At 46.1% G+C, this 72,089-nt stretch overlaps 1 long non-coding RNA gene across 1 annotated transcript; it reads right to left on the bottom strand.

The window, feature by feature from the left end:
• Positions 1-36,286: 36,286 nt before the first annotated feature.
• Positions 36,287-60,345, bottom strand: LOC116976969. Its single transcript, XR_004413091.1, has 3 exons — positions 60,296-60,345; positions 47,658-47,662; positions 36,287-36,298 (listed from the first exon to the last, which is right to left on the bottom strand). It is a non-coding gene; the product is annotated as an uncharacterized LOC116976969 (long non-coding RNA).
• Positions 60,346-72,089: the final 11,744 nt, after the last annotated feature.

Raw genomic sequence — 72,089 nt, 5'->3', positions numbered from 1 at the left:
AGCAGAAAGACTGACTTCGTCTGAAGAAGGGTCTCGACCCAAAACGCCACCCGTTTTGAGAAGACCATGTGAGTGTATACTCTATACTGCACTCACTACTTTGCAAAGCCGATTAGCGAAGAACGTTGCCATTTTCTGCATCTAATTTATTCAATCGTCATTGACCACATGCACGTACAAACTAGAGAATTCAATTTGCAACACAAATCATACATCACAGTGCCTACCGACTCTCTCAAGAGGGCACTGACTCAAGTCATTGTTTAATCCTTTTGGCTTCAATCCGGCGAGATACACTTCACTCCACAAACTCACAATCATGTTTACATCAGCTTTGTGCTTAATACCTTCCTGATGAAGGAACTACAAGTGGAGAGCTCTGTAAAATAGACCTCTGGGAGAAATTAAGAAGATTTAAAATGAAGTTCAATTACACAGAATTTTATACAGAGTTGGAACAAGTCACTTGAGGCTGTAACTCTGTTAACATTGTGGTTTGTTTACTAAACTGGAATACAGATACCTGAACAAGTAATCCAGAAGCATAGAGCCATGGAGTCATACAGCAGGAAATAGGCCTTGTGGCCCAATTTGACCATGGCAACCAAAATGCTCCTTCTATGCTAGTTCCATTTATAGTCATAGTCATACAGCACAGATACAGGCCCTTCAGCCCAACACCCACACCAGCCCACATGTCCCTTCTACACTAGTCCCTCCTGCCCCCATTTGGCCCATATTCCTCTAAACCTGGCCTATCCATGTACCTGTCTAAATGTTTCTTAAACCTTGCTATAGTACCTGCTTCAACTATAGTACCTCCTCCGGCAAATCGTTCCGTACTCCCACCACCATTTGTGTGAAAATTTGCCCACATTTGGCCTACATCCTTTAAGCCTGCTATGTCTGAAGAAGGGTCTTGACCCAAAACGTCACCCATTCCTTCTCTCCAGAAATGCTGCCTGTCCTGCTGAGTTACTCCAGCATTTTGTGTCAATCTTTTCTATCAACGTACCTGTTTGTGCCTTTTACATGCTGTTATAGTTCCTGCCTCAACGACCACATCTGGAAGCTCTTTCCATGTATGCACCATGAGATCAAACCCTACCAGATCTACTGGAAAATGTAGAATTAAGTATTTTTTTAACGTTAATATCGATATCGGTGGCCAGCAAACCATAAAGGATCATAGTAAAAACTCAGGAAAGAAGATCAACCAGTTTTGCCTGCTCTAGGGTAAAAGTGCCTTCAGGTGCACCCACTACTGCTTTTGTGACCTCCAAAATGCCTTGTCTAATCGATAACTAGAGGCCAGTCTTGGCAGAGATGTAATGTCTGAAGCAGCATCATTGACCACATGTAATAACTGTCTCGACGACCACTTGAACAGATATTGCGAGATTAGATGAAGCAAATTGAGCGAAGAAGACTCATGTAGACTCATAAATTGGCCCGATGACCCTTTTTTTAATCAGTGATTCGTGGGATTTTAGACGTTGGAGGTACAGCGCAGACACAATCCCTTTGGCCCACCGAGTCCTCACCGACTAGCATCATGCACGCTGGGAACAATTGTCAATTTTTACCAATGCCAATTAACCTACAAACCTGTACGTCTTTGGAGTGTGTGAGGAAACCGGAGCACCCGGTGAAAACCCACGCGATCACGGGGAGACCATACAAAATCTGTACAGACAGCACCCGTAGATAGGATCAAACCCGGGTATCTGGCGCTGTAAGGCAGCAACTCTACCGCTGCACCACTGTGCGGCCCCGATGGAGCCATACAGAATGATAACTGGCCATTTGGTGCATCATGTCACTACTGACCACCGAACATCAATCCATATTAATCCCACCTTCCAATACTTGGCCCATTTTCCAATAATTGCCTCAGCCTAGACTCTCCATGATAGAAAAATCAATCTTGGCATAGATAGGGTAGACACAGAACTTTTCTCCCAGGGTGCAGAAAATGTCAAAGTCTACAGGGCATAGCTTTAAGGTGAAAGCGGTAAAGTTAAAGGAGATGTGCGGAGCAAGTTATTTTGAAACAGAGAGCGGGAAGGCACTGCCTGGGTGCTGATGGAGGCATTCAAGGTATTTTAGATAGGAAAGTGGATGTGCAGGAAAGAGTGGGATATGGATCATGTGCAGGCAGATGAGATAGGTAAGGTACACAAAATTGCTGGGTACCTTCGATATTCCAGCATCTGCAGTTCCCTTTTGAACAACCAGATGAGATAGGTATCTTGGCAGGTAGTGTAGAGAAAGCAGAGAGTCTGCAGAAGGACTTGGACAGGTTGGGAGAGTGGGCAGAGAAGTGGCAGATGGAATACAGCGTAGCAAAGTGAATAGTCATGCATGTTAGTAGTAGGAATAAAGGCATAGACTATTTTCTAAATGGAGAGAGAATTCCAAATTTGGAGGTGCAAAAGGGCTTGGGAGCACTGGTGCAGGATTCCCAAAAAGTTAATTTGCAAGTCAAATCGGTAGTAAGGAAGGTGAATGCAATGCTGGCATTTATTTCAAGAGGACTAGAATACAAAAACAGATGTAATGCTGAGGCTCTATTAGACACTGGTCAAACCACATTTGGTATATTGTATGCGGTTTTGGACCGAATACTCAAGGAAGGATGTGCTGGCATTGGGGAGGGTCCAGAGGAGGTTTACAAGAATGACAGTGCCTTTGACAAGTATGCACCAAAGAGAAATCCCCACACATTAACACTATCCTGCACACACTAGGGACAATTTATAATTTTACCAAGCCAATTAACCTATAAATCTGTACGTCTTTGGAGTGTGGGTGGAAAACGGAGTGTTTGTAAATGATCCACTACAACATACATGGTGAAACATAAGTCTTTATTCCATTCAGAAATACAGAGCATTTAAACTGTACAGCCGTGCTCTCCTAACTCAGCATGGCTTCCGCCAGATGGCTGTCCTCGTTAGTGCAGTACCGTAATACCATGTAATGGGTGGCATGCATATATGTGTAGTGGAGATTATAAATGGCATGGATTAATAAGGGTTAATCTACATCCTTCCTCTTAAAGAAGCAAAGCGTATAAAGAGTGGTTAGTGGAGTATATATTGTAAAACACTAGTATAAGGTGTGTGCATTTCTTATTTTACTTATACATGCTTGTACATATATCACATAAAACAAAGCGGGTCATGCACAGTTCAAGTATATATGTATCACCATGTATGTTGTAATGGATCATTTACAAACATCGCAGTTTCCTATGAAGACATGGGTTCATATCCCACTTCTGACACCACGTTTGTAAATGATCCACTACAACATACATGGTGAAACATAAGTCTTTATTCCATTCAGAAATACAGAACATTTAAACTGTGCAGCCGTGCTCTCCTAACTCAGCATGGCTTCCGCCAGCTGGCTGTTCTCGTTAGTGTAGTACCGTAATACCATGTAATGGGTGGCATGCATATATGTGAAGTGGAGATTATAAATGGCATGGATTAATAAGGGTCAATCTATACGGAGCTCCCGGAAGAAAACCACACAGATCACGGAATGAGAATGGACAAACTCCAAACAGACAAGCAGCTGTAGTGAGGATTGAACCCGGCTCCATGGCGCTGTAAGGCAGCAACTGTACCACTGTGCCAGTAGGCCAGTCTGTCAAATCGATTTCTTGTATCCCTAACCTAAGATTGTGTCAGTAACTTTAGAAAAACATCTCAGTCAGTTATAAATGTAGACCTAACATTTACTAACAAAATAAGAGATTAGTTTCTTCCCACATTTCAAAGCCAATGAGACTAATGATATTTATTTCTAATTGTTGCAGTAACTTAAGATGAGTGCAGATGTGCAGGGGGCAACACAGTGGCACTGCAGTAGAGTTGCTGCCTTATAGCGCCAGAGGCTCAGTTTCAATTCTGAGTATGGGTGCTGTCTTTGTGGAGTTTAAACGTTCTCCCTGTGAACGCCTGGGTTTTCTCCGGGTGCTCCGGTTTCCTCCCACATTCCAAAGGCTTGCAGGTTTTCAGGTCAATTGGCTTCTGTAAATTGTCCCTAGTGTGTAGTCTAGAACTAGTGTACGGGTGATTGCTGGTCGGCGTGGACGATGTGGGCCAAAGGGCCTGTTTCCACGCTCTATTTATAAACTAAGCTGAACTAAACTAAAGTGCAATTATACAAATGTCTGATTTACATAATTCAACCATGAACTTCAGGAAAGTGGTATCTCATCGTCTCCCTTCACATTGAGAAGTATTGAATAGCAGGAAATTGCTGCTCTTGCATTGATGGATAAACTCATTACGCAGCTTGTTGAAGCAAATGGAAGGAACCATTTAAGCCATTTTAGAGCCATTTAAATTTCACATACATTTAATTAAGCTTAGATCCGCTATCCAAGATCCTTAAATGATGGGCTAATTGTTAGTTACTAGTAATTAGCTTCTCTGGAAATAAAAAAATAACTAGAAGTCTTAATCCTTCAAATTTATATCACTGTTTTAACAATATGAAGCAAAATGTAAAAGCAATTCATTTCCTTTCAATTTTCTCATTTATCTATTTCTTAATCAAATCATTCTTTCCTTTTCATTATTTTCCTTCCTATTCCTGATTTTAAAGCGGTTAGGCTTTTTTCAATTTACTGAGATTTTGGGTTCTATTTAATTAACAATTTGTTAAACATATACACAACTCAGTGCTTTCTCCTTTCGATCCTGGTTTCTGTGAGTTTATTTTTTATCATCAAATGTTTCTGGTAGTTTAGTTTAGAAATACAGAGTGAAACAGGGCCAGAGGGGAAACTCACAAGTTCACAAGTTATAGGTGTAGAATTAGGCCATTCGGCCCATCGAGTCTACTCCCCCATTCAATCATGACTGATCTCTGCTTCCTAATCCCATTAAATCCCAGTAAAACCAGTATGAAGAACAGTCCCGACATGAAACATTTTCTGTCAATTTCCCACCACAGGTTCAGCATGGTCTGCTGAGTTCCTCCAGCTGATGGTCAAGTAAATAGTTTATAAGTTGTTGCGATGAATTGAGTCCACATATTAGGTTTGCTTTTTCCCCTGATTAATTGACTTAAGGATTGTAATGCCATTCCAGATGCTCCTTCTCTATAGGGCCGAATGGCCTACTCCTGCACCTATTTTCTATGTTTCTATTCCTTTGAACTGATACATTTTCTTCAGATTTTATTTCTCTGCTAAACTACAAAATAGAGGACTTTTGGTCAAAAATTCATGAGGTTGGACCACTTGTAACAGAATTTTGCAAAATTGCTGTGCTGATTCTGCAAGAACTGCTTCACTGAAGCCTCTATTGCCTGAGCAGCCCAGATTCATCTGCCTTAAACCTCTGGGTGTTAAGACCTTTGAAAGCTCAATAAATAAACCCACTGCTGAGCTAAATCAGCATTTGCAGGTGTCACGTCAGATGTTATAGATTACACTAACTCGCACTGTTTACCCAGATTTAAATTTAGCTGGGCAATGTTCCATCATGTGCAAGAGCAATTAAAAGAGGATTTAAAATGCAGAATAATGCTTCCCTATCAAAATAATTCTCTCTCAACTTGACATAATTCTGCTTAAGCATGGGCTGTTGCACAATGTTCCAGACAAGCTTTCAGTGCAGATACTGAAAGGCACAACGAAAGGGATGATGATGACACTTTTTTGTCACTCGTGCCTAGCTAGGTGCAGTGAAATTATTTGTTTTTGCATGCAAAGTAAACAAAAGAGTTGCCACAAAGTGACATCAAGTACTCAACTCTTCTTCATTCCCCCTTTGTCCTCGGCAGCCCCCCCCTTTGTTCTCGGCAGCCCCCCCCCTTTGTTCTCGGCAGCCCCCCCCCTTTGTTCTCGGCAGCCCCCCACCCCCCCTTTGTTCTCGGCAGCCCCCCACCCCCCCTTTGTTCTCGGCAGCCCCCCCCCCCTTTGTTCTCGGCAGCCCCCCACCCCCCCTTTGTTCTCGGCAGCCCCCCCACCCCTTTGTTCTCGGCAGCCCCCCACCCCCCCTTTGTTCTCGGCAGCCCCCCACCCCCCCTTTGTTCTCGGCAGCCCCCCCCCCCCTTTGTTCTCGGCAGCCCCCCACCCCCCCTTTGTTCTCGGCAGCCCCACCCTTTGTTCTGGGCAGCCCACCCCCCCACTCCCCGTTGTCCTTGGTGCTTTCCCACGCCGGGTCCCCCTTTGTTCTTGGCGGCGCGGCCCGCCAACCTCGGCCCAAACCCCTTTCTCCGTCCGACTTCATCCTCGAGGCTCCGTCCTCGGCCCAACTCCGTTTGAGGCTCCGACCCGACCTCGAGGCTGAGGTGACTTCACCTCTCCTATGTGTAGGAAGGAATTGCAGATGCTGGTTTAAACCAACCAAACATAGACAGAAAATGCTGGAGTCAATCAACGGGACAGGCAGCATCTCTGGAGAGAAGGAATGAGTGACATTGCGGGTAGAAACCCTTCTTCAGACGTGACCCGAAACGTCACCTATTCCTTCTCTCCAGAGAAGCTGCCTGTCCCTCTGAGTTACTCCAGCATTTTGTGTCTAAGTTCACCTATCCCATATTAGGTATTAAAATGTTCATTTTCTTTGGCTGTTTGCTGAGGTTGACTGTCTATCACTTATCACTCGCTAGAATTTAGAAGATTGAGGGGGGATCTTATAGAAACTTACAAAATTCTTAAGAGGTTGGACAGGCTAGATGCAGGAAGATTGTTCCCGATGTTGGGGAAGTCCAGAACAAGGGGTCACAGTTTAAGGATAAGGGGGAAATCTTTTAGGACCGAGATGAGAAAAACATTTTTCACACAGAGAGTGGTGAATCTCTGGAATTCTCTGCCACAGAAGGTAGTTGAGGCCAGCTCATTGGCTATATTTAAGAGGGAGTTAGATGTGGCCCTTGTGGCTAAAGGGATCAGGGGGTATGGAGAGAAGGCAGGTACAGGATACTGAGTTGGATGATCAGCCATGATCATATTGAATGGCGGTGCAGGCTCGAAGGGCCGAATGGCCTACTCCTGCACCAATTTTCTATGTTTCTATGTTTCTATGTTTCTATTATGACCATGGCTGATCGTCCCCTATCAATAACCCGTGCCTGCCTTCTCCCCATATCCCTTGACTCCATTAGCCCCTAGAGCTCTATCTAACTATCTCTTAAATCCATCCAGTGACTTGGCCTCCACTGCCCTCTGTGGCAAGGAATTCCATAAATTCACAACTCTCTGGGTGAAAAAGCTTTTTATCACCTCAGTCTTAAATGGCCTCCTCTTTATTCTAAGACTGTGGCCCCTGGTTCTGTACTCGCCCAACATTGGGAACATTTTTCCTGCATCTAGCTTCTCCAGTCCTTTTATAATTTTATATGTTTCTATAAGATCCCTCCTCATCAATCTAAACTCCAGTGAATACAAGCCTAGTCTTTTCAATCTTTCCTCATATGTCAGTCCCGCCATCCCAGGGATCAATCTCGTGAACCTACGCTGCACTGCCTCAATCACAAGGACGTCCTTCCTCAAATTAGGAGACCAAAACTGTACACAACAGTGAATTACTGAAAAGATCCTCTCCACATCCACTCTATCAAGGCCTTTCATTGTTTGGTAAGTGTGGATCGGCTATTGAATGCTAGCCAATCATAGTGCTTGTTAGTGGTAGCCCTGCCTCATACATACTTTATAATATTAAGAATCCGCCTACGCAGGGCAGTAGATGTAGCAGCTCGGAGATGTAACGTACTGCAGGATCCTATGCTGTAAGTGTTTAATAAGGATGTGTTGTATCTTTACGTGCCTTTGAGTCTAGTAATTACATGGTGTCAGAAGTGTGACTTTGCTCAGTATCAATGCATGCCATGACCTAGGCCTGGTGTATTTTGGACATGCGGTCCACAAACTATGCCTCACGGATGATCCAGCTAAACAACTGCTCTCCCAGTACAAAGACCTAAATGACGGACTTGGCAAGTTGTCTGTAAAATATCGAATCACAGTTGACCCTACAGTCACACCTGTAGTCCGAGCCACACATCGCGTTCCACATGCCATGTGCGACAGAATACACAATGAACTCCGACGCATGGTCTCAATGGGAGTCATTGTCGAAGTTACCGACCCATCTGACTGGGTTTCCACCATGGTCGTTTCAACCAAGGAAAACAAAGAGGAGATACCTATCTGCATCAATCCCAGAGATCTGCATATTGCAATCAAGTGCCCCCACTATCCATTGAGAAGTGCAGAAGATGTCACTGCACAGATTGGAAATGCAGCAGTGTTCTCAGTCCTGGATGCCAAAAGCTCCTTTTGGCAGATCCCATTAGACACGGACTTATCAAACCTCACTATTTTTGGCACACCCTTCGGCTGTTTCAAATTTCTAAGGATGCCCTTCGTCATCAACTCCGTCAGCCAGCGAAGTTTTCCAGCGCACCATGGAACAACTATTTGAAGAGTACCCGTGCACTATCATTGTTGATGATATCCTCGGCTACGGTCGCGACCTGGCTGAACATGACGCTAATCTGAAGAGAGTGCTCGATCGCGCCGAAGCCATTAATCTCAAATTGAATCCTCTAAAGTGCAGGTTTCGAGTTCCCGAGGTCACCTACGTCAGACATGTTTTCACCAGCAGTGGCCTCAAGCCTGATCCACTGAAAACCAGTAGTCCTCGCTGGCCACCAACATCTTCGAATGGCATGGGAAACACTATCTAGTTCTTGTCGACTCTTACTCGGGATGGTTCGAACTAGACCTACTGCAAACCATTTCCTCCGAATCAGTAATCGAGAAGCTGCAACGGCACCTTTCCGTGCATGGCTCCCCTGCTCGTATTCAGACTGACAATGGCAGGCAATTCACCAGCCAAGCATTTAAGAACTTTGCTGAAAGCTGGGACTTCCAACACATTACCAGCAGCCCAGAGTTCCTGCTGGTAACACTCTTGACCCTTGACTCATCAACAGATTTTACTGATCCTCTTTTATTGAGGGCAGGTAATAAACAAAGTTATATTTCATAGAGAGCAAAGGACCTGTCACTGAACTCTACTGCATAAAGTCTTCTAGTCCAAACAGTTCCCATAACAATTTGTTTCCTCCAACTGAGCCAATGTTTAATCCAGGTATCAAGGGCTTTGCTTCTGACCACGGATGCTGTCTGTATGGAGTTGGTACGTTCTCGGTGTTACCTGCGTGGGGTTTCTCCGGGTGTTCCAGTTTTCTCCCACACTCCAAAGATATACAGGATTGGAGGTTAATTGGCTTCGGTAAAATTGTAAAATTGTCCCCAATGAGTGTAGAATTGTGTTAATGTGCGGTGATCACTGGTCGGCGCGGACTGAGTGGACTAAAGGGCCTGTTTCCACATTGTATTTCTAAGCTAAACTAAAAACTACACTTTCATGGATGTCATGGGCTTTATGCTCTTGAAACGGTGAGGAGAAAGCTGTGACCATATAAACAAAGGGATAAAGTAACAAGGCAATGGTTGTCCCTGATGGTCAGGGGGTGATAGACCTGTTGCTTAGGGAAATTGTTGTTACTGATTCAGGAGGGAGCCATGTAGAACTCTCCAACTGTTGCGGACATGTTTCTGTCGAAGATTCCCCCAGATATTACAAGTGCATCTTCTGTGTCGAAGACTTGTTGTGAACAATACTTCATGTGGCTAGAATCACCATGCAGAGTGTGGGGACCGCCGTAAGGGGGGGAAGGGGGGGAGAGCAAAGAAGGACCCGGCATGGGGGGTCCTCTGTGAGGGGAGGGGGGGAAGAACAAAGGAGGACCCGGCATGGTGGGACCTCCGCGATGGGTAGGCGATGAACAGAGGTGGACATGGAGCGAAGGGGAGGGGGGGAGAACAAAGGAGGATTTAGTTTAGTGTAGTTTAGAGATACAGCATGGAAACAGGCCCTTCGGTCCACCAGGTCCGCGCAGACCAGCGATCCCCGCACATTACCACTATCCTACACCCACGAGGGACAATTTTTACATTTACCAAGACAATTAACCTACAAACCTTTACATTTGTGGAGTGTGGGAGGAAACCGAAGATCTATCAGAAAACCCACGCAGGTCACGGGGAGGACGTACAAACACCGTAGAGACAGGGATCCGTAGTCGGGATCGAACCCGAGTCTCCGGCGCTGCAATCGCTGTAAGGCAGCAACTCTACCACTGTGAGCATCCTTTATGTGCCGACTATTGGCATACCTTGGTAATGCAAGCAATGAATTTCACCGTGACTTGTCACATGTGACAATGAAGTATTCATTCATTCACAACTGGAATCCAGTTGCATATCGCACTAGCGTTCTGCACTTGGAGCACGATTTCCACAGCTAGTGGCTGCAAATTAAATTTGCAAATTGTTATAAAGACTGTCGAACCATTCAGCCAGCAAATTCATGGGGAGAAAATAACAACCTCCAATCTTCCTAGCTGACAGATTTTACAAAAAGTGACTTGTCAAGGATATGTTGCTGCTATTAAGTATCAATTAACAGTAAGCTGACTGGATATGAAAACTGACCGATGTGGCATAACTAGTCAACATCACCTAAACAGCTGCACCGGCTTTCTGGTGAACTGGAAAAACTGGTTAATACGACATATATATATATTTATATTTCTTTATTTATATAGCACATTTTTAGTCAACTTGCATTGACCTCAAAGTGCTTCACATAATTACATTCACACACACAGGCAAAGGTGGGTGAAGTGTCTTGCCCAAGGACACAACGACAGTATTCACTCCAAGCGGGAATCGAACCAGCTACCTTCCGGTTGCCAGCCGAACACTTAGCCCATTGTGACATGTCTGAATAATGCCGTATAAACCTCCAATTAAAGTTTTTTTTAAACACAAACTGCTGGTGTAATTCAAAGGGACTAGGAGTGGAGGGCGTGAATAGACCATGTTTCGGGTAGGTACCCTTTTTCAGACCAATTGTAGTAGGGGGGGGGAAAGCTGAAAAGAGGTGGTGGTGGGCCATAGCTTTGTGAGTGATAGATGGGTAGACAAGGGTCAGTGATGAAAAGAGGACAAAAGGGTTGTGAGATAAAGAGGAAAGAGGAATCAAATGTGGAGTCATGGGAAGGGATAAGGTCAGAGGGGAGCAGGACGGGGGCAGAAAGGGGAAAGGGGGGGGGAGTACAGTGGGCAAAATGGATGTGCGTCTAGGTGGGCCATGGAGTCATCGAGTCAAGGAGACTTACAGACCCTTTGGCCCAACTTGCCCACACCACCCAACATGTCCCATCTACACCAGTGGTTAAACGTTGCGATAGTCCCAGCCTCAACTACCTCCTCCAACAGCTCGTTCCTTACATCCAGCACCCTTTGTGTGAAAAAGTTATCCCTCAGGTTCCTATTAAATCTTATCTCCCTCACCATAAACCTCTGTCCTCTGGATCTCGATTCCCCAAGAGACTCTGTGAGTCTTCCCCAAGAGACTCTGTGAGCCTAGCCAATCTATTCCTCATGATTTTGTACAGCTCTATAATATCATTCCTCATACTCCTGCGTTCCAAGGAATAGAGTCCTACCCTGCTATACCTCTCGCCATTTCTCAGGCCCTCGAGTCCTGGTAGCATCCTCGTAGAGGATAGAACTGGGTTGAGGGGATTGAATCATTAATTAAAACCGTAGACTCGAATGTTCATACCATTGGGTTGTAAGTTATCGAGGCAGGATATAAGGTACTGTTTCTCCCATTTTTATGTGGACTCACTCTGGCAATGAAGGAGGGCCAGGACAGAAAGGGAAGTGGAGTTAAAATTAGAATTTGTGGGTAGGGTGGAAGTTAATGGTGAAGGTGATGGAATCAATGAGTTGTGCAGAGATGCAGGAGGTAGCCCCAATACAGTGATCAATGAAGCGGAGAAAGAGTTGGGGAATAGGCCCAGTGTACATTTGGAACACGTACAGTTCAACATAAGCCACAAAAGGCAGGCATAGCTGGGGCCCAGCATGTATCCATGGCTACATCTTTAAGGACCTTTTAAGAGTCTTTAAGAGTCTACGACCAGAGCCTCAGAATAAAAGGACGTACTTATTTAAAGTAGATATGAAGGAATTTCTTTAGTCAGAGGGTAGGGAATCAGGAATTCATTGCCACAGACGGCTTCGGAGGCCGTCAACGTATATTTTTTAGGCGGAGATTGATATTGTCAATATTGTCTATTGATAGGTACTTGACTAGTACGGGTGTTCAGGGGTCATGGGGAGAAGGCAGGAGAATGAGGTTGAGAGGGAAAGATAGTTCAGCCATGATTGAATGGCGGAGTAGACGATGGGTTGAGTCGCCTAATTCTGCTCCTAGAACCTATGAAAACGAACTTGAAGAAAATGAGAGGAATCAAAGGAGTTGTTGAGGGCAAGGACAATTTCCATCGGTGAAGGTGACTGCTGGTAGAGGGGAACTAATTGGGACAATGAATGGTTCACACCCTTTAATTGATTACAATAATTTTCTGGCTGACTGCATAGTTAATTAACACAGTAAAAATTGTTAGCACAGCATGAATAGTTAACATTAACTGGTTCACACTAATTAATTAATTGACTGCATTATTAGCGAACGTATTATAACAGGTTCATAAGAGAAAGGGGGTTAATATTGGTTGTTTTTTTAAGTACTCAATCTGTTTATACTTAAAGCTAAGTTGAGGCTATGAAAAGTATTACATGAATTCATTTTGTTTTCAGGATGGAGTGAAATTTCTTGTTCACATGAAGCATGTTCACAATATTCATACAATCAGTTGTATTTCTATAGATAAAATGATGCCGTATGGATATCAATGCAATTATAGCTACATTTATCAACAATTTGTTTTCAATCAATATTCCTTCCTCTACTGTTTTGATTTTATGGCCAATCAACTTTTCGTTTAACAAAATCAATAATTAAAATATATAAAATCAACACCGGTTGAAAATTAAAATTCTAGTTTTTAACTTTTAAGAGGAGCCGTACACAATACCATCACAAAAAAACACTGCATTCAGTAATGATAAATACAGTAGAATAATGTTAAATACAGCAAAATTGTGAAGGATTGAAGTGCAATCTGAGTAGTGCTATTGGTATATATATAATATCCGTACAATGGAATAAGATAGAGTTAAGAGTATGTGGCAGCACCTCTGGGAAGGAGCTGTGAAAGAGGTGATTGATTCAGGAGTCTCATAGCAGTAGGGAAGAGGCTGTTCTTAATGTCCAAGCATTCAAGCTCCTGTATCTTCTGTCAGAAGATAAAGAGAGAGAGACAAAGGTATGGTCAGGGTAGGAGGTATATTTGATGATACTTCCAGTAAAACACTGTGAAGATGAACTGGATGGAAGGATGTAACAAGTAACAAGAATCTAATGGAGGGGCAGGTAAAGTAGAGAAAGCAGGGACCCTGCTGAAGGCATTGGACAGGTTGGGAAAGTTGGCAGAGATGTGGCAGATGGAATACAGCATAGCAAAATGTGGAGTCAAGCATTTTTGGTCACAGGAATAAAGGCATAAATGGGGAGAGAATTCAGAAATCAGAGGTGCAAATGATTTGGGAGTGCTGGTGCAGGATTCCCGAAACCTTGCAAGTCGAATCGGCAGAAAGGAAGGAAAATGCAATGCTAGCATTTATTTTGAGATGACTGGAATATAAAAACAGGAATGCAACGCTGAGGCTTTATAAGGCACCGGTCAGACCGCATTTGGAGTATTGTGAGCAGTTTAGGGCCCCACATTTGAGGAAGGATGTACTGGTATTGGAGAGGTTCCAGAGGAGGTTTGCGAGAATGATCCGATGAATGATTGGGTTTACATATGATGAGCGTTTGATGGCACTGGGCTTATACTTGCAGGATTTTAGATGGAAGAGAGGGAACTCATTGAAACTTACCGAATAATGAAAGGCCTGGATATAATAGAATGGATAGAATGGATGTAGAGAAGATGTTTCCACTAGTAGGAGTCCATACAGGGACAAACCTTTAGAAAGGAGATGAGGAGGAATTTCTGTAGTCAGGGTGTGGTGAATCAGTGGAATTCATTGCCACAGAAGGCCGTGGAGGCCAAGTCAATAGATATTTTTAAGGGAGAAATTGATAGATTCTTGATTAGTATGGGTGTTAGGGGTTATGGGGAGCGCAATAAAATGTGATTGAGAATGATAGATAAGCAATGGCTAATTGGCAGAGTAGACTTGATGGGCTAAACGGCTCTGCGCCTAGAAATTATGAACAATAAAATTGTGTTCCATCAAACTGCCTTCATTTTTGCCATCCATGCTCAAAGGATTATCTAATACGATTCCATTATACTCAAACTGTAAAGCAAATTCCATGAAAGTAATAACTGAACCTTGGGCTGGGGAAGAAGGTAATTCATGGAAAAGGTTAAATAAATCAACTTTTTTTTGGTTCTTGATAGTTCAGTGAAACAAAACTACTGAACTTTCACTGCAATGTTTGATTAAGACTATTAGCTCTTATGAAACTCACTGGTTTCTGGATTGCCCTGGGAATCAGCAGAAAATAACGATTCTCAGATGATAATGAACTGGGCAGTCACAGTGGCGCAGCGGTAGAGTTCTGCCTTACAGCGAATGCAGCGATGGAGACCCGGGTTCGAACCCAACTACGGGTGCTGTCTGTACGGAATTTGTACGTTCTCCCTGTGACCTGCGTGGGATTTCTCAGAGAACTTCGGTTTCCTCCCACACTCCAAAGACGTACAGGTTAATTGGTTTGGTAAATGTAAAAATTGTCCCTAGTGGGTGTAGGATAGTGTTAATGTGCGGGGATCGCTGGTTGGCGCGGACCCGGTGGGCCGAAGGGTCTATTTCCGTGCTGTACTAAACTAAACTAAACTAAACTAAACAGAAAATGCCAAAAATGCTCAGCAGTTCATGCAGCATCTGTGGAGAAAGAAATAGGCTTGGCATTTCTGGTCAAAGACCGTCCACCAGAAACCTTAGGAAGTGAAGTTTTACATTGTGGAGAAGAAGGATGGATGGAGGGAAATAAACGGTAAGGTGGAGGACAGATCAAAGTGAATGACAAAAACGATGCTGGTGCTGTCTGGAAGAGGATGGTGATGGCTTGTTAATGGCAGATTAGTTTAGAGTCATAGAGTCACCGAGTGATACTGTGTGGAAACAGGCCCTTCGGCACAACTTGCTTACACCGGCCAAGTTTTCGGATGACACAAAGCTGGGTGGCAGCGTGAACTGTGAAGAGGATGTTAGGAGGTTGCAGGGTGACCTGGACAGGTTGAGTGAGTGGGCAGATGCATGGCAGTTGCAGTATTATATAGATAAATGTGAGGTTATCCACTTTGGCGGCAAAAACAAGGAGGCAGATTATTATCTCAATGGGGTTAGGTTAGGTAAGGGGGAGGTACAGCGAGACTGGGTGTCCTTGTACACCAGTCACTGAAAGTTGGCTTACAGGTACAGCAGGCAGTGAGGAAAGATAATGGAATGTTGGCCTTCATAACAATAGGATTTCAGTATAGGTGTAAAGAGGTTCTTCTGCAGTTGTATAGGGCTCCATCTGACACCATAGAGATAACAATCTGCCTCCTTGTTCTTGCCGCCAAAGTGGATAACCTCACATTTACCTACATCTTACTGCATGTGCCATGCATCTGCCCACTCATTCAACCTGTCCAAGCCACCCTGCAACCTCCTAGCATCTTCTTCGCAGGTCACACTGCCACCCAGCTTTGTGTCATCTGCAAATTTGAACTGTGTTAGTTTGAATCCCATTATCTAAATCATTAATATATATTGTAAATAGTTGCGGCCCCAGCACCAAGCCTCGCGGCACTCCACTCGCCACTGCCTGCCAATTATGCAACATTAATGAACTACAATGGAATATTGATGTTAATAGCCTCACATTCTCAAGGTACTTGCGTGTCGTTGCTGAAATCCAATGTGTAAATCCAAAACTCAATGAGTATTTGTGCTAATGGTTTCCAAGTGGTGAATTTTAGGTATAAATGTTTACTACATTGCAACATCACCCTTTGAGCTACATTTACACAATCATGAAATAATCACCTCGACATTCTCAGAGAAAGGTAATGTAAACCACCTTGTAAACATACTGTAGAAAATGCACACACATCTGGAAGCTAGTACAAACTCCATACGCCCTAAAGGAATTAACATCCTATGAGGTGATATTTTTAAGTGCAATATCAGAAATGTAACAACCATTTTACAAGGTTTGAAAGCAAGAAAGTTAACCATTCTATCAGTTTCATGGGAGGTGATTGAAAGATGTATTTTAGTGGGGATACCAGAGAGAATTCCCCCATTCTACTTTGATTCAATCAATGGATGTTTTTCATCCTACAATTATGTAATATCTTAGCTAGTCGCACATCATAGAAAGTCCCTTTGGCCCAGTTTGCCCAACTGACCAACATGCTCTATCTACTCTAGTCCCACCTGCCTGCGCTTAGCCCATATCCCTCTAAACCTGTCCTATCCATGTACCTGCAAAAAATGTTTCATAAACATTGCATTAGTCCCAGCCTCAATTAGCTCCTCTGGCAGCTCATTCCATATACCCACCACCTTTTGTGTAAAAACGTTACCCCTCAGGTTCCTATTAAATCTTTCCCCTCTCACCTTAAACCTACAAGCCTGTATGTCTTTGGAGTGTGGGATGAAACCCGAACACCTTGCATCAGAACATTGGTGCAGAGGTAGAGTTGTTGCTTTACAGAGCTTGCAGTGCCGGAGACCCGGGTTCGATCCCAACTACGGATGCTGGCTGTACGAGTTTATACATTCTCCCCATGACCGTGTAGGTTTTCTCCAAGGTCTTCGGTTTCCTCCCACACTTCAAAGGCGTATAGGTTTGTAGGTTAATGGGCTTGGTATAAATGTAAATTATCCCTAGTGTGCGTAGGATAGTGTTAATGTGCGGGGCTCACTGGTTCGTGCAGACTCAGTGGGCCAAAGGGCCGGTTTCCATGCTGTATTTCTAAGCTAAAAACTAAACTAAGTGTAAATTGTCCCTAGTGCATGTAGGATAGTGTTAATGTGCGAGCATCACTGGTCGGTGCAGACTCAGTGGGCTGAAAAGCCTGTTAGATTTAGCTCTTAGGGCAATAGGAATCAAGGGATATGGGGACAAAGCAGGAACGGGGTACTGATTTTAGATGATCAGCCATGATCATATTGAATGGCGGTGCTGGCTCAAAGGGCTGAATGGCCTATTCCTGCACCTATTTTTTCTATGTTTCTATATTTCTATGTTTCCGTGCTGTATCTCTAAACTAAGCTAAACATTCATTGCCCTCCCTCACTTCCAAATATGCCATAATGTTGTCCCTCCGCAGCGAGACTAGACCTGTACAAAAAATATTTGAGTTACATTCTCAGGCAGTGTGTAACTTGACGTCTTTATTCTTGTACACAAATCCTTTAAGGTCAAAACCACAGATGCTGCATCACCCGCTGGGCCCCTCCAGCAGTTTGTGTTCAGCCCAAGGTCAATGTATTGTTTGCCTCCCCAACTGCTTGTTGTATTTGCATGGCAACTTTCAATGAAGCTCTTGAAACTCTCTTGGAAAAAAATACTCTGCCTTCATAAAAATGTTCAATGAAAAAAAAGCCCAAAAAAAGGCTTTGTATCCTCTGACGTTCTAACCACATAACCGTACATCAGGACTGAGGACAACACAGTGGTGCAGCTGATAAGAGTCTGAAGAAGGGCCACTGCACCCCCCCCCCCCCCCCCCCCACCACCGAAACATCCCCTATCCATGTTCTCCAGAGATGCTGCCTGGCCCGCTGAGTTACTCAAGCACTTTGTGTCTTTTTTTGTAAACCAGCTCCACTGCAAAATCTCCTCAAGGTATTCCTACTTTGAAGGAGTACAGTGAGACCATATCTCACTGTTCTCCCTCTGTGATTCCAGCTGCTTTATGATTATGTTCTGACCCGGACTTACTACCACAGCTATTTGTCTTTCCTCAACACTTGCCTGCGCCTATGCTAGAATTTTGTGCCTCATGGCTTCCTGCTCTGTTTCCAAGTCTTCCAGTCTGGGCCCAACTAGGTTTTCATGTATGGGAAGAAACTGCAGATGCTGGATTACACCAAAGATAAACACAAAGTGCTGGATTAATTTAGCGGGACAGGCAGCATCTCTGGAGAGAACCATGCTGTGATGCATCCCGATAAAATGCTTTCTATAGCATATCTGTGGAAGTTGGAAAGAGTTGTTGGGGACATGCTGATCTTCCTAAGCTTTCTCAGGAAGAAGAGGCGTTGATGTGCTTTCTTGGCTATTACTTCGATATGGCAGCACCAGGATTACATTTCTGGTGGCATTTACTCCTAGGAAAAGCTTTCAACCATCTCAATTCTGCACCATTAATTTATACTGGGATATGTGTACCACTTCGCTTCCTGAAGTAAACCACAATTTTCTTTGTCTTGCTGACACTGCGGGAAAGTTTGTGGTCTTGGCACCAGGTTACAAGGTTCCAGGACAGCACGAAATTACAAATAATTATGAACACAGCCCAGACCTTCATGCAAACCAACCTCCCTTGCATTGGCTACATCAACTTCATGCTGCCTCGGCAAGCCCACCAGCATAATCAAGGATGAGTCTCACCCTGGATCTCCCATCATGCAAGAGGTACAGAAGTATGAAAATGCAAACCTCAAGATTCAGGGACAGTTTCTTCTCAACTGTTATCAGGCAACTGAACCATCCTATCACCAACTAGAGAGTGGCCTTGACATACCATCTACCTCAAGATACAAGATACATTTATTTGTCACATGTACCAGTTGGCACAGTGAAATGTGTGGTCACCATACAGCGATACGAATAAAATAAAGAACACAACACATGATAGACTCCAACATAAAACATCCCCAAACAGCAGAATCAAAGTTTCCCACTGTGAAGGAAGGCACAAAAAGTTCAGTCATCTTCCTCAGATGTTCTTTGATGTTCACCCGTGGTTGGGGGCTCCCGAGCCCTCCTCAGTCGCCGCTAAGGGTGGCCTGATGTTCAGGCCCGCTCGTCGGGATGAAGGAAATCCGATGTCGGAACGGGAGAACAACCTCAGTGGCTTGGAGCTCCGAATAGGCCACTTCCTACCAGAGTCCGCAGCTCACGAAGTCCACAGGCCGCACCGGGCGGAGACCCACGCCGGCAGCATCCGGCAAAGGGATCCCAGGACTCTGCGGCGCCAAAGTCAGCGCCACCCATGCTGGAAACTTCACGAACCACAGCTCCGCGATGTTGGTCAGCACTGCCCGCGCTGGAAGCTCTAAGAACCACAGCTTCGCGATGTTGAAGCAGCAGGCTCAACACTCTGGAGCTTCAAACGGCAATCCAGGTAGGCATCGCCCGCTCCGCGATGGATCCAGCGCTGCACCGCCGCTGCTGAAACTCTGGTTGGTTCCCGGTCCCCGGCAGGAAAGGCCACGCTAATCCAGTTGGTAGGCCACGAGGAGGTGAGCGAGGACGCGACTTGGAGAATAGTCGCATCCTCGCCAGGAAGTGACTGGGAAATGGTTTCCCCCTTACCCTACGTCCCTCCCCCACACAGAAACCTCCAAAACAAACTCTTAAGACAGACTAAAATTTAAAAAGAAAGAAAAAACAGACAGTCTGTAGGCAGAGGCTGCCATCAATGCGGCGCTCCTAGTGGTTTATCAGATTATTATTAATCAGACATTCCTGGACTTTATCTTGCACTAAACGTTGCTCCCTGTATCCTGTACCTGTACACCATGGACGGCCTGATAGTAATCATGTATAGTCTTTCTGCTGACTGGATAGCACGCAACAAAAAACCTTTTCTTTGTAGCTAACCTGTGACAATAAACCAAACTAAACTAAACTAAACTGAACTGAACAAATTAAGTAAGATTAGATTAGATTAGATTAGATTCCTTTATTTGTCATTCAGACCTTTCGGTCGGAACGAAATGTCGTTGCCTGCAGTGATACATATAATAATAAATAACAAACACAATAAACACAAATTAACATCCACCACAGTGAGTTCACCAGGCACCTCCTCACTGTGATGGAGGCAAAAGTCTTAAGGTTACTGTCTCTTCCCTCCTTATTCTCCCTCTGCGCTGAGGCGATATGTTGTTACCCCACCGGGCGATGGTAATTCAGTCCCGCGGCACAACCGAGCTCCGCGAACGGGCCGGTTCAAGCTCCGCGGCCCGGGTTGGTCGAAGCTGCCGAAGATGCTGCCCTCCAGTCCAGCGGACGCAGCTGTTGCCGCGGGAGCTCCATAAAAACAGGCCACCAGCCTGTGACCTGCGAGCTCCCGACGATGTCATCCACTGGCCCGCGGCCGAACCCCGGATTCAGGTCGCGGCCGCCGGAACGCCGCCTCAGCCACCGGAACGCCGCCTCAGCCCCGAGTCGGGCCGCCGCCACCGGAGCATCGTCTCAGCCCCGAGTCGGGCCGCCACCACCGGAGCATCGTCTCAGCCCCGAGTCGGGCCGCCGCCACCAGAACGCCACCACAGCTCCGAATTCGGCCAGTCTCGCGTTTTTTATTTAACTAAAACAAGACCAAAAAAAAACAACAAAAAAGTAAAAACAGGCGGACTGCAGGCGAGCCGCAGCTGTTCAACAGCGCCGCCACTTCCGGAAGGAAGCTAAACCAAACTAAACTTGCAACAGTTCTTCTCCCATGCCCTGTGTTTTACACTCTCCGCCAGCACTGACCGACACCAACAGCCCCTCGCTCTGTCACTCAAGCAGCTCCGGGCCTCACTCACCCAGACCTGGAACAGACCTCATCTTCCTTTATTCTCCTCAGAATCCACTTGAGTGTGCACAAAGGTCCTGACCTGAGACGGCACTTATCCATGTTCCCCAGACATGCTGCCTGATCTGATGAGTCACTACAGCACTTTGTGCCTTCCTTAGCTCATAGAGCTGCTGCCTCACAGCACCAGAGACTTGGGTTCGACCCTGAACTCAGTTGCTGGCCGTGTGGAGTTTGCACGTTCTCGCTGCGACCATGTGGATTTCATCCTGGTGCTCCAGTTTCCTCACTCATCCCAAAGACGTGTGGATTTGGAGGTTAAAAAGCCTCTGGAAATTGCCCCTATGTGTGAGGAGTGGATGATAAGTGGACAACATAAAACTAGTGTTTGTGTTTAGATGATGAGTTTAGTTTATTGTCATGTGTAAAGTGGTACCATTAAATGCTTTGGTCGTGTGCTAACCATCCAGCAAAAAGACTATGCATGATGACAATCGAGCCATCCACAAAGTACAGATACATGAGAAAGGGAATAACGTGAAAACTCATAGTGCAAGATAAAGTCCAGTAAAGTCTACAATAATCCAAGGCTCTCTCCGGTGTGGACAGGTGATCGATGGTCAGTGTGGACTCGGTGGACCATAGGGCCTGTTTCCCTGCTGTATCTCTAAACTAAACACTAAGCACAACCTTAAAATTCTGAGAGTCCCACTGTTAATGACCTATAAAGCAAATACACAGGATTCATCCTCTTTTTTTACAGGAGGGCTAATGGTACAAAGGAATTTATATGCAGTTAGCTCACAGATTATCTGCCATGCCAGGGAATGGCATCAAAGGGCTGAAGTCTGTACCCAATCCTACATTTTGGAAATGCCAGGATCTCATTTTAAGGTTTAGTTTAATTTACTTTACATTATTTTACTTTAGTTTATTGTCACATGTGCCATGAAAAGCTATTCTTTCTTCCTAACAGTCAGCGGAAAGACAATACAAGATTACAATCGAGCCATCTACAGTGTACAGATACATGATACAATGAATAACATTGTTTATTCTGGCCAAATTGGAGAGGCCAGGACACTAAAATTGAGTAAAGGCTTCTGGGCTGCTTGGCCATTTGGAAAATGTAAACGTGCCCTCTGCAGAAATAGGACAAGCTGCAGAATTGTGCCAGTTTGTCTAGAGTCTAGATAAGAGTTGCAGGAAGAGAATGAAACATCTGCATATCCTGACAATTAGGTGCAAATTGCATGGAATGGATTGGATGAATGCAAACCAGACATACACATTGTATATAATGTTGCAAAGCTTTACTTTGCTAGATGTTGATTGGATTAAGTATTGAGCCTTGTCTGGTTTTCTTGAATATCAAACATAGAAACATAGAAAATAGGTGCAGGAGTAGGCCATTCGGCCCTTCGAGCCTGCACCACCATTCAATATGATCATGGCTGATCATCCAACTCAGTATCCTGTACCTGCCTTCTCTCCATACCCCCTGATCCCTTTAGCCACAAGGGCCACATCTAACTCCCTCTTAAATATAGCCAACGAACTGACCTCAACTACCTTCTGTGGCAGAGAATTCCAGAGATTCACCACTCTCTGTGTGAAAAATGTTTTCCTCATCTCGGTCCTAAATGATTTCCCCCTTATCCTTAAACTGTGACCCCTTGTTCTGGACTTCCCCAACATCGGAAAAATTGATCAGGCAGATACGAGGATTGAACCCACGGTGGGTAGGTATTGTAGTGGAAACTGTAATTGTGTTTTGTCAAAATAAAGTTTAGATGCTTGATTCAGTGATTTTTGACTGAAACTAGACTGGGGGGGAGTTTAGAACGAGCTATTTATAACATTTGGTGCATGATAAAGTCCAGTAAAGTCCATGAAAAGGAACCGCAGGTGCTTGTTTACACCAAAAATAGACACAATATGCTGAAGTAACTCATATGGACAGGCAGCATCTCTGGAAAGAAGGAGTGGGTGTGTTTTAGGTCGAGACCTTTCTTCTCATTAAACTGACACTCATAGATTCATAGACTGATTAAAGATATTCCAAGGATTTCCAATGAGGTAGACAGTAGTTCAGGACTGCTCTCTAGTTGTTGGTAGGATGGTTCAGTTGCCTGCTGATCCCAAACCAAGCTGTGATGCATCCTGATAAAACCCTTTCTACGGCGTATCTGTAGAAATTGGTGAGAGTTGTTGGAGACTTGCTGAACTTCCTAAGCCTTCTAAGGAAGTAGAAGAGTCAGTGCGCTTTCTTCGCCATTGCATCGATCAGCCCTCTCACATCGTAAAACACTCTCTACAGAATATAATTTGTTTGCATTTACTATGTAATTAAAACAGCTAGCAGGACATCACACAAATAGATGACACCTACTTGAGGAGTTGAACCATGCTTCTAGTGCAGGGTCTCTACTCAAAATGTTGGCTATTCCTCTGCCTCCACAGATGCTGCTTGACCCACCAAGTGCCTCCAGCAGCTTATTGTTTTGCTCCATTTTGCCATGAATTCCTATATAATAATTTAAACACCATTAAACATTAAACGTTAAACATTTAGGGCAGCACGGTGACACAGCAATGGGGTTGCGGGCTCACAGCACCAGATACCCGGGTTTTATCCTGTTTGTATGTGTTTGTATGTTCTCCCCGTGACCGCGTGGGTTTTCTCCAGGTGATCCAGCTTCCTCTCTAAAGACATACAGGTTTGTAGGTTAATTTGCTTTGGTAAAAAATGTAAATTGCAGGTAGTGTGTCGGGTATTGCTAGTGTATGGGATTGCTGGTCGCCGCTGACTTGGTGGGCCGAAGGGCCTGTTTCCGCTCGGTTTCTCTAAACTAAACAAAAAACTAAACTATTTTTCTTCGATCTGGCCAGAAAAGATCACAGTGGGAATAAAACAAAAGAGAAGAATGAAAATTAGTGTAAATGGGTGGTGGGCAAGGACTCTGTGGGCCAATGGACCTGTTTACATGATGTTTTACCCTCTCTATAGAAATACAGTGTGTATTTCTATATGGCTCTCACATGAAGTGAAGATAAAGGCAATGTTGTCACATATTCAACCAGCATGGATCATAAGGTCATAAGGTCGTAGGAGCAGAATTAGTTCCACTCTGCCATTCAATCATGGATGAATAAGTTGTCTCATAGAAACATAGAGACATAGAAAAAATGTGCGGGAGTAGGCCATTCGGCCCTTCGAGCCAGCACTGCCATTCATCCTGATCATCCAAAATCAGTACCCCATTCCTGCTTTTTCCCCATATCCCTCGATTCCTTTAGCCCTGAGCTAAACCTAACTATCCCTTCAAAACCCGAAACATCACCCATTCCTTCTCTCCAGAGGTGCTGCCTGACCCGCTGAGTTACTCCAGCATTTCGTGTCTATCTTCAGTTTAAACCAACATCTGCCGCTCCTTCCGACACATGGCTGATCTATCTTTCCCTCCTAACCCCATTCTCCTGCCTTCTTCCCGAAACCCCAGACACCCGTACTAATGAAGAATCTATCTATCTCTGCCTTAAACATATCCACTGACTTCAGGGATCGAGCATCTGCCCCCTGTCAACATGTTAATCTGAGAGCTTTTTGATCCTTTAACCTCTTATTCTCTGCGGGATTGAAAGCTGTCAGGGTAAAACATTCAGGTCAGGTCTCCGGACGGACAATAGAGCACACATACGGTCCTGAGAACAGAGGGAATTCATTTGGCTCCTCACCTCTATATCACTCTCTATTTGCGCAGCCTTCCACAATTCTTCATCTGAGTACAGCGAACAAAATCCATGCCTGCAAATGCTGAAAATGTTGATGGGCTCCCTGTGGTATTTTGAGGAGACAATTCTACAATCCCACAGCCGATTTTTAAAATGTGGAGAAATTACTAGTCAAACAGGCTGGCGTTAATTGAAGGTTCTGATTTTGATTCCTCTGGCAGTATAAATAGTGTGCCTGTGTTCACCCTATTGAATCCTTCAATCACTTCAGAAAAAAAAACAGGCTCGCAATGTTTTTCCTTATCATATTGAAGATAAAACATGGGAAAATACAATACAATACAATACAGCAACAGGCCCTTCGGCCCAAAATATCTGTGGTGAACATAATGCCAAGATGTAACTGATGTAATCTCCCTGCACATGATCCTTATTCCTCCATTCCCTGCATGTCGGGTGCCGACCCAAAAGCCTCTGAAATGACAATATAGTATTTGCCTCTACCACCATCCCTGGCAGCACATTCCAGGCGCCCAGCACTCTCTGTATAAAATACACCCACAACTCCTTTAAACTTTTCCCCTCTCACCTTAAGGCTACGCCCTCTAGGCCTTAACATTTCCACCCTGGAAAAGAGGTTCTGATTGTCTATCCTACCTATGCCTCTCATAATTTTAATATACGTTTAGTTTTTTTAGTTTAGTTTAGAGATACAGCACAGAAACAGGCTCTTTGGCCCACCGGGTCCATGCCGACCAGCGATCCCCCCACCCCCCCTCACATTCACGTTATCCCACACCCACCAGGGACAATTGTTACATTTACCAAGCCAATTAACCTACAAACATGTAGGTCTTTGGAGTGTGGGAGGAGACCGAAGATCCCGGAGAAAACCCATAGGGTTACGGGGAGATCGTACAAACTCCGTACAGACAGCACCCATAGTGGGGATCGAACCTGGGTCTCCGGCGCTGCATTCGCTGCAAGGGCAGCAACTTTATCGCTGCGCCACCGTGACCGTCTTTGATCGGCTCTCCCCTCAATCTCAGGAGTTCATAGAAACATAAAAACATAGAAATTAGGTGCAGGAGTAGGCCATTCGGCCCTTCGAGCCTGCACCACCATTCAATATGATCATGGCTGATCATCCAACTCAGTATCCCGTACCTGCCTTCTCTCCATACCCTCTGATCCCCTTAGCCACAAGGGCCACATCTAACTTAAATATAGCCAATGAACTGGCCTCGACTACCCTCTGTGGCAGGGAGTTCCAGAGATTCACCACTCTCTGTGTGAAAAAAGTTCTTCTCATCTCGGTTTTAAAGGATTTCCCCCTTATCCTTAAGCTGTGACCCCTTGTCCTGGATTTCCCCAACATCGGGAGCAATCTTCCTGCATCTAGCCTGTCCAACCCCTTAAGAATTTTGTAAGTTTCTATAAGATCCCCTCTCAATCTCCTAAATTCTAGAGAGTATAAACCAAGTCTATCCAGTCTTTCTTCATAAGACAGTCCTGACATCCCAGGAATCAGTCTGGTGAACCTCTGCACTCCCTCTATGGCAATAATGTCCTTCCTCAGATTTGGAGACCAAAACTGTACGCAATACTCCAGGTGTGGTCTCACCAAGACCCTGTACAACTGCAGTAGAACCTCCCTGCTCCTATACTCAAATCCTTTTGCTATGAAAGCTAACATACCATTCGCTTTCTTCACTGCCTGCTGCACCTGCATGCCTACTTTCAATGACTGGTGTACCATGACACCCAGGTCTCGCTGCATCTCCCCTTTTCCTAGTCGGCCACCATTTAGATAATAGTCTGCTTTCCTGTTTTTGCCACCAAAATGGATAACCTCACATTTATCCACATTATACTGCATCTGCCAAACATTTGCCCACTCACCCAGCCTATCCAAGTCACCTTGCAGTCTCCTAGCATCCTCCTCACAGCTAACACTGCCCCCCAGCTTAGTGTCATCCGCAAACTTGGAGATATTGCCTTCAATTCCCTCATCCAGATCATTAATATATATTGTAAATAGCATGAAAAGCAATCCAAGTTTGAGGAAATAAATCATCCTCAGACTGACACAGACTCGATGGGCTGAATGATTCACATCCACAGTGCACTGGTTCACTGATTCTGTGTTGAAATGTCTGAAAAATTGATAAGTTGCCTTACTGTTGTGCCTTCCTGGCTGTAGCTTCGATTAGATTGATCTACAACAGATTGTTGGTAATATCTATGCCAAGGAACTTAAAGCTATCCCTATTTCCACTTCAACACCGTTGATCCAATTGCGGCATGTATTCCACAACTCTTCCTGAAATTGATCCCGAGCTCCTTCTTCTTGTTGAAATTTGGGGCGACATGGTGGCACAGTGGTAGATTTGCTGTTTCTGCGCTGTATCTCTAAACAAAAAACTATACGTAACTAAATTGAGTGAGACATTGTTGTCCTGACCCCATGGTCGTAAGCTCTCTATCTTCTTGCTGTACTCCATCTCGTCGTTGTTCAATGATGGGGCTCATGTTGTCGGCTTCCCGCTGGTGAGCCCTGTCGAATGATCTCCGTCAGGCAAGCGAACAACAAACAGAGACTGCAGCACGAATAATGCAACTTCAGTCGCTGCAGCTTGGCGCCAACCCGGAGCATGTGCCCTTTGTAGGGCGGGCACCTACGGATGTCGAACCGGATGGCATCATTCTGCTGCAGACTTCCGCTGCCTCAAACGCAAGAAGAAGAAGTTGTTTGTGATCCGGCCCACCACAGTGGTTTCAAATCTGAATGGAGTTAGAAATGTATTTGGTGACACAGTAGTGAGTGTATAGAGTATAGTAGGGGAATGAGGAGGCATCCTTTTCTGGCATTGTGGAGGTTGTACTGTTATCACTCTTCGATCATTGTGGTCGGTGAGTCAGAGGATCCAAGTGGCAGAGTGGTTTACTGACTCCAACAGGTGTCAGAGGTTAAGGGGAGAAGGCAGAAAAATGGGGTTAGGAGGGTGAAGTAGATCAGCCATGATTGAATAGTGGAGTAGACTTGATGGGCCGAATGGCCTAATTCTACTCCTAGTCCTTATGGCCTTATGACGACCAGGAGTTTAGAGGTGAGTTTGAATGGGATTATGGTGTTCAAGGCAGAGCTATATCTGATTCTGCATTTAGATATTGCATTTCATTGTCTCTGTACTGTACACTGCACAATGACAACAAAAACTGAATCTGAATCTGATAAACAGGAGTCCAGATGTAGGCATCCATGTGGTCTAGGCGTTCCAGAGATGAGTTCAGGGCTAAAGAGATTGTGTCTGCTGTTCTCCTGTTGCCACAACAGACTAACTGGGGTTGATTAAAGCTGACTGGGCGGCTAGAGTTAATGTGCGCCATCACCAGTATCTCGAAGCACTTCATGACGGTGGATGTCAGAGCTAATGGACGGTAGTCATGAAGGCACGCTACCTTGCATTTCTTTGGTTCTGGGATGATACTAGTCTTCTTAATGGATAGGTGACCATTCTTGGATATTTCGTCCCGAAATGTCACCTATCCATGTTCTTAATTTCATGTTTTTATGTTATACGAGCAGAATTAAGCCATTTGGCCCATCAAGTCTACTACATCATTCAACCATGACTGTTCTATCTTTCTCTCACATCTCCATTCTCCTGCTTTCTCCTCATAACCACTGACACCCATACTGATCATGAATATGTCAATCTCCACCTTAAAATTCACCATCCTCTGGCAAGAAATTCCTCCCAATCTCCTTTCTAAAGGTATGTCCTTTTATTCAGAGATTATGGCCTCTGGCCCTAGAATCTTCCACTGGTGGAAACAGCCTCTCCACATCACTCTATCCAGGCCTCCAGAGATGCTCCAGAGATGTCTGAAGAAGGGTCTCAACCTTTCCCTATAGCTCAGACCCTCTAGTCTTGGCAACATCCTCGTAAATCTTCTCTGTACCCTTTCCAGCTCGACAACATCTTTCCTATAACATGGTGCCCAGACCTGAACACAATATTCTAAATGTGGCCTCACCAACGTCTTTTACAACTGCAACATCACCTCCCAACTTCTATACTCAATATGACTTAATCAACTTCATCTGACTGATGAAGGCCAATGTGCCAAAAGCTTTTTTGATCACCTTATCTAACTGTGACTCGACTTTCAAGGAACCATGCACTTGCACTCCTAGACCCCTCTGCTCTACAACACTACCCAGAGGCTGTGTAGGTCCTACCCATGTTAGACTTCCCAAAATGCAACACCTCACATTTCTCTATATTAAATTCCATCAACCATTCCTCAGCCCACCTGGCCAATCGATCCAGATCCTGCTGCAATCGTTCACAACCATCTTCACTGTCTGTAAAACCACCCACTTTTGTATCATCAGCAAACTTGCTAATCTTGCCCTGTATATTCGCATCCAAGTCATTGATGTAGATGACAAACAGTAACGGCCCCAGCACCGAATCCTGAGGCACACCACTCGTCACAGGCCTCCAGTCCGAGAAGCAACCTCTGAAGAAGGGTCTCGACCTGAAACGTCGCCCATTCCTTCTCTCCAGAGATGCTGCCTATCCCGCTGAGTTACTCCAGAATTTTGTGTCTACCTTCCACCATCACCCTCTGTTTCCATCCATGAAGCCAATTTGCTATCCATTCAGCTATTTCCCCTTGTATCGCATGCGATCTAACCTTCCAGAGCTGCGGAATCTTGTCGAAAGCTTTGCTGTAGTCCATACAGTGCATACAACATGTACAGCTCTGCCCTCAACAACCTTGTTGGTCAAAAACTCCAACCAGATTTGTGATACACGACCTCCCACGTACTAAACCATGCTGACTATCCCTAATCAGCCCATGTTCGTCTAAATGCCTGTATATCCGGTGCTTTGTATTTTCAGCTGGTGAGCTGCCAGATTAGAGTGAATGGATAACGTTGATTGTGTTTCCAATTGCGAGCTGAGTGAGGTTGATTCTGTGGGCTTTGAGCGCTCTGGTCCCTTTCATCATGATGCACTGTAGGTATTCTTGTAGGATTCCCTTCAATCAGATCAAGTCTGTTGCTGCTTCGCTGCCTGATTGCCTAATGATAGGGTCAGGATACCGTACCTCACTGCACAAAATAAAATGGGTCACCTGTCAGGTCCTGCCCCAACAGTAAAGGCAATAATCGGATGACAATCAGCCAAGGAATGGAAAGACAGAATTAAATATTTACCATTGAAAATCAATGAAAATTACTTATAATTGTTATTAGCGACTGACTGACATGATAAAACACTAGCAGCAATAAGAACAAAACGCTGCAGTTGCTGGAAATTCTCCAACAAAGATAGAAAATGTTGCAAGTGCTCAGAGAGAGTTGTATGAACAGGGAGAGAAAGAGTCGATGTTTCGGTAAAGGCTACTTCATTACTGGAAAATTGAAGAAAGAAACGTTTTCATCTGCAGAGATGAGAGATGCGGGTGATCTTAGAGATGTTTCTTAAATCTTGAGGGCCGCTGATGGGATAGACAGTCAAAGACATTTTGCCCAGCGTATGGGGAGTCCAGAACTAGAGGGCACTAGAGTTTGCGGTGTGAGGAAATAAATTTAAGGGTTATGTTTTAGTTTAGTTTAGTTTAGTTTCGAGATGCAGTGCGGAAACAGTCCCTTCGGCCCTCCGACATAAAATTTGAAATTGGCTATAATAAATCTATAAAGAATCATCACTTTAACAATAAAAAAAACGAAGTCAGTACCAGCTACAACCTACGTCACCTGGCGACAACCTACATTAACCTGGCGACAACCTACTTCAACCTGGCGACAACCTACGACAGCACCTACGTCAGGAGAATTCAAGCTACGCTCACTGGCGTCAAACCCATTGGGGCCGACTGATGGCGAAAATGGTTGAAAATGTTGAAAATCCAGCGGTGACCAGAAAGACGCTACGACTCTTTGGGCGACTGAGGAGACGACTCACGACCATACAGGTGACAACCCGGCGACCATGTGGCAACAGCCTAGTCGACTGTAGTAGCCTAAAAAATCACAGTGGGCTGAAGTGGGACAGGCCCATTAATGCTCAACAAGCAATCTCGAGATGCCTAATGGCCTGTTCTCACGGTGCGACCTGAAGCAAGATGTCACCCGAGTGAAGTGGTCGTGGTCCAGCACGAGTTCCGCACGATATAACGGGGGGCAGATAAAGAGTTCCCACGGTACTCGGCATTTCTGTTATTCGTGCGAGTGACTTGTCCGTCTCCCGATCTTTCCCGTTAATCTTGAATGAACATCGTGGACTGTAGTGTTGTTAATCACGTGGTACAAATGATGTTACTTTTTTTCACACACTATATTGGTTTTTTTCACCCGAGCTCTTTAATGAGCTGAAGAATAATCTGTTTTTTTTTAGACAAATGTTGTTTGGTGCGATGCACCTTCTCTCAATATGTGCAAGAAGTCGTCTTTTTATTTTATCAAATAGGAATAAAGACTGTGTCTCACATTGACCGTGATGATTGTCTTATTTTATTATCTACTGAGAGGTGACACTTTCAGTCTGAAGAAGGCTCTCGACCCGAAACGCCACCCGTTCCTTCTCTCCAGAGATGCTGCCTGTCCCGCTGAGTTGCTCCAAGCAACTGGTGTCTATCTTCAAAGGACTGACCACCGGGCTGGATGTCGGGGCTGGCGTGTTGCGTTTCACAGACCGAACTGTCCAATTAATAGTAACAGATGGGCACTCCCTCTCAACCACATTCTCTTGCCTTCTCCCCATAACCTCCTGACAGCCGCACTAATCAGGAATGTATCTATCTCTGCCCCTATTCTTCACCCTTTTGACAGTAGTTTTGTTTTATTGGAGACGCGGGAGACAGCGGATGCTGGAATACTGAGCAAAACACGAAGTGCTGGAGGAACTCGGTGCATTTGTGTTTAAGAAGGAACTGCAGATGCTGGAAAATCGAAGGTACACAATAATGCTGGAGAAACTCAGCGGGTGCAGCAGCATCTATGGAACGAAGGAAATAGGCAACGTTTCGGGCCGAAACGTTGCCTATTTCCTTCGTTCCATAGATGCTGCTGCACCCGCTGAGTTTCTCCAGCATTCGTGTGTGTGGGTGGGAGTTGGGGGGGGGGGGGGGGGGGGGGGGGAGAGAGATAAGGCAGCCTAAAGAAAGGGTCGCCTGTCCATTTCCCTCCGTAGATGCTGCCTGGCCCGCGGAGTTCCTCCAGTCATGCCTGTGTGAGAGGGAGGGATGGAGAGAGAGAGAGAGAGAGAGAGAGAGAGAGGCACACGCAAGGTGGATGTGAAATCTCACCTGCCTGTTTCAGTGACAGACACCCACCACCAGTAAATGAAGACACCCCCATCTGTCTCCCCCTCCTCTCCCTCGACTCCCCCACCTTTCCCTCCCAACTCCAGTCCCGTCCCGACCCCCTGGGAAACTGAAAGGAGTTGCCTGCCCGCTGTAATTAAAGAGTTCCCACGGTAGACTGTAAAACTGGGACCCTGGTTCTGGACTCCCCCAACATCGGGAACATTCTTCCTGCATCTAGCCTGTCCAATCCCGTAGATACGGATTAGACCGGTATCTAGTTATTTACTTTATTAATGATTTTAATTAAATATTGATAACATCAGGCCGCAAACGTTATTTCTTGAGTGTTAGTGCTGGACTTTGACTCGACCTTCCTAGTTAGCCGGCGCCTGAGACTGAGCCAAGCAATGTCCAGACCTGACTTCAACACAAAGTGATGGAGGAACACAAAGGGTCAGGCTCGTCCAACGCTCTGTGTTTTGCTCGTGATTCCTGCGTCTGCAGTTCCTCGTGTCTACAGACCAGAGTTGCCACTTGACTCCGAGATGACCATCACAGAGCATACGGAAGATAGACACGAAATGCTGGAGTAACACAGCGGGACGGGCAGCATCTCTGGAGAGAAGGAATGTGTGACGTTTCGGTTAGAGACCCTTCTTCAGAGTCTCGTCCCGAAACTTCACCCATTCCTTTTATCCAGATGCTGCCCGTCCATGATGTTATGTCTGTCTCCAGTATTACTGTGTCTATCATCGGCGCAAACCAACATCTACAGTTCTTTCCGACACATTATGATTAGAGGATACCGTCTCGCCATCACTCGGATTACCCGCTTCATTTCCTGCTGCCTGCCGTCGATTTACTCCAGCATTCTCTTTAAACCGGCATCTGCTGTTCCTTCCGACACATGCACAAGAAATAGGCAACTTTTCGGGCCGAAACGTTGCCTATTTCCTTCGTTCCATAGATGCTGCTGCACCCGCTGAGTTTCTCCAGCATTTGTGTGTGGGGGTGGGAGTTGGGGGGAGGGGGGGGGGGGAGAGATAAGGCAGCCTGAAGAAAGGGTCGCCTGTCCATTTCCCTCCGTAGATGCTGCCTGGCCCGCGAAGTTCCTCCAGTTTTAGAAACTGCTTTAGACAAAAAGAGACACAAACTGCTGGAGTAAAATAGCTCAGCAAGTGAGGTACCTGAACACTCAAAAATGAAAAAGAATGAAAATGTGATTATTTCACCTCCCTTCAACTATTTTGTGTTTCAGCATGAGAGGGATTATAACATTAGAGACATTCATCTTGTAGTGATGTGTTAATGAAGAATTGCAGAGACATCAATCTGAGGTGCTACATCTTGGCAGGACAAATCAAAATAGGACGTACATGGTAAATGGTAGGGAATTGAAGAATGTAGGTGAACAGAGGGATCTGGGAATAACTGTGCACAGTTCCATGAAAGTGGAATCTCATGTAGATAGGGTGGTAAAGAAAGCTTTTGGTGTGCTGGCCTTTATAAATCAGAGCATTGAGTATAGAAGTTGGGATGTAATGTTAAAATTGTACAAGGCATTGGTGAGGCCAATTCTGGAGTATGGTGTACAATTTTGGTCGCCTAATTATAGGAAGGATGTCAACAAAATAGAGAGAGTACAGAGGAGATTTACTAGAATGTTGCCTGGGTTTCAGCAACTAAGTTACAGAGAAAGGTTGAACAAGTTAGGGCTTTATTCTTTGGAGCGCAGAAGGTTAAGGGGGGACTTGATAGAGGTTTTTAAAATGATGAGAGGGATAGACAGAGTTGACGTGGAAAAGCTTTTCCCACTGAGAGTAGGGAAGATTCAAACAAGGGGACATGACTTGAGAATTAAGGGACTGAAGTTTAGGGGTAACATGAGGGGGAACTTCTTTACGCAGAGAGTGGTAGCTGTGTGGAATGAGCTTCCAGTGAAGGTGGTGGAGGCAGGTTCGTTTTTATCATTTAAAAATAAATTGGATAGTTATATGGATGGGAAAGGAATGGAGGGTTATGGTCTGAGCGCAGGTATATGGGACTAGGGGAGACTATGTGTTCGGCACGGACTAGAGGGGTCGAGATGGCCTGTTTCCATGCTGTAATTGTTATATGGTTATATGGTTTATATAGTTAAAAATATATTTATTTAACAATGAGGTAAAACAAGCACTGACAATCAAACTGCTCAGTTACCGTTCGCAGGAGTTCCCACGGAACCCGCAAGAGTTATTACGGATATCGCACGGATATCGCACTGGCCACTATGTTCATACAATGTTGCAATGCTGCTCAAGTCACTCTTGGAGAAATTCAAAAATGTTTGAATTTTCTCCCGACCTTACCAAGTCACACGACTACCTGCCGTTAGCGCCACGGAGGTCCTCGGTGGTCCACGAATGCCGTACTGCTATCGCAGAAGGTTCCCACGATGTTAAATCTTGTTAAGTCTTGCTTCAGGTCGCACAGTGAGAAAGCCCTTTAAAGGAGGGTTAGTCTAGTTTATTATTGTCACCTGTACAGTGAAAAGCTTTTGTGTATCAAATGAAATAGTGAAGCATAACAGAGAGTCATAGTCATGGAGTGATACAGGGTGGAAACAGGTCCTTCGGCCCAACTTGCCCACACCGTCCAAGTTATCCCTACACTAGTCCCACTTGCCAGCGTTTGGCCCATATTCCCCTAAACCTATCCTATCCATGTCAAATTGCTTCTTAAGCGTAGCGATAATCCCTGCCTCAACTATCTCCTCCGGCAGCTTGTTACATACACCCACTTCGTGTGAAGAAGTTACCCCTCAGGTTCCTATAAAATCTTTGCCCCTTCACCTTCCCAGAGGTCATAAGGGTCATAAGTGATAGGAGAAGATATTAGGCCATTTGGCCCATCAAGTCCGCCATTCAATCATGGCTGATCTATCTCTCCCTCCTAACCGCATTCTCCTGCCTTCTCCCCATAACCCCTGACATCCGTACTAATCTATCTTCCCCATCCTTAAATATATCCACTGGCTAAGCCTCCAAAGCCATCTGTGGCAAAGAATTCCACAGATTCACCACCTTCTTTGAGACTGGAACTGGTTGAGTAAATGGGTTGAGAGGAGAGCGCAGAAGAGGAAGGATCTGGAGGAATGCTGTAATTCAAATAGTTGTTAAAGCTTGTGATTTTTGATTTCTGAAATAAAGGCAATTCTATTTTTTGAAACAGCAAAGGAGGCAAAGGTTGAAGTGGGACTGCCGACAACGATAGATTAGTACTAGTGTGAGTCAGTGCTGTTGCAGATAAAAGTACGGAATGCCTGTGCTGATCCCCCAGGCCCTTCTTTAATATTAACCACCTTTCTTACGAGATAATCCCTATTATTCTCCAAGAAGATAAAACACAGATATCTTGATTGATTCGCCTGGGAATTTTAACAATCCTGTTTGAAGAATCTCAGTGTAAACAAGGCCTGGCCAAGAAAATATGAAATAAATAAGAGTTGATCTTCAAATCCACAGCTGGTTAAGTTTCATGGTAGATCATGTATAATTTATTCAGTTGTGTTGTCGGCTATCATTTTACTGAAGTCCATGTATACAACATCGACAGCTCTGCCCTCATTGACTTTTTTGGTCATGTCTTCAAAAAACACAATCAGATTTGTGAGACACGACCTCCCACGTATAAACCCATGCTGACTATCCCTAACCACCCCTTGTCTGTCTAAATGTCTGCATATCCTATCCCTCAGAATACTCTCCAACAACTTTCCAACGAGAGATGTTAAGCTCACTGGCTTAAAGTTCCCACCATTTTCCCCGCAGCCCTTCTTGAATAGAGGCTCAACATTTGCCACCCTCCAGTTTTCCGGCACCTTTCCTGTATTTAAAGATGACTCGTAAATTTCATCCAGCGCTCCTGCAATTTCAATAGACAATAGATAATAGGTGCAGGAGTAGGCCATTCGGCTCTTCGAGCCAGCACCGCCATTCACTGTGATCATGGGTGATCATCCACAATCAATACCCCGTTCCTGCCTTCTCCCCATATCCCTTGACTCTGCTATCTTTAAGAGCTCTATTTAACTCTCTCTTGAAAGCATCCAGAGAATTGGCCTCCATTGCCTTCTGAGGCAGAGATTTCTGCAGATTCACAACTCTCTGGGTGAAAAAGTTTTTCCTCATCTCCGCTCTAAATGGCCAACCCATAAACTTTCTTAAACTTTTTTTAACTGTGGCCCCTGGTTTCGGACTCCCCCAAGTTTTCCACACTAGTTTCCCGCAATGTCCTCGGTTATATATGATCAGGCCTTGGAGATTTGTCTACCTTCATATACCTCCTGATAGTACCTTCAGCACCTCTTGATCCTGGCTGCCTATACCTGTCCCATGCATCCTTCTTGATTTTGACCATTGCCTCTATTTCTCTCATCAGCCAAGCTTCCTTATGTTTGCCTGCTTTGCCCTTCAATCTAACAGGGACGTGCATATCCTAAGCTTTTGTCAGCACACTTTTAAAAACATCCCACTAGGTTGATGTTCCTTTCCCCTGAAACAACCTACCCCAATCAATTTGAGCAAGAATTTCTCTCACACCCTCAAAGTTGGCCTTACCTCAATTCAGTATTTTAACACGTGGGCCCTCTTTCCCTATCCATAACTATTTTAAACCAAATCGAACAGTGGTCACTGGTCCCAAAAGGCTCCTCCACGAACACTTCATTCACTTCATTCCCAATGTTCCAAGACTAGATCAAGTGTCGCCCGCCCACGTGTGGGGCCCTCTCAGTTCAAGAAGTTCAAGAGAGTTTATTGTCATGTGTCCCTGATAGGACAATGAAATTCTTGCTTTGCTTTAGCACACCAGAACATAGCAGGCACGAATACAGAACAGATAAGAGTGTCCATATACCATTGCATAAATATATACACATGAATAAATGAACTGATAAAGTGCAAATAAACAGATTATGGGCTATTAATGTTCAGAGTTTTGTCCGAGCTGAGTTTAATAGCCTGATGGCTGTGATGAAGAGCTATTCCTGAACCTGGTCTTTGCAGTCTTCAGGCTCCTGTACCTTCTACCTGAAGGTAGTGGGGAGATGAGTGTGTGGCCCGGATGGTGTGGGTCCTTGATGATGCTGCCAGCCTTTTTGAGGCAGCGACTGTGATAGATCCCCTCGATGGACGGGAGGTCAGAGCCAATGATTCGGCAACTCGGCAACGGACTTAAACGAATTAAGAGTAGGAGTAAATGGATCCTTTTCACAATGGCAGGCAGTGACTAGTGGGGTACCGCAAGGCTCAATGCTGGGACCCCAGCTATTTACAATATATATTAATGATTTGGACGAGGGAATTGAATGCAACATCTCCAAGTTTGAGCATGACACGAACCTGGGGGGCAGTGTTAGCTGTGAGGAGGATGCTAGGAGGCTGCAAGGTGACTTGGATAGGCTGGGTGAGTGGGCAAATGCATGGCAGATGCAGTATAATGTGGATAAATGTGAGGTTATCCACTTTGGTGGTAAAAACAGGAAAGTAGACTACAGGTGCACAACCTTTTATCCGAAGATCCAAATAACGAAAACCTCCGAATAGCGGACATTTTTTCGGTCCTTGAAGAAAGGTCCTTGAAAACGTTCACCGAGGGCGGCCCGCAGAGGTGACAGCGGAACCTCCGGTCGGTCCTCGAAGAAAGGGGAACTAAATCCCCATTCATAAAAGAGAAGGTGAGGGTATATTGCGCGGGAGGGTTAATAATTGACAATATGCTGCTGCCTGCCCGCTGAGTTAAAAAAGTTCCCACGGTAGCACGATACACAGTGTATCGTGAGTCTTGCGTGGGAACTTTTTAACTCAGCGGGCAGGCAGCAGCAACAGATTGTCGCTGCCTTCAGTTTCAACCCACCTACACCCCTCTGCTTCCCGGCCATGTGTGTGACCCCTTCCCTCCCCTCTCCAGCTCCCCGCCCATTGCACCGGCGCGGGGGCTTTGCACTGTCTTCATGTCAGCGATGCTAGCAGGTCAGTGCCAGTCACCGGAGACGTCAGGACCAACGGGACACCGACCCCCAGGCCCACTGCAAGCACGGAGATCCCAGAGACCCACAGCCAGCAGCAGCCCAGCCCCGTTCCAACTCCAGAGGAAAACTGCAAACTGGCCGGAGACATCAGGACCACCAGAAGCCGCTCCCCGATGGGCCACTACGGCGACAAGTGGCAGTTCGCTCACAGCCCCCTCATCGGGACACCGACCCCCAGGCCCATTGCAAGCACGGAGATCCCAGATCAGCAACTCCAGCCCAGCCCCGCTCCAACTCCAGAGGAACACGCTCCCCGTATGGGCAGAAGCTGATGGTGTGCAAGGTACATCTTGTTCTTGGGGTCGCGCAGCTCGGGCTGTGGGCGAACTGCCACTTGTCGCCGTAGCGGCCCATCGGGGAGCGGATTCCTCTGGAGTTGGAGGGGGAGGGGTTATTGTGCTGTTTGATCGCTGCCTGCTATCCCAGGGACAGGGAGACAGGACGTTCACCGAGGGCGGCCCGCAGAGGTGACAGCAGAACCTCCGGTCGGTCCTCGAAGAAAGGGGAACTAAATCCCCATTCATAAAAGAGAAGGTGAGGGTATATTGCGCGGGAGAGTAGGAATCCCAAGACAAAGTTGAGTGAGCGTTCACCGAGGGTGGCCCGCAGAGGTGACAGCGGAACCTCCGGTCTTTCCTGGAAGAAAGGGGAACTAAATCCCCTTCATAAAAGAGACGTGGAGGGTATATTGCCCGGGAGGGTATATCGCCTACCTGGAAGAAACCGGACATTTTTCCCAGGATGTCGTCTGCACACCAAAGCTCACCAAAGCTCACGTTTGGCGCTAAACGCACGTCGCCTCTGCTGCACACGGATATAAGAGTGTGAAAATGTCCCCTAAGGGCATATAGCCCCGCTAAGGTGACATGAGTGCGAGAGGTGATTCAATGCTGCGGTCACATTTATAAATTCAGGAATTCATTCAAAACACTGCATTTCATACAGACATTTATTCTGCAAGAAAAAACTACATTGAAGACTCAAACTCGCGACCGAGGAACTGCCGGGATCAAGGCGCAAACTCGCGACCTTACGGATATGAGCCGAGCACTCTACCACTGAGCCAGCCATTAAAATCTACGCTAAAAAAAATCCATTCCGAAGACCGACAAATTCCGAATTACGAAAAGTGTCTGGTCCCAAGGCTTTCGGATAAAAGGTTGTGCACCTGTATTATCTAAATGGTGGCCGATTAGGAAAAGGGGAGATGCAACGAGACCTGGGTGTCATGGTACACCAGTCATTGAATGTAGGCATGCAGGTGCAGCAGGAAGAAAGTGAATGGTATGTTAGCATTCATAGCAAAAGGATTTGAGTATAGGAGCAGGGAGGTTCTACTGAAGTTGTACAGGGTCTTGGTGAGACCACACCTGGAGTATTGTGTACAGTTTTGGTCTCCTAATCTGAGGAAAGACATGCTTGCCATAGAGGGAGTACAGAGAAGGTTCACCAGACTGTTTCCTGGAATGTCAGGACTTTCATATGAAGAAAGACTGGATAGAGTCGGTTTGTACCCGCTAGAATTTAGAAGATTGAGGGGGGGATCTTATAGAAACTTACAAAATTCTTAAGGGGTTGGACAGGCTAGATGCAGGAAGATTGTTCCCGATGTTGGGGAAGTCCAGAATAAGGGGTCACAGTTTAAGGATAAGGGGGAAATCTTTTAGGACCGAGATGAGATAAACATTTTTCTCACAGAGAGTGGTGAATTTCTGGAATTCTCTGCCACAGAAGGTAGTTGAGGCCAGTTCATTGGTTATATTTAAGAGGGAGTTAGATGTGGTCCTTGTGGCTAAAGGGATCAGAGGGTATGGAGAGAAGGCAGGTACGGGATACTGAGCTTACCGCCACATCAGATCAACGGTCCCTGAACATTGCCTAGTCTACAGACTCCAAACAGTCCTGGAGTTGTTCCTCTGCCCCCTCCCAGAGTCCCCCTAGTCCTTACCTTTCACTCTATCAGCCGTTGCATACAACACATAATCCTCAGAAATTTTCGCCACCTCTAACGGGATCTCAACACTAGTCACATCTTCCCACCTCCACCCCTTTCCACCCTCTGCAGAGACTGTTCCCTCCGCAACTCCCTGGTTAACTCATCTCTTCCCACCCAAACCACCCCCCCCCCAGGTACCTCCCCCTGCAACCGCAAAAGATGCAACACCTGACGCTATGCCTCCTCCCTCAAATTTGTCCAGGGACCCCAACAGTTCTTTCAGGTAAAGCAGAGGTTCACTTGCACCTCCTCCAACCTCATTTACTGTATGTGTTGTTCCAGATGTAGACTCTTATACATCAGCGAGACCAAAACGTAGACTTGGTGATCGTTTTGCTGAACACCTTCGTTCAGTCCGCCTGAACCTACCTAATCTCTCGGCTGCTAAACACTTTAATTCTCCTTCTCATTCCCCCACTGATCTCCCTGTCCCTGGTCTCCTCCATTATCAGAGAGAGGTTAAACATAAATTGGAGGAACATCCTCTCATATTTCACTTGGACAGCTTACAGCGCAGTGGTACGAATATTGATTTCTCTAACTTCATAACCCTGGCTTTCCTTCTCTCCCCATCTATCACCCACTCAAGTCACACCAGCTTCTCGTTTTCACCCAACAAACAGCTAACAATGGCCTGTTTCCATTTTCATCATTGCTTTTTTTGCATCTCTGTCATTCGTTGTTGTTTATCTCTCTACATCATCTTCTATATCTCTTGTTTCCCTTGTCCCTAACCAGTCTGAAGAAGGGTCTTGACCCGAAACGTTAGCCATTCCTTCTCTCCACTGATGCTGCCTGTCCCGCTGAGTTACTCCAGCTTTTTGTGTCTGGAGTTGCTGGTGCAATTGAATGAATTGGGACGGCATCCACTGAAATGAAAGGAAGGTGTCTTGCTGTTGAACTTTCCTTCCCATACTCTCCCCCCCATCCCACGCTCCCTGCTCCTCACTCACAATCTTCTTTCTCCAACCGCCGCCACCTGCTTCATATTAACTTTGGCCAGTGCCAAATAATTCCAGTTGCTACAACGGCAGTGGAATCCAGAGGCCAAGTCACAATAACAAATACTGAAATGCTCAGTTCCCAAGTGGGAACAGACACACACTCGGAAGCAGAAGGTCGCGGAAAATGACTAGAACAGATTGATCGCTGCCGATTCTCATCAAACCAACCAAGATAAACATCGTCCAATATTAAATCAGGGGTTACAGTACTTGGACGAGTCCCAGACTGACTCAATATCATAAGTTCATGTACTTAAGTTCTATGAACTTATGAACATGAGCAGAATTAGGCCATTCGGCCATTCATGTCTACTCCGCCATTCAATCATGGCTGATCTATCTTTCCCTCTTAACCCCATGCTCCTACCTTCTCCCCATAAGCCCTGACACACATACTATTCAAGAATCTATCTATCTCTGCTTGGAAAATATCCATTGACTTGGCCCCCACAGCCTTCTGTGGCAATGAGTTCCACATTCATTACCCTCAAAGGCAAATATCAATTACAGGGCAGTGATATAAGCATTCGGGCTGACATTTGGAGGGTGGGTGAGTGTGTACAGGGACAGATTCCACAAGGCATTCAAGCCTGGAGATTTTTGCTGTGACACAACATAATGTGAATATTGTATTTGCACGACTCAAATGCAAAGGCTTGCAAATCCCATCCATCACGTGGATGCTGGTTACAAACACAAAAATACAAGAGTAACTTCATGGGTCAGGCGGCAGCTCTGCAGAACGTGGACAGGTGACATTTCAGGTCAGGAGCCAATATGGGGTGGGGCGCAGTGGAAAGCTGGAAGGGAGGAGGGGCAGGACCAAGCCTGGCAGGTAATATGTCAATACAGGCATGTGGAGGGTGGGATGGGATGGGGGGAGGGGGGGGGGGGGGGGGGGGGGGGGGGGGGGGTTGGGAGGGGAGTGTTGATAGGCAGATGGTTGGACAAAGGCCAGAGATGAAGAAATAGGTGTGAGACAAAAGGGTTTGAAAAGTTGCAAATTTATGAAGAGGAAATAATATAATTAGAGGAGGAGGGGAGAAATTGGTGCATCCAGGTGGGGCACAGAGGAGTGGGGGTTGTGGAAATAAATGGAAGGGGGAGGGTGGGTGTTAGAGGTTATCTATATTCACATTCAACCATTACACTCCACCATTGCGTTTTAAGCCGCCCAGGTGGAACATGTGATGCTGTTCCTCCAGTTTGCAAGTTTGCACGTGGCCTCATTCTGGCAATGAAGGAGGCCCAGGACAGAAAGGTCAGTGTGGGAATGGGAAGGGGAGTTAAAAATGGGTAACCAGGAGATCCAGAGATGGAGCTATGTCTCTCATTAACAGGTCTGCAGCCAGTGTGGTTTAGAATCTATCAATGGTCTCCTTCCTTGGGCAAACTCTCTGTGGAAATGCAGTGGTGAATATTTTGACAGGAGTACTGCAGTTGTATAAGACGTTGGTGAGACCGCATTTAGAATATTGTGTTTAGTTCTGGGCGCCATGTTAAAGGAAAGATATTGTCAAGCTTGAAAGGGTTCAGAGAAGATTTACGAGGAAGTTGCCAGGACTAGAGGGTGTGAGCTACAGGGAGAGGTTGAGTAGGCTGGGTCTCCATTCCTTGGAGCGCAGGAGGATGAGGGGTGATCTTATAGAGGTGTATAAAATCATGAGAGGAATAGATCAGGTAGATGCACAGAGGAACAGAGGACATAGGTTCAAGATGAAGGGGAAAATATTTAATAGGAATCTGAGGGGTAATATTTTCACACAAAGTGTGGTAGGTGTATGGAACAAGCTGCCAGAGGAGGTATTTGAGGCTGGAACTATCCCAATGTTTAAGAAACAGTTAGACAGGTACATGGATAGTACAGGTTTGGGGGATATGGACCAAGCACAGGCAGGTGGGACTAGTGTAGCTGGGACATGTCGGCTGGTGTGGGCAAGTGTTTCCTCACTGCATCACACCATGAATCTATGATCAATTGGGAATGGGCTCGCTTGATTTGCCCCAGAGCACCCGACCACTGAACAGGGCTGTAAATGGCGTCAAAGAAAATTCTACACAACATAATTCTAATAGCTTACTGGGTAGCTAATAGTAGTTTATTCTTTGCATCATAATGTAAAACAAAACCATTAAACCAGATTCATAAGTTCATGTGATAAGATCATAATTGGGCCATTAGGCCCATCAAGTCAACTCCATCATTCAATCATGGCTGATCTATCTTTCCCTTTCAACCCCATTCTCCTGCCTTCATCCCATAACCTCTGACTAGCGTATTAATCAAGAATATATCTATCTCTGCCTTAAAAATATCCATTGACTTGGACTCCACAGCCCCTAAATTTGAGCCTTGCTCACTGGATCCATCGATCTACCCTATGTTTTTGTTTTCATTCTGCTTTGCAGAGGTTCAAATAACTGAGCGTTAACCCTCCATCACCCATCTCCTAGGCAGGTGTGCATCGCATTTAGAGGGTAAGGGTGAGAGTGGACAGGGACAGATTACACATTGAGAGGTTGGGAGGTCATGTTGCAGACCTCCCAACATATGATGTTGATGAAGCCTCATTGTGTTCAGCTCTGGGCATCATGCTATGGGAAAGATGATGTTAAGTTGGAAAGGGTGCAGAGAAGATTTATAAGGATGTTACCTGGACTCGAGGGTCTGAGCTGTAGATAGAGGTTGAGTAGGCTGGGATCTATGGATCTATTCCCTGGAGCACAGGAGGATGAGGGGTGACCTTACAGAGGTGTATGAAATCAAGAGAGGAATAAATCAGGTAGACGCACTGTCTCTTGCCCAGAGTAGGGGAATCAAGAACCAGAGAGCATAGGTTTAAGGTGAAGGGGGAAAGATTTTATAGGAATCTGAGGGGTAATTTTTTTACACAAAGGGTGGTGGGTGTATGGAATGAACAGCTGGAGGAGTTAGTTGAGGCAGGGACTATTGCAATGTTTAAGAATCACTTGGACAGGTACATAGATTGGATAGGTTTAGAGGGAGATGGACCAAACACAGGCAGATGGAGCTAGTGTGGATGGGACAAGTTGGTCATTGTGGGAAAGTTGGGCTGAAGGGCCTGTGTTCACATTGTATAACTCTATGGCTCTACAACTCTTTGACCTCAGCTCTACACCCCTTGTCCTACAGTTTAATTTAGTAATAATAATAATAATACATTTTATTTTCGGGCGCCTTTCAAATCTCAAGGTCACCTTACAAAGATTAAACAGAAGAGAAAAAAAACCATATAGTCGGAGAAAAATAAATAATAAGGACATCATCAATACACAAATTAAAGATAGAAATCGCTCCAAAGACACAAAATCAAAAAATCAAAAAAAACACAATGTGAAAAGAGAGCAGCGGCAGCTAAAGCGCGCCAGCGTCCACTCTCTCTTCCGACAGCCATCTTGGACACAGACTAACAAAGTACCTTACACACAGAAAAATCATCCCCCCACAGTGGTTACCACTGTGGGGGAAGGCACAAAAGTCCAGTCCCCAACCCCAGTTCTCCCAAAAGTCAGGCCTATTAAGGCCACCGCTGTTGCCTCAACGGAGGCCCGATGTTCCTGGCCGTTCTAGCCGGGTGGTCTTGCCCCGGCGTCGGGAGAGTCCTCACAGCGGCTGGGCCACCTGGAACGGCCGCTTCCTAGCAGGGGAGTGTCGGCTTCCGAAGCCGACAAGGACGCACCGAGTTGGAGCTCCCAGGCTCCAATGTTAAAAATGTTAATGTCGGCGCCGCCCGCTCCGCACCGCAGACCCGCAGCCCGGAGGTGTTGCTCTCGGCGGTCCAGCTCACCGGAGCTCCAGCGCGTCGATCCAGAGCGGCGACCCAGGCAAGGCAACGCCCGCTCCGCTCCGCGATGGCGCTCCAGCGCTGTGCCGCCACTGAAGCCGAGGTGCTGGGCGGTCCCCACCAGGAAACGGCGCTCCAAGCCCGCTGGTAGGCCACGAGGACGGGTCGACGGGCAGCCCAGAGAAAAAGCTGCCTCACCGACCAGGTAGGGACCTAGAAGTAAGGTTACCTCCTTCCCCCCACAATAAGAAGTCAATTTCTCTGAAAAAACGACGAACAAAACTAACTAAAAACTGGAAAAAAAATGAATTAAACGGACGGCTGCTGGTTAGCAGCCGTTCCCCAAGATGGCTCCTCCTCCTCCTCCTGAAATGTACAAATGCACATAACACAAAGTAATTAATATTTTGGCGAAAATAAGATTGAGGTGTACCTTCAGGTAGTCCTGTTTCCCCCACATCCCAAAAATGTACAAGTTGGTAGGATAATCAGTAAATTAAATGTTAATTGTAAATTGTCCCATTCCTAGACTGACCTTTCATCCTGGGCCACATGCAAACTCTCAAATTAAACAGTAAATTACCCATAGTAGTGAAGCATCGTTTAGTTAGTTTAGAGATACAGCGCGGAAACAGGCCTTTTGGCCCACTGAGTCTGCGCTGACCAGTGATCCCCGCACATTAACACTATCCTACACACACTGGGGACAAGTTAACCAAGCCAGTTAGACTACAAACCTGTACGTCTTTGGAGCGTGGGAGGAATCCGGAGCTCTTGCAGAAAACCCACGTGGTCACAGGGAGAAAGTACAAACTCCGTACAGACAGCACCCGTAGTCAGGGTCAAGCTCGGGTCTTTGGCTTTGTAAGGCAGTGACTCTACCGCTGCACCACCGTGCCGCCTGTGGAAGCCTCCACAGTCACAACAAATATTTGTGAATTCCACGCAGACAGCACCCGAGGACAGGATCAAATCTGGGTCATTGGAGCTCTGAGATAGCTACTTTACCTGTGGCCCACGACCGAGGAAGAACTAAGGGAAGGACTTGAACTTTTTTTTGCCTTCCATCACAGTGAGGAATGTGTAGGAGTCACTGTGGTGGATGTTCATGTTACAATATAATACAATACAATGTGTTTTTGAAGTGATCTGTTGCTTTTAATTGTCTGACTGACCTGGTCAATGAAATTCATCGTATGTTGCAAAACATACTTGGCGAATAAAGTGTGATTCTGATTCTGATTCTGATTCTGATTCTTATTACTTGGTATCAGTTGGTATTCTTACTTGGTATATTATTTATCACATGTATCGAGGTACAGTAAAATTCATTTTGTATTCAGTTCAATGTATCACTATACATAAGCACTTCAATACATCTTACATAAGCATCTCAGATACAGTATGTGTATAGCAGTAACACAATGAGACACCGTTGCAAGATTTGGCGCCATTTTCACTTTTGTGCCAGTGTGCCATCTTTATCTCATGGAATGGACGGGGAGGGTTACTTTCACTGGACATCTCCCATCAAGATAGATCTCACAGTGAGATTGCTTGCACACCAACACTGTTCTTGTGTGAATAAATAACAATAACTGCTGGAAGAACACAACCATTCAGGCAGCCTCAGTGGAAGCAAAGGGATGGTCAACATTCGGGGCCGAGACCCTGCATCAGGACTGAGAGCTTACAAGAAAGATAGGCAATATATACTGGGTGGTCCTTGGGGGGAGGGGGAAAGTTTGACAAATCTTGGAAAGGATGTTATCAAAAAGTAGAGCAGCAAGTAAGTTGAGTTGAGACAAATTGATTTTATTGTCATGTGTTTTGTTCCCGAACAAGATTCTTTTCTCAATGACCACAAAGTGAGATTATTCATGCACAGGGTCTCCTCTCTCAATAAGACTGTTCCTTCAATGAGGTTAAAACCATGGTGAGATTACCCTTCTCTCCAGAGATGCTGCCTGTCCCGCTGAGTTGATCCAGCATTTTGTGCCTATCTCTGATTTAAACCAGCATCTGCAGTTCCTTCCTACACGTGAGATTAGTTTAGTTTAGTTTAGTTTATTGACGCATGTATTAAGGTACAGTGAAAAGATTTTGTTGCGTGCTATCCAGTCAGCGGAAAGACAATACATGATTACAATTGAGCCATCCACAGTGTACAGATACATGATAAAGGGAAAAACGTGAATAATGTTTATGGTGCAAAAAACCGTTTAGTTCAGTAGAAACAATAGAATGAGAACAATAAGAGAGGGACACACCGAACCAATTGAAAAGAACAGAACAGTCTAACTGGGAAAGCATTGAAACCATTTGCAGTGGAGTTGTTGCATAGAGTTTAGATATTTAGTTTTTAGTTTTAGAGATTCAGCACGGAAATAGGCCCTTCGGCCAACCGAGTCCGCACCGACCAGCGAACCCTGGTCATTAACATATCCGATACACACTAGGGACAATCTTACACATACATCATGCCAAATAACCTACAAACCTGCACGTCTTTGGAATGTGAGAGGACATCAAAGATCCTGGATAAAACCCACGTGGTAACGGGGAGAATGTACAAATTCCATGCAGACGGCACCCATAGTCAAGATTGAATCCGGCTCTCCGGCGCTGCAAGCGCTGTAAGTAGCAACCCACCGCTGCGCCACTGCGGCCGCCTGTTTATTTTTGTTAAACTGCCCTTTGTCTCTCAGTATCCCACACCCACTCCCTTTTTTTTAGTTTTACAGAATAACAAGAGACTGTAAATGCTGGAATCTGGGGCAATAAACAAACTGCTGAAAGAACCCAGCATTTTCATTGTCTACATGAATGCTGCTTGACTTGCTGAGCTTTGTTTTCCTTTTGGCATCATCTGTTTTATGTTTTAGTACAAAGTCATGAAGGATCCTTAAGTAGCTTATAAAGCATGATAGACACAAAACGCTGCCTGACCTGCTGAGTTACTCCAGTATTTTGTGTCTATCATTCATATGAACCAGAATTTGCAGTTCCTTTTTTATTAGCTAATAAAACAATTGTTTAAAGACAAGAAACAATCTTGGAAAAAAAGCCACCTTGAAATAAAAGAACAATACAACTTCAGGAGGAGGTCAGAAGGCAGATGTATCAAAACATTTTCCGTTACAGTGTTTCGGCCCTTAATTTCAAACTTGTAAATCTTCAAAAAACAAGTTCTTTCTATTTGCTACGTAATAACACAATAATGAAACAGCCATGACAATTTCCTAATTTTGCTTTGGCTAGCTTTGGACAGCACGGTGGCACAGCAGTAGAGTTGCTGCATCACAGAGCCAGAAATCCGGGTTAGATCCTGACTGCGGCTGCTGTCTGTACGGAGTTTGTACGTTCTCCCCGTGACCTGCGTGGGTTTTCTCCGAGAGCTTCGGTTTCCTCCCACACTCCAAAGACTTATAGGTTTGTTGGCTTGGTAAATGTAAAAATTGTCCCTAATGTGTAGGATAGTGTTAATGCGCGGAGATAGCTGGTTGGCGCGGACCCGATGGGCCGAAAGGGCCTGTTCTCTAAACTAAACTAAAATTGGATTGGTATTAATGTAAATTGTGATAGTGCTAGTGTACGGGGCGATCGCTGGTCGATGCAATCTTGTTGGGCCAAAGGGCCTGTTTCTGTGCTGTATCTCTAAAGTCTTAAAGCTAACAGCAGGTCCAGCGAGACCTTTTTTGCAAGTGAGACTGCTTCTCAGAGAGACATTTTGAAGCGAGTTTTCTCCCAGTGAGACTGCTCTTCCAGTGTGGGTGTGCTCCCATCGATAGAGCTCTCACAAGACAGTCCTTCCCATTGACCTCCACCGATTAACACTGTTCTCCTGCCGGGTGCAGTGCATTGATGCAGCTCATAGAACTATTACCTCACACCTTCAGCATTTTCAATGGATCAATGGTTCTTTAAAGGTTCAAAGGTTCAAAGGTTATTTTAATGGTCACACACACCTAGGTGTAGTGAAATGCTTCTTGCCAGTGCAGCACATAAAGAAAGAATACAGACATAACATTAATATAAGAATTTAAACATAAAGAACATCCCCCCACAATGGTTCCCATTATGAGGGAAGGCACAAAGTCCAGTCCCCATCCCCAGTTCACCCATAGTCGGGCCTATTGAGGCCTCCACAGTTGCCTCCACGGAGACCCGATGTTCCAGGCCGTTCTCGCCGGGTGATTGTGCTCCGGCGTCGGGAGAATCCTCACAGCGGCTTGGGACACCTGGAACGGCCGCTTCCTTACTGGAGGCCGCGGCTTCCGAAGCCAACAAGGCCGTGCCGGATGGAGCTCCACTACTGGCGATCTCATCGAGAGATCCCAGGCTCCTGATGTAAAGTTCAGCGCCGCCACCCGCAGCTGGCCGCTCCACAGTCCCGCAGCTCCGCGATATTTTTCTCGGCAGTCTTCAGCTCACCTGAGCTCCAGCGCGGCGACCCGGGCAAGGCATCGCCCGATCCGCTCCGCGATAGCGCTCCAGCGCTGTGCCGCTGCCGAAGCCGTGGTTCAGGGCAGTCCCCGACAGGAAACGCCGCTCCAGGCCCGCTGGTAGGCCGCGAGGACGGGTCGAAACTGCAGCCCGGAGAAAAGCTGCCTCTCCGACCAGGTAGGGACCCTGAAAGATAGTTTCACCCCCCACATAAAACAGTCTAGACCTCCAGAACAAAAACACTTTAACTAACAAAAAATAAAAAAAATAGATGAAAAGACGGACAGCTGCTGGCTGGGCAGCCATGCACAGGACAGCGCCCCCTCTCCCCTGATCACATGTACTGATGTACAGTGTAATTAGAGTCATAGAGTGATACAGCATGGAAACAGGCCCTTCGGCCCAACTTGCTCACACCGACCAACATGTCCCATCTACACTAGTCCCACCTAATTGCATCTGGCCAATATCCTTACTAACCTGTCCTATCCATGTACCTGTCTAAATGTTTCTTATGCTTTGCGATAGTACCTGCCTCAACTATCTTCTCTGGCAGCTTTTTCCATACACCCACTATCCTTTGTGAGAAAAGACTGGTGTAAACATCCACCTTATTTCTTGGTAGCTTTTTTTTATAGAACTGGCGGTGCTTTGGGAGAACTTAGTGGATGAGGCTTATGAAAGGAAAAGGCTTCTTCTTCTTGAGTATAGCGTGCACAGCCTAAAGTTGTAGGACAACTTGTTCTATTTGATCTTGATTGAGCACGCCGGGTTGATTGCATTCGTCGAAACAAGGCGGACCACGTGAAGGTTGCAATCATCCACCCCAGGAAAAGGCTTAGATATGTAGATGTTGAGCAGCGAGGATGGATAGTAAGTGTTTGTCCGGTAGTGGTGGGTTGTAGAGGTTTCATAGCGAGACCGACCACGTCACTATTTGGAAAGCTGGGAATTCGCGGACAGAGTTTGCGTCAGGCTGTAAAGCAAATGTCAGAGGCAGCAGAGCAAGGCAGTAGTCGGATTTGGTGGAGAAGCAATAGTGTCACTTGGGGGCAGAAAGGAAACTTATGACATGCAGTTTATCTTTTATGTTTCTCATTGTGCCTATTTATATTGATTTGATTGTTTTGTTACTGTATTCCATTGATTTCTCCAATAAGACCCTTGGGTCAACAGTTAGCAATCATCACAGGGATTTTCCGCATGTCATGTCCGGATCTGTTGTAGACTATCTGACAGAGATAGTTTACTGTATGTAAACAGTAACTCTCTTACCATCATCTCACAGTATAACCAGATGGCTGACTGTTCAATACATTCTGGATATTGAAAGGCTTGGATACAGTGGATATGAGGAGGATGTCTCCACTAATGGGAGGGTCTAGGATCAAGTTCAATTTCAAGTTCAAATTACATTTATTGTGACATGCACCAATTGGTACAGTGAGAGTTGAGTTACCATACAGCCATACAAATAAAAAGAACACAACACACGATCGAGTTTAACATGAACATCCCCACACAGCAGAATCAATGTTTCCACTGTGAGGGAAGGCAATAAAGTTCAGTCAACTTCCTCTTTGTTCACCCGTGGTCGGGGCCTTTGAGCTCCCCGTAGTCGCCGTTATGGCGACCCGATGTTCAGGCCCTCTCGCCGGGATGATCGAAGCTCCGGCGTCGGAATGGAGTAACACACTCAGCGGCTTGGAGTTTCCGAATCGGACGCTTCCCACCGGAGACCGCGGCTTCCGAAGTCCACAGGCTGAGCTGGACGGAGCTCGAACACCTGGCAAAGGATCCCAGGACTCCGCGATGTTAAAGTCAGTGCAGCCCGCAGCTAGAGGTTCTGCAAACCGCAGCTCCACGGTGTTGATCAGGCCCGACACTCTGGAGCTTCAACACAGGTGATCCCCGGCAAGGCATCGTCCCGCTCCGCGATGGAATTCAGTGCTGCGCCGCCGCTGAAGCTCTGGCCATCTCCGGTAGGAAAGGCCGCGGCAATCTAGTTGTTAGGCCACGAGGGGGGGGGGGGGGGGTGGGGGGGGTGGGGGGAGGTGTGACTCGGGGGAAAGACGCATCTTCGTTCAGGTAAGTGACTGGGAAATGGATTCCCCCTATTATCCCCCCACCTCCCACATATAAAAGATTAAAGGGCTTGTCCCACGAGCATGCAACTGCATGCGGCAAGCGAGACATAACGTGGCCACTTCGATCGCCGGAGCCATATGGAGTTGTGTGGAGCTGGTCCCGACATCGCGGTGGGCTCCGGAAAACTGACAGTGTTCAAAAATTCCGCGCGGCAACGGTCTGCCGGCCCGCAATCGCGTTGAGGCCGTACGCACCGCTCGATGGGCATACGCAGCGTCTTGACACTGTACGTTACGCACAAACTTTCCGTGGACTTCGCTCAAACTTCAAGTCACTCACTCGACCTCCGCGCGGCCCCCACTTCCGGTTTGGTCGCGCTTGCCGCATGCAGTCGCATGCTCGTGGGACAGGCCCTTAAGAAACCTATAGAACATACTTTTTAATATACTAAAAATAACAAAAAAGGGTGAAAGGACGGACAGCTGCTGGCGAGGCTGCCACACTTGATGGCCCCATAGCCTCAGAATAAAAGGATGTTCTTTTAAGAAGGAGATAAATATGAATTTCTTTAGTCAGAGGGTGATAAAGCTGTGAAAATATTTGAAACCGAATGCAGTGGAATCCGTCAATGGATATTTGTAAGGCAGAGATTGATAGATCTTGATTAGAATGGGTGTCAGAGGTTATGGGGAGAAGGCAGGAGAATGGGGTTGTGTGGGAAAGATAGATCAGCCATGATTGGATGATGAAGTAGACTTGATGGGCTGAATGGCCTAATTCTGGTCCTATAACTTATGAATTATGAACTTATGAATACACTATGGCCTGTTCATCACAAAATACTATGCTCCTAATAATTGTATTAAATATATTTGAGCACTAAATGTCAGGAATTTAACTGGATTTCCCCTCAAAATCACAAAAAGATGATTACATAGTTTATTTCACTATTTGCGAAATTAAAAATAATATGCTAATTTGTTAAGTGACTAAGTATATCATAAATAACACATTTACAAGTTTTACAAGTTTAACATCCAGGATAAAGTGGTGCTTATCGATTGATTGATTGATTGATTATACCTTTAATAATCCTTTACAGGAAATTACAGTGCCACGACAGCTTCAAGACAGACATAACACCACACATTTCCTCAAATAGCTTCAATACTTAACGTTAAAATACAAGTTAAAATACAATGAATGAAAAAAAGTGCAGTTATTTATGCGCATTATATAACCTTATAGCAGCTGGTATACAAGACTTCCTATGTCTCTCAGTTTTGCACATTGGTGCAATCAGTCTCTGACTGAAGATGCTGCTCTTGATCACCTTCAGGGCATGGAGTGGGTGAGTGGGGTTGGTCATTATTGAACCCAGTTTGTTCAGAGTTCTGGCCTCTGCCACCTGCTGGACCGTTCGTTGCTCAGCCCCGACCACTGAGCCGGCCTTCCTGATCAGCTTGTCCAGTCTGTTTTTGTCCGCTATGCGGGCACCATCTCCCCAACAGGCCACAGCAAAAAACAGAGCACTGGCCACCACTGAATGGTAGACACTGCACAGCAGGGGTTGGCAGATGTTAAATGACCTCAGCCTCCTTAAAAAATACAGTCGACTTTGTCCCTTCCTGTACACCGCCTCCATATGACACTTCCAGTTCAGCTCACTGTCAAGCTGCACACCAAGGTACCTGTGGTTAGCGACCACCTCCACCTCAGTGCCCTTAATGGTGATTGGTGTTGGTTGAGTCCTCCTCCTCCCCCTCCTGAAGTCCACAACTATCTCCTTGGTTTTTGTGGTGTTAAGATGGAGGTTATTGTGAGCGCTACTGGTCTGTAGTCATTGTGGTGAGTGGGATGGGTCTTCTTTGGGACATGTACCAGGCAAGATGTTTTCCACAGCCTTGGAACCTTCTGTAGACGCAAGTTCAGGTTGAACAGGTGTGTTAGAATACCACACAGCTCTGAAGAGCAGGTCTTCAGTAGCCTTGGGCTGGTGTCATCAGGCCCCACTGCTTTCCCTGGCTTCAATCTGTCCAGCATTATCTTGACCTGAGCAGTATGAAGAGTCATAGGTGGGGCTGCTGGTGGAGTGGGAGGTGGAAAGAGGGGACTCCGTACAGGTGACATCTCAGGAGTGTTGGAGAGAGGGAGGAGAGGTGGAGAGGAAGCAGCAATGGTCAGCAGACCAGGTGGGGGAGGCTATTACTGAGAATCCTTGATTTAGGAATGTGCCTATGTGGTCCAACACCAAACATTATAACAGTGTAATATGAACAGGATATTTGTAGCTCTGGTGCATGTGAAGTGTGCGGTGCTGCATTTTGGGACGTCGAACAAGGGCAGGACTTATACAGCAAATGGTAGGCCACTGGGTAGTGTTGTAGAGCAGAGGGATCTAGGAGTACAAGAGCATGGTTCCTTGAAGGTCGAGTCGCAGGTAGATATGGTGGTCAAAAAGGCTTTTGGCCTTCATCAGTCAGAGTATTGAGTACAGAAGTTGGGAGGTCATGTAGCAGTTGATTAGACTGCATTTAAAATATTGTGTTCAGTTCTGGGCACGATGTTATAGGAAAGCTTGAAAGGGTTCAGAAAAGATTTACAAGGATGTTGTCAGGACCAGAGGGTGTGAGCTGTAGGGAGAAGTTGAGTAGGCTGGGTCTCTATTCCATTGAGCGTAGGAGGATGAGGGGCGATCTTATAGAGGTATACAACATCATGAGAGGAATAGATTGGGTAGATGCACAGAGTATTTTACCCAGAGTAGGGGAATCGAGGACAAGAGGACATAAGTTCAAGGTGAAAGGGAAAAGATTTAATAGGAATCTGAGGGATCACTTTTTCACAGGAACAAGTATAGAACAAGATGCCAGAGGAGGTAGTTGAGGCAGGGACTATCGCACCGTTTAAAAAACATTTGGACAGGTACATGGATAGGACAGGTTTGGAGGCAACTGGAACTAGGCTAGCTGGGACATTGTTGGCCGGTGTGGGCGAGTTGGGCCGAAGGGCCTGTTTCCAAACTGTATCACTCTATAACTCTATGACTCAAACAAACGGTGAATCTTTGGTATTCACCAAAGATAGCTTTGGTGCTTATACACTTTAAACAAACTTGGATCTGTGGTTAATCTGTGGAATTCTTTGTCACAGGAGATGTGGAGGCTGTCAATTGATATTTTTCAGGTAGACATCGATAGGCTCTTGATCAGTGCGGGTGTCAAGGGTGATAGGGAGACGGCAGGAGAATGGGGTTGAGGGGGAATGATAGATCAGCCATGATGGGCCGAATGGTCTAATTCTGCTCCTATGACATATGAACTTATGTAAACAGTATCAAGATGATACTTTGTGAATTGAAGTTCAAATCTCTAAGAAGTAATTACCTCACAGCAGAGAACTACTCGTTGAGGCCCTGCACACAAAGTGCCGCCAAGGTCCAGCACCATCTTGCAGTTTAGGCTGATCAAGTTCATTCAGGACGGTGGCACAGACGTAGAGTTGCTGCCTTACATCGCCAGAGACCCGGGTTTGATCCTGACTATGGGTGCTGTCTGCTGGGAGTTTGCACATACACTCCGTGACCTGCGCGAGCTTTCTCCGAGCTCCGGTTTCCTCCCACACTCCAAAGAAAGGGCTCAACAGTAGAGTTGCTGCCTTACAGCGCTTACAGCACCAGAGATCCTGTTGCTTGTCTGTACGGAATTTGTACGTTCTCCCTGTGATCATGGGTAATTAGTATGGGTTTTCTCTGAGAAATTCAGTTTCCGCCCACACTCCAAACATGTAGAGGTTTGTAGGTTAATTGGCTTGGTATAAATGTAACATAATTGTCCCTAGTGTAGGATAGTGTTAATGTGCAGGGATCACTGGTCGATGCGGACGTGATGGTCCAAAGGGCATGTTTCCACGCTGTATCTCTAAACTAAATTAAAGTGAAGATATAGACAATAGACAATAGGTGCAGGAGTAGGCATTCGGCCCTTGAAGCCAGCTCCGCCATTCAATGTGATCATGGCTGATCATCCACAACCAGTACCCCGTTCCTGCCTTCTCCACATATCCCCTGACTCCGCCATCGTTGAGAGCCTTATCTAGATCTCTCTTAAAAGTATCCAGAGAACCGGCCTCCACCGCCCTCTGAGGCAAAGAATTCCACAGACTCACAACTCTCCATGTGAAAATGTGTTTCCCCGCCGTTCAAAATGGATTACCCTTTATTCTTAAACTGTGGTCTCTGGTTCTGGACTCCCCCAACATTGGAAACATGCCTCTAGTGTGTCCAAACCCTTAATAATCTTATATGTTTCAATGAGATACCCTCTCATCCTTCTAATTTCCAGAGTATACAAGCCCAGCCGCTCCATTCTCTCAGCATATGACAGTCCCGCCATCCCGGGAATTAACCTTGTGAATCTACGCTGCACTCCCTCAATAACAAGAATGTCTTTCCTCAAATTTGGAGATCGAAACTGCACACAACACTCCAGGTGTGGCCTCACTAGGGCCCTGTACAACTGCAGAAGGACGTATTTTCTCCTATACTCAACTCCTCTTCTTATGAAGGCCAACATGCCATTCGCTTTCTTCACTGCCTGCTGTACCTGCATGCTTACTTTCATTGACAGATGAACAAGGACCCCCCAGATCCCGCTGTACTTCCCCTTTTCTCAACCTGACACCATTTAGTCTGAAGAAGGGTTTTGGCCCGAAACGTCGCCTATTTCCTTCGCTCCATAGATGCTGCTGCACCCGCTGAGTTTCCCCAGCAATTTTGTGTACATCTGCCATTCATCGAAAGCCTTCTGGAAGTCCAGATACACCACATTAACTAGTAGCGTGGATAAGGGAGAACCAGTGGATGTGGTGTATCTGGACTTCCAGAAGGCTTTCGACAAGGTCCCACATAAGAGATTAGTTTACAAACTTAAAGCACATGGCATTGGGGGTTCAGTATTGATGTGGATAGAGAACTGGCTGGCAAACAGGAAGCAAAGAGTAGGAGTAAATGGGTCCTTTTCACAATGGCAGGCAGTGACTAGTGGGGTACCGCAAGGCTCAGTGCTGGGACCCCAGCTATTTACAATATATATTAATGATCTGGATGAGGGAATTGAAGGCAATATCTCCAAGTTTGCGGATGACACTAAGCTGGGGGGCAGTGTTAGCTGTGAGGAGGATGCTAGGAGACTGCAAGGTGACTTGGATAGGCTGGGTGAGTGGGCAAATGTTTGGCAGATGCAGTATAATGTGGATAAATGTGAGGTTATCCATTTTGGTGGCAAAAACAGGAAAGCAGACTATTATCTAAATGGTGGCCGACTAGGAAAAGGGGAGATGCAGCGAGACCTGGGTGTCATGGTACACCAGTCATTGAAAGTGGGCATGCAGGTGCAGCAGGCAGTGAAGAAAGCGAATGGTATGTTAGCTTTCATAGCAAAAGGATTTGAGTATAGGAGCAGGGAGGTTCTACTGCAGTTGTACAGGGTCTTGGTGAGACCACACATGGAGTATTGCGTACAGTTTTGGTCTCCAAATCTGAGGAAGGACATTATTGCCATAGAGGGAGTGCAGAGAAGGTTCACCAGACTGATTCCTGGGATGTCAGGACTGTCTTATGAAGAAAGACTGGATAGACTTGGTTTATGCTCTCTAGAATTTAGGAGATTGAGAGGGGATCTTATAGAAACTTACAAAATTCTTAAGGGGTTGGACAGGCTAGATGCAGGAAGATTGCTCCCGATGTTGGGGAAGTCCAGGACAAGGGGTCACAGCTTAAGGATAAGGGGGAAATCCTTTAAAACCGAGATGAGAAGAACTTTTTTCACACAGAGAGTGGTGAATCTCTGGAACTCCCTTCCACAGAGGGTAGTCGAGGCCAGTTCATTGGCTATATTTAAGAGGGAGTTAGATGTGGCCCTTGTGGCTAAGGGGATCAGAGGGTATGGAGAGAAGGCAGGTACGGGATACTGAGTTGGATGATCAGCCATGATCATATTGAATGGCGGTGCAGGCTCGAAGGGCCGAATGGCCTACTCCTGCACCTAATTTCTATGTTTCTATGTTTCTATCTGCCCTCTCACCGAACCTGTCCAAGTCACCCTGCATTCTCATAGCATTCTCCTCACAGTTCACACTGCCACCGAGCTATGTGTCATCTGAAAATTTGCTAATGTTACTTTTAATCTTTTATCTAAATCATTAATATATATTGTAAATAGCTGTGGTCCCAGCACCGAGCCTTGCGGTACCCCACTAGTCACTGCCTGCCATTCTGAAAGGGACCCGTTTATCCCTACTCTTTGTTTCCTGTCTGCCAACCAATTTTCTATCCATGTCAGCACTTTATCCCCAATACCATGTGCCCTAATTTTGCCCACTAATCTCTTATGTGGGACCTTATCAAATGCTTTCTGAAAGTCCAGGTACACTACATCCAATGGCTCTCCCTTGTCCATTTTCCCAGTTACATAGAAACATAGAAATTAGGTGCAGGAGTAGGCCATTCGGCCTTTCGAGCCTGCACCGCCATTCAATATGATCATGGCTGATCATCCAACTCAGTATCCCGTACCTGCCTTCTCTCCATACCCTCTGATCCCCTTAGCCACAAGGGCCACATCTAACTCCCTCTTAAATATAGCCAATGAACTGGCCTCAACTACCCTCTGTGGCAGAGAGTTCCAGAGATTCACCACTCTCTGTGTGAAAAAAGTTCTTCTCATCTCGGTTTTAAAGGATCTCCCCCTTATCCTTTGGAGACCAAAACTGTACGCAATACTCCAGGTGTGGTCTCACCAAGACCCTGTACAACTGCAGTAGAACCTCCCTGCTCCTATACTCAAATCCTTTTGCTATGAAAGCTAACATACCATTCGCTTTCTTCACTGCCTGCTGCACCTGCATGCCCACTTTCAATGACTGGTGTACCATGACACCCAGGTCTCGCTGCATCTCCCCTTTTCCTAGTCTGCCACCATTTAGATAATAGTCTGCTTTCCTGTTTTTGCCACCAAAATGGATAACCTCACATTTATCCACATTATACTGCATCTGCCAAACATTTGCCCACTCACCCAGCCTATCCAAGTCACCTTGCAGTCTCCTAGCATCCTCCTCACAGCTAACACTGCCCCCCAGCTTAGTGTCATCCACAAACTTGGAGATATTGCCTTCAATTCCCTCATCCAGATCATTAATATATATTGTAAATAGCTGGGGTCCCAGCACTGAGCCTTGCGGTACCCCACTAGTCACTGCCCGCCATTGTGAAAAGGACCCGTTTACTCCTACTCTTTGCTTCCTGTTTGCCAGCCAGTTCTCTATCCACGTCAATACTGAACCCCCAATGGCGTGTGCTTTAAGTTTGCATACGTAAGTTTGTATACATCCTCAAAAAACTCCAGAAGATTAGTCAAGCATGATTTCCACTTCGTAAATCCATGCTGACTCAGACCGATCCTGCTACTGCTATCCAAATGTGTTGCTATTCCATCTCGTATAATTGACTCCAGCAGCTTCCCCACTACCAATCAGGCTAACTGGTCTACTATTCTGTGTTTTTTCTCTCCCTGTTTTTTCTTAAAAAGTGGGATAACATTAGCTACCCATCCAATACACAGGAACTGATCCTGAATCTATAAAACATCGGAAAATGATCACCATAATTTTGAGAGCCACTTCCTTAAGTACCCTGGGATGCAGACCATCAGGCCCTGGGGATTTATCAGCCTTCAGTCCCATCAGTTGAACCAACATCGTTTCCTGCCTAATGTGAATTTCCTTCAGTTCCTCCATCACCCCAGATCCTCTGGCCACTACTATATCAGGGAGATTGTTTGTGTCCTCCTTAGTGAAGACGGATCCAAAGTACCTGTTCAACTCGTCTGCAATTTCCTTGTTCCCCATAATAAATTCGACCTTTTCAGTCTTCAAGGGTCCAACATTGGTCTTAACTATTTTATCCTCTTCACATACCTAAAGAAACTTTTACTATCCTCCTTTATATTCTTGGCTAGCTTACCTTCGTACCTCATCTTTTCTCCCCGCATTTCTTTTTTTGTTAAGTTCTGTTGCACTTTAAAAGTTACCCAATCTCTGGCTTCCCGCTCATCTATGCTATGTTATCTTGTTCTCTTTTTATTTTATACTGTCCCTTACTTCCCTTGTCAGCCACGGTCTCCCCTTACTCCCCTTGGAATATTTCTTCCTCTTTGGAATTAACTGATCGTGCACCTTCTGTATTATTCCCAGAAATACCTGCCACTGTTGTTCCACTGTCATCCCTGCGAGGGTATATTTCCAGTCAACTTTGGGCAGCTCCTCCCTCATGGCTCCATAGTCCCCTTTATTCAACTGTAACACTGACACCTCCATCCTATCCTTCTCCCTCTCCAATTGTAGATTAAAACATCATATTATGGTCACTACTTCCAAATGGCTCCTTTACCTTTAGTTCCCTTATCAAATCTGGTTCATTACACAACACTAAATCCAAAATTGCCTTCTCCCTGTAGGCTCCAATACAAGCTGCTCTCAGAATCCATCACGGAGGCACTCCACAAACTCCCTATCTCAAGGTCCAGTACCAACCTGATTTTCCCAGTCTACCTGCATATTGAAATCTCCCATAACAACCATTGCATTACTTTTACTTCATCTTTATACTCCCAATTTGTCAATCCCTCCCCCCCACTATTTAGTTTAAAACCACACGTGTAGCACTAGTAAACCTGCCTGCCAGAATGCGGTCCCCCTCCAGTTAAGATGTAACCCGTCCCTTTTATACAGGTCACCCCTACTCCAGAAGAGATCCCAGTGGCCAATAAAGCTAAATCCTTGCTCCCCGCACCAGCCACCCAGCCACACATTCAGATCCCCTATCTCCCTGTTCCTGCTCTCACTAGCACGAGGTACTGGAAGCAATCCAGTGATAACCACCCTAGAAGTTTTAGCTTTTCAGTCTGCTGCCTAACTCTCTAAGCTCGCATTGCAGAACCTCCTTCTTCTTCTTCCCGACATTGTTTGTGCCCACGTGCACAACTTTATTTATCACATATGCAAATGAACAGTGGAATTCTTTTTGCATGTTTTACACGCTGGCACCGCCAGAAAGCAAACTCAATGCTAGCATTTATTTCAAGAGGGCTTGAATACAAAAACAGGGATGTAATGTTGAGGATTTATAAGGCGCTGGTTGGGCCACATTTGGTATATTGTGAGCAATTCTGGACACCATATCTGAGGAAGGATGTACTGGCTCTGGAGAGGGTGCAGAGGTGGTTTACAAGAATGATCCCAGGAATGCGTACGTTAACCAATGATGAGTGTTTGTCGGCACTGGGCCTGCACTCACTGGAGTTTAGAAGAATGAGGGGGGAACCTCATTGAAACGTACAGAATAGTGAAATATTTGGATAGAATGAATGTGGAGAGTGGAAGAGTCTAGAAATAGTCATAGCCTCAGAATTAATGGTCGTTCTTGCAGGAAGAAGATGAGGAGAAAATTATTTAGTCAGAGGGTGGTGAAAATACATTTTAACATGAACATCCACCACAGTGACTCCTCCACATTCCTCACTGTGATGGAAGGCCAAAAAAAAGTTCAACCTCTTCCCTTCTTTGTTCTCCCGCTGTTGGGGGCCTCGATACCCCATCTAAGTTAGTCCCAGTTGCTCGCATTTGGCCCATCTAAATCTTTCCTATCCCTGTACCAGCCCAAGAGTCTTTTGGGCTGGTACAAAAAGCCTTAAGATCACTACATAGCTTCCTGCACTCCAAGGAATAAAATAGTAAGATTAAACGAGAACTTACCAGTTTGAAGTTTGATCTGTATTTTATGAGGAGTTACGATGAGGGATTACGTGAAGAACCCCGCCACGACGCATGCGTGTCATTCTTCAAAGCAGCGGTGTGAAATCACAGATAACTGTAATGACTAAACATAGTAAGATTAGAGAAGAGATACCAGTTAAGTATATGATCAAGGGTGGGAGCGGAGGGCACGTAATCCCTCATCGTAACTCCTCATAAAATACGGATCAAACTTCAAACTGGTAAGTTCTCGTTTAATCTTACTATTTTACTTCGGAGTCACGTGAGTGACTACGTGAAGATTTTAAAGCTCTGTGATTTCATGTCGTGGAAACGAGTCCATGCATCACGTCTGCCTTGATTACTGTAGGAGGAATTGTGTTAACATAATTTGGACATGAATTCGACATTGAAATCATAAAATTTATTAACACAAATTTATAACCCCTTTTTATGGGTTTAAATTAATTTACAGAACTTAAATTTGTTTCTGCAAACGTTCCATGTTTCATTACTGGTTTATTGTAAAATAATTGGAATGTTTTTTCCCCCAGACCATCCTGCTGCCTTGAGGATTTGGTCCATTGGTACATCCAACTGTATCACTGCCGATGTAGCTGCAGCCCTGGTGGAATGAGATTTAAAAATATTAGTATCCACCCCAGCCTGTGGTTAGCACCTGTTTCAGCCATCTTGAGATGGTCTGGACCATCACTCTTTTGTGTGGTTGCTAGTGGCTGACCAAAAAGTGCCTTCTCATTGCCTCTTAGGATTTTCGTTTTCTCCATGTATAACGACAGCTGTCTTATTATACACAGACGGTCATCTGTTTGGGTATGACCTAAATTGTATATTGAGGCCTGCTGATCCCTGTCTGTTCTGCTTACTAACTCATAGATATGAAACGTAATACTTTCTGTTGAGGAAGTCATGTTGTCCAGTCTTAGTTTATGCAGTGACTGTACCCTCTGTGCCGTGACCAATGCCATTAGCATGACTGTTTTTAATGTCAGTCTGTGTAGGGACAGAGCTGTTGCTGGAGACCAATTCCTGAGCATCTTCAGGATAATACTTACATCCCATATTTGGGAGTACCTGGTTCTTGGGGGAGTAGTATTAAAAATTCCCCTCATAAGTTTTGTTACCAGTGGGTGAGTCCCAAAAGAATAACGCTCTGTCCCCTGCCATAGGTAAGTCGATAGGGCACTTCTGGCGCAGTTGATGGTACTGTAACTGAGCCCCTCATCATAGTGGAGGCCTGCCAGATATTCCAGAACAGACGGGATGTTCATGTCTCTGTAGGTGATGTTGTTTTTATGGCAGTGCATCGCCCACTTCCTGATATAGACCAGATACTGTTTTTTGGTTGACTGTCTTTGGGCCGCCGAGATCATGTTCACTGTTCGGTCCGTCAGTCCCAGTTGTAGTAGAGGTGTTTTTAAAACTCTACAAATTAATAAGTTCAAATGTTTATGGCATGGGTGGCTATCCCTTGTTACGGGATGTAGCAATAAATCTGGTCTATGTGGGATGGTGATACATGGTTCTAATACCATGTTTAATACCACTGGGAACCATGGTTGAGTAGGCCAATCGGGTACTACCAATACCAGACGCAGAGTCTTGTTGTATTTTCCTTAATACCCGACTGATGAGGCAGGAAGGAGGGAATGCGTAAATAAACAATTCCCCCCCCCCCCCCCCCCCCCCCCCAATGCAGCGAAAATGCACCTGTCGCCGCTGCCCCAGGGTCTGGTTCCCATGAAACATAATTTGATAACTGGTGGTTAAGTCTGGATGCGAATAGATCGATATCTGGTGTTCCATATTTTGCTGTAATATCAGCAAATACTTTTTTATTCAACATCCATTCGGTGTTTTCATTAAATTTGCGTGACCTGGTGTCTGCCACTAAATTTAGTCTTCCTGGTAGGTAAGTGGCTGATATCCAAATATCTCTCTGGATACACCATTGCCAAATTGTATTAGCCAGATTGTCACTTGATGTCGATTTGTTTCCACCCATGTGGTTAATGTATGCTACCACGGTGGTATTGTCTATCTGTAGTCTAACATGCTAGTGATATAATCCAGTACAATATGACTTTAGGCCATGGAATGCACCCAACATTTCCAGGTAGTTTATGCCCAGTGTGAGTAATAATGATGCCTCCTGAGCAGTCCATCTACCTCCACAGCTGGTGATGGTATTGGTGGCTCCCCACCCAAGTGCACTGGCATCAGTTTGTAGTACCATGGAAAGGTTACTGACAATGATTGGATTGGAACAAAGCCAGATGTTATCTATCCATCATTTTATTCCATTTTAGCTTGATTGGTAGTTTCATAGGTCTGTCAAAGTGACCTGCATTAATTTAGAGTGCTTGTATTTTTGCTCTCTGTAAGTTTTGGTAATGTAGAGGTCTAAATTGTGTGGCTGGAAAGGCAGCCACCATTTGCCAATTACGTTTGCTACCAATCTGATGGATGGTTTGCTGATGTCAATGAGGTTATGCAAGCCTCTATTAAATCTCTAGCCTTTCCCTTAGGCAGAGCCACCGACATGTGAACTGAGTCAATGGTGAAACCCCCAAATAGTCCATAGTAGTGGAAGGCGTTAGTTTAGATTTAACTGGATGGATAATAAATCCCAGTTTTTCAAATAACTGTTTTGTGGCTGTTACAGTTTGTTTGGCCAATTCCAAAGTTTTGCCCACAATGAGTATGTCATCTAAATATGCCATGACCATGTGTTTACGTTTACGTAGAAATGCTAGGGCTGGTTTCAAAATTTTTGTGAACAGCCTGGGGCTGATGACCCATTTGGCAGTGCTTTATACTGCCAGAGTTGCCCATCCAGTTGAATTTTAAGTAACATCTGTGGTCACCTCGTATAGGCACTGAATAGTAAGCATCTTTTAAATCGATGCTGGCCATGAAGTAACCTTTGGAAATTAAGTGTTTAGCAGTAACAAAGGTATCCATTTTGTCAGATCTATGGTGATGCGACAACCACCATCTTTTTTGTTTTTGATAAATATATTGGACACGAATTCTAATAGTTCGTGTTGAGTTTTCTCAATTACACATTTTATGTAAAGCCGCTCCAGTTCAGAAGGCACGAACATTCGGTTCGGTATATGTTGAACTGGAGGGCTATACTTGTGTATAAACTCTATTGTATATCCCTGGATACTGCTTAAGATGTAAGTATCGGTTGTTAACATGCTCCATGCATTCAGAAAAGAGTGTAGTCTCCCCCCAACCTCCATGCTCCCTGTATTTTGTAGGGAACCAGACCCACCTACCTCCATAGTTACCAGTGGCAGGTTTACTTATTTTTGTAGGTTCTTCGCTGCTGTTGTTATGCTGGTGTCTGGATTTTCGGTTTGGTTGGCGTTGGAGGTCCCCGCATCTTCCAAGAAGGCCGGCCTGGGCCATGGCCTAAAAAGACTCATGTCCGGCCTTCGAGCTTTCACCAGTTCTGCTGGTGGGTGCGTAGGGGTGCTGTCTTTGGCTGTAGTGTTTGTTGGAGTCATTTTATTAGTCCAGTAGGTTCTCTTGTTCCTGCACCCCTTGCACACTTGTCTTTCCTTCTGCGGACCCCTCTTCCAGTTCAGCCCAGAACTGACCCGCAGTGCTCCCCTCTGATGAGGTAGAAGCACTGTGCAGCCCTTCAAGAGGTACTGCTGTGGGATTATCATAGGGCCCACAGTGACCCGACTCCATCTCCCGGAGTCTGTCACATTGGAGCAAATGCTGCACACACCGCTCCATCCGGCTCCAGCGCTCTCGGTCGCTGGCCGCCCGCGGTTGTTCAAAGTCGGACTCCTCTGAGTCCACGACCTTGTTTGTTTTTGTGTCTAGCCTTTCCGCCCGGCTGCGTGGATCTGGCCGGTGCGGAGGCGACATCGGGCACAGCTGATCCCACTATCGGTGATCCGAGTGCTGCTGGCTGCTGCTGGCTGCCCGCTGCTCCGCGGTCCTCCCTCACCAGCTTTGTCCTTACTGCCGTGGAGTGGATCTGGCCGGTGCGGAGGCGACTTCGGGCACAGCTGATCCCATCTAGCCCACCAGCTTTGTCGCAGCCCGTTGGTTTCTCCACCTGTAATTAGCATGGTAAAAACACAAAAAGACCGCAGCTCTTACCTGCAGGTCCAAGTTAAAATTGTCGCTACGGGGGAACGTCGTTCCACCCCGTCTCCTGCCGTTTTCGACTTGTCCAAAAAGACCATTTGAATAGTCTCTCGCCCGGCCGTGGTGTTCTGGCCGGCGCGGGACCAAAAGTCGGCACAGCTGATCCCTTACGGGGCTTGTGCCTTCAGCTGCTGCTGGCTCCCGCAAATTCGCGGTCCTCCCCAGCCAGCTCTACTCGCAGCACTTGTGGACACTATTTTGTCCAGCTTCCCCCCCTGCAGGTCGCGGTTTCAAACTTACCACTGCGGGGGAACGCTCCACCCCGCCTGTCGTTTCGCAAGCGTGAAAGCGATATGACACGCATGCGTCGTGGCGGGGTTCTTCACGTAGTCACTCACGTGACTCCGAAGTAAAATCCTAGTCTGCCCAACCTCACCCTATAGCTCAGCCCCTCAAGTCCTGTCAACACCCTCATAAATCTTCTCTACACTCCTTACAGCTTAATGATATCCTGATAAAACTGACCACAGTATTGTAAATGTGGCCTCACCATAGTCTTGTACAACTGCAACAAAACATTCTGTACCCTGTCCGACGAAGGCCAATCTAGGCTAGAAGACTAGAACTTGGGGACATAGTTGCAGAATAAGGGGGGGCTCTTTTAAAACTGAGATGAGGAAGAACTTCTTCACCCAGAGGGTGGTTAATTTATGGAATTCACTGCCCCAGGGAGCAGTGGAAGCAGAAACTTTAAATATATTTAAGACTAAAATAGATGGTTTTTTAGCTGCCAAGGGGATAAGGGGCTACGGGGAGAGGGCAGGGATATGGACCTAGGTATGGTTAGTATAGTAAGACCTGAGTGATCTCCTGGACAAGTGTCGATCGCCTGGATTGGGGTCGGAGAGGAATTTCCCGGATTTTTTTCCCGAATTGGACCTGGGTTTTTATCCGGTTTTTTGCCTCCCCCAGGAGATCGCGAGGTTCTTGGGGTGGAGAGGGGTGATAGCGGTATAAAGGGGAGGGTAGTGTCTTGTGTTCTGTGTCTTGTGTCTACTGTTTGTGGGTAAGTGTGTCTGTTTAGTGTTCAGCCATGAGCGAATGGCGGTGCGGGCTCGACGGACCTGGTGGTCTACTCTCGCACCTACTTTCTATGTTTCTATGTTTTAATCTATCGCAGCCTTCTTGACAACTCTATCTACATGTGATGCCAGTTTCAAGTGCACTTGAAGGACACAGTGTTGTCGAGCAGAGGTAACTAGGAGTGCAGGTACATATGTACCTGCCTTCTCTGATTCGACTGTTGATGTTGGTGGAAGGATTAATTTTGGGTACTACCCATAGTAAGTAACCTGCTCGCCTCCAAATAAAATTGATTTTTTAACATATCGTCAAAATGTCATACCTCTGACAGTGCAGCATTGGAGTGTAGGCTTTAGTTTTATACTAGACTGTTGGACCCGTTGGGTCCCATTCTCACATGGGAGGCCTGGTCCCCCAAATAAATATTTCACCTCTCCACCAATTCCAATATTCCACCACTCACGCATAGCCCCCAACTGCTCAGGTGCGGCTATCGGATTCCCGTTGTGACGCCCCTGATCCCCCTTCTCCCCTCACCCCTCCCCACTCTGCCCCTTGCCCTTCCCACACACTCACACCATCCCCCTCCTCAAATCCCCCCCCCCCCCATCCACTCTTAGCAGCTCTCCAGTGACGCAGCCATTCCCTCCCTCCCATTGGGTTCCCATTGTGACGTAGAACATGCAGGTATTCCTGCGCAGGTGCGGCTGACGGGCACGGCAAGTGGAAAAGGGATTTATTAAAGCTTAAAACGTGAATAACTCTTAAAATATAACAACAACAATTTAAACGTTAAAGAGAAGATATATTCAGCACATTATTTCTTGTTGCATCTCTTGTTGCGTTCTGCAGCCAGGGGAGGGGGCCGGCTTCAGGTGAGGGCTGTCGGGGGCCAGTGGGGGGAGCGTCCTGCAACCTGGGGAGGGGCACGGCTTCAGGCGGGGCTGTTGGGGGCTGGTGGTGGACGGGGGAGTGTCCTGCAGCCGGGGGAGGGAACGGCTTCAGGCAGTGGCCGAGGAGGGGGGGGGGGGAGCTTTCTGGAGGGCTAGTATGTGTGTTGTGGGCCAAAGGGACTGGTTTCCAGTTGGCTAGTATGGACATTGTGGGCTGAATGGATTCTTGGGCTAGTCCTGCAGCTGGGGACGAGGCGACTTCAGGTGGGGGTCGGAGGGAGCATTCTGTATCCGGGGAGAGGGATGGCTTCAGACAGGGGCTGGTGAGGGGGAGGGAGTGCTGCCATGGCCTACCGCTGGGGTGAGAGGTGTGCAAGGGGAGGGGGATGGGGCTGTGTGGGTGGGGGTGGTGAGCCCCACCAGCGCCCAGCCCTGCCAGCATCCGGCCCTCCAGCGCCCGGCTCCCTCAAACCACACACTCTCACTCCTCACTTCCCCAGGATCTTGAGTTTGCGGCAATCGGGCAGGTTCCGTGCTCCGGGCGGCTTCTGGACTCACAGTTCACTCAGCCACGGCTTGTGGACTCACAGTTCACTCAGCCACAGCTTGTGGACTCACAGTTCACTCAGCCACAGCTTGTGAGCTCACAGTTCACTCAACCACGGCTTGTGAGCTCACAGTTCACTCAGCCACTGTTTGAGGATCACAGTTCACTCACCCACGGCTTGTGGATTCACAGTTCTCAGCCAGGGCTTGTGGACTCACAGTTCACTTAGGCACGGCTTGTGGACTCACAGTTCAAGTCAAGTCAAGTCAAGTCAAGTTTATTCGGCACATACACATACGAGATGTTCAGTGAAATTAAACGTGGCAATGCTCTCGGACATTGTGCAAAAAGACAAACAAACAAACAACCAAACAAACTACAAACAGAATCACATATTCTTTTACATATTAAATATTGTGGGCGGAAGGAAAAAGGGAAAAAAACAGCAATTTAAAAAAAAGCAGTAGAGTGGTTCAGTAAAGTTAGTCCCTGGTGAGATAGAAGTTTACAGTCCTAATGGCCTCTGGGACGAAACTCCTTTTCAACCTCTCCATTCTCACAGCATGGCAACGGAGGCGTTTGCCTGACCGTAGCAGCTGGAACAGTCCGTTGCAGGGGTGGAAGAGGTCTCCCATGATCTTATTGGCTCTGGAGTTGCACCTCCTGATGTATAGTACCTGCAGAGGGGTGAGTGAAGTTCCCATAGTGCGTTCTATTTCCGGACAAGATGCTTTCCACAGCCGCTGAGTAGAAGCACTGGAGGATCCTCAGGGAGACACTCTGAATTTCCTCAATTACCTGAGGTGGTAAAGGCGCTGCCTTGCCTTACTCACGAGTGCTGCGGCGTGTGATGTCCATGTCATATCCTCAGAGATGTGGACTCCCAGGTATTTAAAACAGCTCACCCTATCCACAGTATCCCCATTTATCCTCAATGGTGGGTACGTCCTCGGATAATGTGCCCTCCTAAAGTCCACGATCAGCTCCTTAGTTTTTTTGATGTTCAAGAGGAGGCTGTTGTCCTGACACCAGAGTGCCAGATCAGCCACCTCCTCCCGGTAGGCCTTCTCGTCATTGTCTGAGATCAGGCCCACCACCACAGTGGCATCAGCAAACTTGATTATTGAGTTGGAACTGAACCTAGCCACACAGTGATGTGTGTACAGGGAGTACAAAAGGGGGCTGAGGACGCAACCCTGGGGGGATCATGTGCTCAGGGTGAGGGACTTCGATGTACTCTCTCCCATCTTGACTACCTGGGGCCTGGCGGTGAGAAAGTCCAGGGCCCAGGCACACAGGGGGGTGTTGAGCCCTAATTCGAGTAGCTCTTGGTCAGTCTGGTGGGGACTATCGTGTTGAAGGTTGAACTGAAGTCTATGAACAGCATCCTCACGTGGCCCCCCTTCTGGCTGTCAAGATGAGAGAGAGCGGTGTGCAAAACCTGGGAGACCGCATCGTCCGTGGATTTGTTCGGACGGTATGCGAATTGTAACAGTTCACTCAGCCATGGCTTATAGACTCATAGTTCACTCAGCCACGGCTTGTGGACTCACAGTTCACTCATACATGGCTTGTGGACTCACAGTTCACTCACTCACGGCTTGTGGACTCACAGTTCACTCACTCACAGCTTGTGGACACACAGTTCACTCACTCGTGGCTTGTGGACTCACAGTTCACTCACTCGTGGCTTGTGGACTCACAGTTCACTCACTCACGGATTGTGGACGCACAGTTCACTCACTCATGACGTGGACTCACAGTTCACTCACTCACGGCTTGTGGACTCACAGTTCACTCACTCACGGCTTGTGGACTCACAGTTCACCCACTCACGGATTGTGGACTCACAGTTCACTCACTCACCGCTTGTGGACAGTTCACTCACTAACGGCTTGTGGACTCACAGTTCACCCACTCACATTTTGTGGACTCACTGTTCACTCAGCCACGGCTTGTGGACTCACAGTTCACTCAACCAAGGCTTGTGGAATTACAGTTCACTCAGCCACGGCTTGTGGATACACAGATTTCTCAGCCACGGCTTGTGGACTCACAGTTCACTCAGCCACGGCTTGTTGACTCACAGTTCACTCAGCCACAGCTTGTGGACTCACAGTTCACTCAGCCATGGCTTGTGGACTCATATTTCACTCACTCATGGCTTGCGGACTCACAGTTCTGGACTTAACTCTCACTCACGGCTTCTGGGCTTCTGGGCTGACTGACTCACGCCCGACTTCTGGACTCATGCCCGGACTCCGGGGCTTTATTCTCCTCGCCTCCGGAAGGGGCATTACCTTCACAGCGACTGACAGGCGAGAAGAGCAATCTGCTGATCTCACGGTTTTTTAAACCTTCATAACTTTTGTAATATTCCACCGATCGGAATAAAACATGGTGCGCTTGGAACAGAGGAGAACAGTGAGTAAGGTGGCAAAAATATCCTAGTGATATACGGTACCATTTTTGTGCAAATTTAAAAGCAACGCAGACCGGAAGAGGACAAGATGAGAGTTTCAATAATAGTATAGATAGATACTCAAATCCCTGAAATTGAGCAAACACCTGGTAGAGAGGGAAGATTGATGAGACTGAGCTATGGTTCATACAAGAAATATAGTTCAGAATTTCAAGTAACAGAATTAGGCCATTCGGCCCATCGTCCACTCTGCCATTCAATCATGGCTGATCTATCTTTCCCTCTCAACCCGATTCTCCTGCCTTCTCACCATAACCCCTGACACCCGCACTAATTAAGAATCTCTCTATCTTCTTCTTAAAATGATCCATTGACTTGGCCTTCACAACCATCTGTGGCAATGAATTCCTCAGATTCACCACCCTCTGATTAAAGAAATCAGTAGAAATATCCTCTTCACATCCACTCTATCCAGGACTTTTACTATTCGGTAAATTTCAATTAAGTCCCCCAGTGAATACAGACCCAGTGCCTTTAAATGCTCATCATAACCCAACCATTGCTGGGATCATTCTCGTAAATCTCCTCTTGATACTCTCCAATGCCAGCATATCCTTCCGCAGATATGGGGCCCAAAAACCACTCACAATACTCCAAATGCAGTCTGACCCCTGCCTTATAAAGCCACAACATTGCATACCTTTTTTTCTCCCTATTCCCCTCAAAATAAATACTAGTTGAGTCTGAAGAAGGGTCTCGACCCGAAACTTCACCCATTCCTTCTCTCCAGAAATGCTGCCTGTCCCGCTGAGTTACTCCAGCATTTTGTGCTTATCTTCTAGTTAAGTCATAGTTGGGTTAAAATATTTGGGTAATTTTCAGAATTGAACTTTGGTTTAAATACTTAACCAGCTCGAGATTACCACCACCAGTGGGAATCGATTCTTGATATTGCCTTCAAAGGGAGCTACACCTCCAGAATGCAATACCTTTAGGGGGCGCCGTCCTGTATGTTATGGCTGCCCAGCCTGCAGCTGTCCGTCTTTTCATCTCTTTTTTTTAATTTTTAGTTAGTTAAAGTGTTTTTGTTATGGAGTTCTAGTCTTTTTTATGTGGGGGTTGGGGGGGGGGGGGGGGGGGGGGAAGGGGGACTGCTCAGAATGTCGGCTTCGGCGGCGGCACAGCGCTGGAGTGCTATTGAGGAGCGGGCGATGCCTTGCCCGGGTCGCCGCGCTGGAGCTCCGGTGAGCTGAAGACCGCCGAGTAAAAACATTGCGGAGCTGCGGGTCTGCGGAGCGGCCAGCCGCGGGCGGCGGCGCTGAACTTTTCATCGGGAGCCTGGGATCTCGCGACGAGATCGCCAGCAGTGGAGCTCCATCCGGCGCGGCCTTGTTGGCTTCGGAAGCCGCGGTCTCGAGTAAGGAGGCGGCCGTTCCAGGTGTCCCAAGCCGCTGAGAGGATTCTCACCATCTCCCGGCGAGAACGGCCTGGAACATCGGGCCTCCGTAGCGGCGACTGCGGAGGCCTCAATAGGCCCGACTATGGGTGGACATGGGGATGGGGACTGGACTTTGTGCCTTCCCTCATAATGGGAACCATTGTGGGGGGATGTTTTTTATGTTAAAGTTCTTTATTATTGTTATGTCTGTATTCTTTTTTTATGTGCTGCATTGGCAACAAGAATTTCACTGCAAGGTGTATGTGACTAATAAAGAAACCTTTGAACCTTTGGACCTTTGATGAAGGTAGCCAGTGTTACAAGCACTGTTGTGGGCTAGCATGCTGACTTCCTATGCCAATCTTTCAACTACTTCTGTCAGTCAGGGTGGTGAAGCAGGAAACTATCAGCAAATTGTAGAACCATGCCAGTTTCCACTTTAACAACAACATCCCAAACCTTATTTCCAAATCCTCCCTTCCTTTGCCATCATTTATTTCCATC

Source organism: Amblyraja radiata, chromosome 1 (genome assembly GCF_010909765.2).
Source record: "Amblyraja radiata isolate CabotCenter1 chromosome 1, sAmbRad1.1.pri, whole genome shotgun sequence".
Lineage (NCBI taxonomy): Eukaryota > Metazoa > Chordata > Chondrichthyes > Rajiformes > Rajidae > Amblyraja > Amblyraja radiata.
Note: the sequence above shows the minus strand (reverse complement) of the source record. Positions and strands in the feature narration are given on the sequence as shown.